The following is a 66,932-nucleotide window of genomic DNA, read 5'->3' as shown; positions in this document are numbered from 1 at the left end:
AAGTGGAATGAGCTGATAAATTCCTTTTCAAAAAGTCTGGTTTGAAGAAATTTATTTCATTTTTCATTTATTTTAATAGGGCTACTTGAATGTTTAATTACTTAAAATATTTCTAGTACTTTTTTTACTTTCCTTGCTCTACATAGGTACTAATACCTTACCAGAGGTAAGTCAAGTATTGCTTTCTAAAAAAATTAAGGTACCTCAATTTCAAGTTTTCTAGACGTTTGAAGGTCCCATGAGTCCAAAAACATATTTTTTGTATGTTTTTTTTGGAGGGTAAAACGGGGTGAATTGTTTATAAGCACAATACGAAACGGGGATTTTTACCCCGTTTCGCATCTACAGTTTGCATACTTTAGCTTTGAAATAAATCCACCAATATCCGCGCCACTTCTGAATATACAGATTCAAGGTCTATAAAAACCAGGTCAAGTCACCCGTGTTCCTTATGAAGCGGCCATTTTGTGCCTGTTTTTATGACAGCATATTTGAAAATCCAATCAAATTCAATTTTCTCGTAACAAAATCATGCATTATGCATTTTAAAAACAATATTATGGTTCAGATAATATGTAAATTCAGGCTTTCAATTTTTCAATAATAAATGGTTCAATAATCTATTTATTATTATTCTTGTAACATATTATGATTCATAAGGCATTGGGACAAGAAGCTAATGGATCCTCAAAAACAGTTGAAAGTTCCTAATTAATTAAATATAACACTACCTAGTTTAAAAAAAAATATCAATACTTTTAAAAATGCACTAAAAAGAAGAAAATAACTTTTTCGATCAAACTTGGTTTAAAAAATTTTCACTTTATATCCCTGAAAAAAATTTATAGACATATTTTATAAACAGTCATTATAGACAGATATTTTTATATCGCTTGTTATTCAGTTATTGTGAGAGATATCGGATTGGTTTCACCACCAAAGTGTTTATAATTAACCAAACTATGATGTTCGAGAGAATCATCTCATTTCGACCACCCTTTACATGATTTATTCAACTTCAAAAACTTGAAACATACATTTTTCGGGGACGATATTTCACTTTCCACTCTGTATATGTATTTGCAGTGGACAAACACTAGTATTATTGGCACAGTATTGTAGAATATTCCCAAAGCTTCAAAATGACATCTGGTTGGAGGCTGTATATGACCATATTTTACAGTTGGAGCGTCATCGGAAGAAGAGTGAAAAGTACTGTATGCAGCGTAAAACACGCTTTTTCCACCATATGCCAATCCCAACAAATAGAAAACCGTCTAACTCATGACTCCTTGAAGGTACAGACTTGGGAATGGTATCAATCTCTTCATAATGATGTGTGGAAATAGATTATTATGATGGCAATCTCAAAAAAGTTTGTCATCATGAAAAAAACAAGATGGCGGCAAAAATATGTCGATTTTCAAGAAATTGTCTGTAATTCCAATATTTCGAAATGAAATGAATTTCGTAATGAAATTAATGCAAATGTATTTAGAAATGTATTTGAACCGTGCGACCCCACGACGTTTTAACCTGAAATTAGGCCGGGCGCTCCACGTGTTTTCTTGCAAAACGGAAAATTTGAGTGGAAGAGCGGCAGTTCTAATCGAGTCGTCACCGCGAGAAGATGTAGTCGCAGAACAAGTCTCGGTCTCTAATTTAGGCTTCGGCCTAATTAGATGAAAAATCTCCTTGTTATTTTTATTTTGTATAAATTAAAAGCATGTAGTCTGAAAAATAGTACCGTAGTTGAAATGTAAGCGTGAGTGATTGTGAGTGCCGATTTATTTGTTCAATTTTCGATTCCATGGTGAGTGCCAAAATTATTTTATTAAGCTCAAATAGATTGACCAGATAAATTGACCGAGGCCCTAAATTTATTGTAGAGTGAGTTAGCAAATTCTTGACTAAGTATCAATTATGAATAATTGCGATAAAGTAGTAATTTAAGAAATATTATTTGAAATTAAATTTTTTAATGCTGTAATATTGAAACAAGTAATTGAATAAACAACCGGATTGGTTACAGTGAAGATTATGATTGAATGTAACAGAATATTTCAAAGATGACCGATTATTTTATGTTTGAATACAACTAATAAATTAATGTCAGTAGCATTTCTACAAAATCTTTTCTTTTACGTTCCTGGCTCGTGATAAGTTACTTAGTTGCTGAAACAAGTGTTGTTAATAGTGAAGATCTTGGCATTTGCATGAACGAATCCATCCAAAGCTCCCAACCGTGGATTCAAATAATTTAAACAGGTTTATAGTTAAGAAGAGATTTTAAAAACAATCATCATACTTTTTCACTTGTTACAAAGTGGGGTTCTATCATAAAGTCCCCTGGCCTCCAACCGTTACAAATGATGTAAGGCATGGGTGGGGTAATGTTATAGATACCTCCTACCATTACATAATGATGTCGAATATTTTCGTTGTTTCCATCATCAATGCTCTTATTGGTCTTGTTGTAACGAAGAGATTGAGACCATTTGCAAATCTCTATCTTGAAGTAGTCATGAAAAAATCGATTTTATAGTTCTAGCTTGTTACTTCATGAGTATGGAAAAACGCACCAGAAATCATGCAGGGTTTTCTTTGTAGGGCGCTGGAGAACTTATTTTTCGACGTACAGCCCATGAAGATATATCGTTCCAAAGTTGAAAAACGCTCCAAATTTCATAGATTTGGAATTCATCTGTATCTCTTGCACAAAAAAAGTTATAATGAAATGAAATTTGAACAATAAATTTAGAAAAACGTTTTTTTGGGCTTTTGAAGGTTATAACTAAAAAATATGCGTGTTAGAAGAAATGTTTATAAAACAAAAATTGTAGAGGAAGATTTTAAAAATATTTTCGTCTAAAAAAACGGTTGAATATTTTGAACGGGTATTGAAATACAAGCAATATAGCAAAACCCTGAAAATTTTGGCGGCCATCTTGTTTCCGAGGTGTTTGCCTGTGATTTCGACTTATCATCATCTCGATCCTTATTATGCTCGACCTAACGAAGAAATTAAGACATCTCCCACGGTTGTTACTCAAAAATAACCACGGAGTGCCTTATTCATTCATGACATTTGCGCCCGGACTAATAGCTTCAATTAGGTACTTGTGGATGAGAATCCTGCGTGAGGTCTACTGTTCACAGAACTACTAGTATAATAATTAATATATCAAAAATTGATACTGCTCTCAACACTAATTCAAACAAAATACATTCATCACAATTATTGCAGAAATAAATTTAGCACTAGCCTACTTGTGCTGCTACAGCTGTATGATAGAATCATAATGAATGATAGGGAAACAATTATTAAAATTGTTTACAAAAAATATCATGAACAACTCACACTCTTTCCTGTTTTTCGTCCTTAAATCCTTGAATTATTCAATCAAAATTTTACTTAAATTGTAGTGTCAGATAATACCAATCAGCTAGTGAAAACCAGAAGGCTCTATGTGGCCTATGAGCCGAGATATAATCGAGAAACCATGGCACGTTAGAAGTTTGTCAGAGCAACGAGAATAAAAGTGTATAATATAAATCAACAGTTACTGTAAGTTCCCAGTTGGAATCTAAATGCTATTATTCTGTTGGAAGAATTAATTTTACTTTTCAAAGCCAAGCAATGTCCCTTGGAAAATATTACAAATAACACATCATAATTGTTGTTTACTTTATAATGATAAGAGCTGATAAATTTGAAAATTGGTGAACTAGAACCCCACAAAATGGCGATTTTGCAATGCATGACGGGATTGTGTCATGACCCGTATTTATAGACCTTGCACAGATTCTACACAGACTTTGCCGGTTGGACTGACCAAACGGGTCTCCAAAAGGTGTAGGTATACCTTACCCTAAAGTTAAATATATTTGCAGAATATTCATAACGAAGAATGGGAAAAATGAAGAATAATTGAGAAATTACCACAACCACGTTCATTCCTGGTTAGAAACAATAATGGCGGTGTTCAGCGAAGAAACACAATTCATATACGAAAAAAAATCTGGTGTGGCGCACTCACACAACTTTCCTTGCCGTTATGAAAATTGATCACCTGACGCGCATCTCAAGTCTACTATTCAAAGATTTGAGCCAGCTGGTGACAGGGCGATAACGCTGGAGACACACGAGGTCTGCTATCTCTTCATAGTGAATGATTTTATAGAATCAACAGTTGCCAACAGTTTACAATTGAAATAATAAAATTTTCTCGAATTTCGAGCTTATTTTCAATTTTATGTGACAATGTTACTGAACATTAATTGAAGAGATTTTCATGCTCAATCTTTTTCACTAGGAATTTTTTGTTTAAATTTTATCTAAAGCCTGATAATTGAGAATCTAAAATCAAACTTTGCATAGATGGGGCGGAGCTCCTGAAATTTTTACAGATATGGGACTTGTAGCAGTTGATAGAGCTTATCAATGACTTTTCAAAGTATGAATATGATCAAAATCGTTGGAGCCGTTTTCAAGAAAATCGCGAAAAACCCTGTTTTTGACAACATTTTCGCCATTTCAGCCGCCATCTTGAATTGCATTCGATCGAAATTGTTCGTGTCGGATCCTTATAGTGTAAGGACCTTCAGTTCCAAATTTCAAGTCATTCCGTTGATTGGGAGATGAGATATCGTGTACACAGACGCACATACACACACACACACACACACATACACACACAGACCAATACCCAAAAACTACATTTTTGGTCTCTGGGGACCTTGAAACGTATAGAAATTTAGAAATTGGGGTACCTTAATTTTTTCGGAAAGCAATACTTTCCTTATCTATGGTAATAGGGCAAGGAAAGTAATAAAAAGGGGAATATAGGATAATATATGACTAATATAAAGTCTTAAAGAGGGAGATGTTACAGATGATATTTATTATTATCATATGATTTCAATACACTAGTTACCAGGACGTTAATAACAGTTTAGTCTTAAATTAATTAAAATAAAGATGGTTGATATGATGAGTATTATTTATTCAATATCTAACATGAACATTATCCACTCCTGAAATGCCCCGCACACAAACATCGATTTTTGTTCGTACGATATTTTGCCGTCCCAAAGACCTTAAAGAGATATAGACCCACAATGCCTATGCCTTCCCAATGATAGCTCTTACTTGAAATTGAAGGCCGCCATTGGGGTATTTTAGCACGAGATATTATCTATATAATAAGAGAGAGTAGGGTTGTGTTTGTTCGTGTGTTCGTTTGTTCGCATCAAAACATGTCAACTTGTGGATTGCATACCGGAAAAACGGGAATTATTTAGATCTCCAAATTTTGAACATAGATTCTAAAAATATCAATCTCGTGCACCTGGAAGCCCAAATTTCAATTTTCCTTCTAGATTTTTCAGAATTAATGTTCAAATTCATCTATGCTACCGTAGGCTACATGAAGTTTCATAGCCCAAAGTGTGTCTATTTATGAGCAGGTTATAAGACTACCATTTACGAACGTCTATGTAGCGCAGCGGTAAAAGGCCTGCTTACGGAGCGATGGTTCCTCGGTTCGAATCCCCGAGGCTTTTCCCATTTTTTTGTTCTTAATTTTTTCCCTCGAAACGTATTATTATCAATTATTTTTTGAAGGAATTTGTTTTCATTACTATTGAACTTGGATTTTATCAAATAATTATTTTTAATGTAAAATTTTGCCACCAGTACAAATGAATTGGACATAGTCTTCATGCTGTAGGCCTATAATTGAATTTCATAAGAAAAACATGAATAGATCACAATAAAATAAGAAATAATTTATATTCTTCAGTTATAATGTACTATCAGACACGAATTCCCAGTGAAACGAGTATTTTAGGTATTTTGTTTGGAATTGGGAAAACAAAAGGCTGCCTGATTCAAATTGAGGAGGATCCTAATCGAACTAAAATTTATTGATGTATTGGAAAAAACAATATGATTCTGTGAGGTTTCCAAGTATTATGTATTCTTCAGTTTTCTATACTATAATAAAGGAAAGAACTGGCTTATACACGTAAGGAATAGGGAATTATGTTTGACGCATCATCACGTCTGAAATATACTCAACTGATTAATTTGAAATTTTGCATATAGACTCTTCATTAACCGAGGATGGTTATAGGTCTATTTTCAAATTTCGATTTTTATTAAGTCAAGTTTTCATTTTGCAGTTTTAAAACAGACCCTTGCGAAGCACGGGTTACCTACTAGTATCTATATATGACCAGGTAACCCGTAAGTTCATACCCTACTAAATGGGGTGATTTGTGTATGCTTCATATCTTCATATCCTACCAAATGGGGTACATTACCGTTATTTATAGTCAGTCACATTCTCATCTATTCAGGTTTTTTCAATTCACTCAACAATAAATATTCCACTTTTCGACCGGATCTGACTTATGTTGCATGATTTTGGACCGCCTTGACGAGCCGAGAAGAATGAAGTGTAGTACGATGAAATCTGAGCATTATGTCAGAAGTTATAAGTGTTTGAAATTTTGATCCTTGAGGTGTCCTTAAGCGCGCCTCTTCACTAGGAAATACTGAAATGATGTGCATCTAACGGGTGATTCTCATAGAACATAATCTTATGAACTTATGTCATTGTGCGAAATATCAATGTGAAGACTATGTAGTTGGTGATGATGGTTGAAGCTGAAAATTAGGCTGTGTTTTTCACAATACAAGGAGGATTGTTGTCAGGTGTACCTGGAAATCTATATGAGATAGAGCGCTCTACCTGATCTCAGATTGTAGAGCACAAAAATACGCCCAGAGGGATTTTGAATTACACATCTAAATGGTAACAATAGGAAGATATTGTTGATCAAAATCTTAAATTCATCAAAATTGATGTTTTTCTTCAAATTTCACTCATTTTTGAAAAATCATAACTCAGTACACATTGGTGATAGAGAGTTACCGAATGATCTCATTTTATTCAGAATTTCATAATCTAGAAAAAAGGCGAGAGCAAATTTTTCTGTCCGATTACGAGATTTGGCAGAAACAGCTGAAAACTGAAAAATGAGCCGAAAATACGAGGTTTTTGGGCCACCCTGTATTAGCACAAGGAAATTTTGCATGAAGAAATTGGTTCTGGACTTATCTTATGTACCCAAATAATATATTAAAAAATTAGAACTACAATATAAATTGCATGCACCAATGCACATAGTGACTGGACTATAAGTAAGTTTAATTATTCTGTGATATTGACAGCCCAGTTCATGAGAGGCCTCTTTCTCTTTTCGACAGAACCCCTTTGAATAAAAGGTGCGAACGCCTTGAAAACGATGCAACATTATGATGATATTGTAACAGATCCATGGATACATTCAAGTTTGAATTTTTAATAAGTTATTGTTCCAAAACAAACTTTGAAATACACAAATAATCATTTTAATATTGATATGAACAAGGTCAAAATTGATTCCCTTGTTTTAGACATACAAAATGAACAATATAGCCAAGTGGAGGGTACATAAAAATGGCACTGTACTTACTTTAATTTAGTTAATTACTCGATTTCTACGAATTCAGATGCTAGCCTTGATTTCAATTGCCATAACAATTATTTTACTATTCATATACATTAGTCCAGTCAAAGAAAGGTTATAGATGGAAAAGTTGGGAAGACAATTTTTGACCCCGCATTCCTGTTTAGGGTAGTAAGGAGGTAAACATATCAAAAGTCTCTACCCCTAGCCCCTGTGCTAAGGGGTTGGGGGTGGTTTAGAGGTACCATTTTTTGGTTTCTCGCATAAAATTCAAAAAGTATGTATCCAAAGGACTTGACTGTCATATAACAAATTGAAGCTTGCTTAATTTCCTACAATATTCATTGTACAACTTTTCTTATATCTCCTCTGGTTTTCGAGATATCCGCTCTTGAAGGTGTGACATTTTTGAAAAAAAAAACGTTTGCCACCAATATTTTTCTATTTTAGCTCTTATAACTTTTTGAAAATCTACGGGAAAAATCCATGCTGATTATGAGCTTATAATGCATTAAATTATCTTCAATCTTATGTATAATTTCACACTTTTACGAATTTCCCTACACCTTTTGCAGCAGCTTTAGTGTTGAGTGTGAAATCTCCATTTTTGCAACAATAGACCAATTGACAAAGGAATTTGGAGGGAATGTTTTAAACAAAATTTTTGACTTTGCAGCTTTGTTGAGTCTAGTTAGGAGTAGAAAATATCAAATATCATTATATATTTGTCCCCATTCCTAAAAGCTAAACTCAATTAAAAGCTAATAACTTATTAAACGAGCGAAACAGGGTTTTTGGTAATGAACACTTATAAGCACCTCTAAGAATATTCTCATATGTTGATAAATGGTATGCGTGAACTGTACATATTGATACTGTAGCAGGCTAAACCTATAGACTATTTCAATAATGTAGTATTTATAATATTCATGATTTGAATTTACGTGCCGGCATAGTGGGCTTGAACGTCGCAACTTCAGACTGCTATTGTATTGTGTTCGATTCCCAATCCGTCTGGCACCTCATTACCAAAACTTTTGAGTCATGTGATCAGTGAACGAACCATTATCGAAAATCAATGCAACTTACTATAATATGTGTCACATGGCAGAGAGATTGATTACAGAAATAGGATTCATCTCCACCGTTCAGTCTCGATAGCTGCAGGTATGGCGAACAACAAAAAATAATGTTAGCAACAGTAATTTGGTAGAAACCTTTGTAATAATCTAAAAGTATTTCTAGAGCAAAGAGTAATCGGAGGAGGGATGATAAGGAACCAAGTTTGGAATGTATCTATGAATCAATGTGAACGATCATCCTTTATTTCTGTTACTCAGCCTCAAACTTTTATCGAAATCTATTCTAATTCTATTAATGAATTCGCTGTTGGCCGGATAGGTGATGTCAGTGAAAGCAGATACGATTGTGTTTGGAATGTTAACGCTGACTATTCCATAGATGAAATGATATTGTATAAATGTTTTCTGCAATGAAGAATAGCCGTCGATTTCAAACGTTAATCCTCCTCCACTGTCACCTTCCAATACGCGAGTAGTGCCTGGTCAAATCAATAACAAACCATCAATTAGGATTAATTTAACAAGTGTAAGATTATTTGTCTACTTCTATCATACATTGTTATAACAAAGAGTAGAATCATGAAAATTAAGTTATCGAATAAAACGATTCAACTTATTGAAGGAGAGTAAAATTAAAAAGCATTTCACAAGATAATCAGAAATTTCTTCCTCATCTAATAAGCAGGTGTACTTCTCAGTTTGCTTCTGTTTCGATCATGATTAGAAAAAAAGAGTATTAATAACGATCAATGCAGAGTGATCATAATAAGAATAATCTCAGACTACCAACCAAATAAACCGAAAAATCGTATATACAGAGTCATATTATGTATGTATGGGACCCTTCAATAAGTTGGAGGCTGTTGTAGATATGATACTGTAACTTCCAGATAAGTTATTGGTCGAATACTCTACCTTTTGACTTACGGTACAACTGAATTTCAACCCCTCATAAGGGGGTGACTAAGGGGTACCAAAATGGCGGCTGATTGAAGTTTTAGTCTTCACTTGAAACTTCAATCATCCGCCATTTTGGAAACAAGTATCTTGGAACATTTTTATTTATGTCATCTTTCTTGTTTTGAAAAGGCTTTTAAAATTACGTACCATCTGACATTTGAAATATTTGAGTTACAACCCCTCATTCATTTAAAAACTAAAACTTCAATCAGCCGCCATTTTGGATACAGATATCATAGAACATTTTTATTGATGCCATCTTTCTTGTTTATAAAAGGCCTTTAAAATGATGAACCACACAATGGGTTTTTACATTTGAAATATTCGAGTTACAACCGACACCCCTTTATGAGGGGTTGAAATTCAGTTGTAAGTCAAAAGGTGGAGTGTTCAACCAATAACCCTAATAGTAGTAACCTTAACCAATAATAAGCCTTATCCTGTAAGTTTCAGTATTGTATCTACAACAGTCTTCAACTTATTGAGGGTTCCCATACATATGACTCACTCTGTATAATACAGAAGATAAAATATGAAAGTATGGTCTTATAATTCGTTATTTTTGGTTGTTATTATTGAAGTTTTTTCAGTTCTCGTATATGATAGTTTGACACCTTGTGAGGTCGGACTCCCCAGAGTAAAGCAGTATGTAGGCTACTCGATTGATTTTCGAGTACCTAGCCAATTAGAAATTATATTGTGCCGGTTAAGTTCAGCAATCCAGCTTCTGACTATATACAATTTTACTTCATCTCTGAGTGTGATGAATTTGCTAAAAAACACAATTTGCTATTCCCAGTTTACAGTTAATCATAAGTACTGAGTATACTACTATACTGTATACACAGAGTATTTACAAAGGTACCGGATGCGATAGCAAAAGTTCCTTTTTCAAAGTGAACGCTATCCAGTTAGCTGATGTCGTAGAAGAGCGAAATTGGTCTCATTAGAGAGGTCAGAATATAACATTTTCTTCCCGACACGTTCAGTCGCCATCATTCATTGAAACAATGAGTTGTGTGATCACAACCCAGGGCGCATTTCGAAATAGCTTTAATTTAGCCCCTTTGGTTATTGTCCCGGACCGAAAATCAATTGTTACGAGGGTCACTACGCTCAGAAAACTACAAGTGCGACAAGACGAAGAACTGGAGTCCCTCGGCCCATTAGGTCACCGGAGAACATTGAGGCAGTATGTGTTTCAATAATGCGATCACCACAGCGTTCTGCGCGCAAACATGCGTCTGTTCTTGGACATTCCGATCGTTCTGTGAGATGAATTTTTCATGATGATATTTATTTCCATCCATACAAGATGGCAACTGTGCAGGAACTTTCTGAACGTGACTTCAATTGAGGGAACACTTTTCATCTCAATTAGAAACGATTTGGAGTAGCCAGCCCGATCTCCCAATTTGAAGCCTTGTGATTTTTTTCTATGGGGGTTTTTGAAATCCCTTGTTTAAGTGAACCGTTCAAAGACCGTACAATATTTGAAGACCAATATCAGGGGAGAAATTGCTAACATAAAGCCTGCATTGCTGGCAGGAGACATGACAAACGCCAGAAATCGGTTTACTCAATGTATGGAGAATAGGGAACGTCACCTACCTGATTTGATATCCAAAACTGATTGAAACAAAACTTTATAGATATGACTACATTGCAAAGAATTAATACAAACTTTCTGATCCATAAAAAGAGTTTTATTTACTTTAAAAAAGGAAGTTTCGCTGCCGCACCCTGTATAAATATTTTCGTGAATCACTTTCAAACCAAGGTCTATCTCTAGCAATCACGTGCAGTTTATTAAAAAAGACAAAAAAGAAAGAAAAATGCTTACTATTTGTCAAAAAGGCGCAGAACTTGTCACGAGCGAGCCGGCCGTTTACACCGGGGTAGTTCGCACATTCCGAGAACGACATGTACGGTAACATTGCAGATTTCAGCGTCTCCGTGCTCAATCCAGTTTCATCTCTTCCCCAACCAACAATCTAGAAGATATGTTTCAAAATAACATGAGAACCTTGTCAAAGATAATTTAAATCAAGAATCTCATTGTGATTTCAAACTGTTCAGAACCAATATGCTGAATTTATTATACAGAGTATCCCAAAAAGGTCATAATAATATCCGTTAGCCGAACGTTGTATATTAAATTCTTGAAAAAAATGTTTAATAACAATTCGAATTATCGAATTTCGTCTTGGAAATGAATAATTTTATCATGTTTTACCTACTTCTTATATAGATTATACCGTCATCACAGTTTCAAGCCCATGTCCATTTAGTTTATGCTATCATCAAGTTAGTATTCAATAACTAGCCTACTTATGGAATGATAGATTATAGAACAATATAAAATCTTCAATTTGATAAACTAATACCTTTTTTCAGACACGACTGTAGTGAGGTCCACTTTTTAATGGCAGTATTTGATTAACGTTGGTGTTGCTATCCTTGTCATATTATCGACAAAGCAGATATTGCAAATTACTATCCTCTTCCAACTCCGCAACGTTACTAGATCGTTTTTAACAATGTAGAAATATAATTCAACAAATTCAACAAAATGTTTAATCTCAATTATGGCAATCTATTATTTAATCATTGAAGAATATATTTTTCGACTAGTAGAATATAATTGATTATTGAATAAAAAGAATGAACAGTTGATATTCCATCAGATATACCGGTATCAGTTATCATCCACTATTGGCAAGGCAGAGAATCGGCAACTCTATACTCCTATCTTTCTCATTATAACGTGGAACTTACTATAGTTTCGGATATTATTCCATTCTTAAGTTTCGAAGTGAATCGTTACCGTAATGTATTTGACAAATCAAAATACGTTCGAAACCCATGCACACAAAATAAGGATACCTTTACTTGTTCTTTACTTACTATAAAATTAATATACTATCTCAGACATTAATTCCAAATTAATGTGGAGTAAAAATCCTTCCCTTGTATTTTTCATCGTCTACATAGAACTCATATATAGTAATTAGAAGTTGAACAGTACATAACAGTGTTCGCAGTTTAATGAGTTCATTAAGATCTACAAATTGAGTATGATAACAAAAGAACTTACAATAATGGAATAATTAGGATTAATTTTATTAAACTATTGATTGTGATTTTTTTACTTACATGGCCAAATTTTCCATAGAGATTGGGCATAGAGGTCGGGTTGATGCAGGCAGGTTTGACAGCCTCAGAAAATCTTATAGGTTGAACCACTTGAATTACAGCAATATCATTCTCATAGAGAGAAGGGTCGCCGTTGAAAGAATCTGGGACATAAATTTTCTCGACCTGAAATAGATTTTTATTATAAGTAGAATTTTTCAAGATGAACATAATAATTTTTTCAGTAATACAGTTGGAATTTTTTATAATTTCAATTTGTTATTGATTACAAAATGGCACGTACAAACGTTTGATGAATTAATAGGATATTTTTCCTAATTTCTCACTTTTCACGTTCAATGGTAACTGTAGGAAAAATGTAATGTGTAATACATTCGTTAAATTCCTTTGCTGCACTCAATAAACCATTCCGCACTCGCCTACGGCTCGTGTGTAAACGTTTCTTTCGGTGTAGCAAAGCACATTGCGCACTGGTTACACAAATAACCATTTAGACCGACGTCAAAGTTCTTATCAATATTTTTCCACTGAGAGATGATTACAGCTAAATATTTTCTTCATGTTTTGTAAAATACTCACATTCAGTATAATTGCTGTACTCTTCTCAGAGAATTGGATATCAAAAGTTCGGAAATATTTACCAACAGCAATTTTTAAACTGGATGGCTCCTGGCGCTGTCCACCAACAATAACACAATGAGCAGCTGAAAATGAATGTGAAGCGAAAATTACAAGACAAGGGCACAACGCTGTAAACTAGGTCAGCTTTGATCATTTGAAATAATTGAACGAGAATCTCTTTTCGTTATATAAATCTTCCTCTCGATGGCAAAGTGAGTGTAAAGGTAGAGAAGTTGATACTGTAGTGATAACAACAACAATAGAATTGGTAGAAATTGTTCTCTTTTTAAGTATTGTGAAGAAGCTTGAGCACTGTGTACTATAGACCGTTCAAAGTGAGGTAGATATGTTTTTTAAAAGTTGGTAAAAAACTTGAGGTACAAAATCTGATGACACCATAAAATTTTCAAACGCTTATTCAAAAAATTAAAAAATATTTGTAAATATTAAAGAATAACATATAAAATGGTAATAAGTGACGGTGAGACGACAGAGCTGGAAAAGGATGAAAAGGAATGAAGGAGTAAACGAATGTCCATAGTGAGGTTCACATTCAAACTGCCATTACTGTATCGTTTTAATGAAAAGCAATTATTTCATTTACTAGGATGTCGAAATGTGGAGTGAATCTAACCGAATCTCAATCACAATAATGTTGAAGTAGATCATAAGATTAATTGATCATGTATCAATAACGACAAGCTATCAATCACCAATGGCACAAAATTGATAAATAAATCGCCTTTTGATTTAAAAACAAAACAAAAAACAAATTAAATATTGGATAACATACAACTATCTCTGTGTTTTAGATGGACACGTTAAAATCGTCGGTAGGTCATAGGACCTGAAATTGACATGAGCCAGCCATATCACTTGATATTATTATTATATCATTTTCAATTATAATAATAATAAACTTTATTGCCAAAAACAATGCATACAAAATAATAGTCAATCATCTAGAGCATAAACTAATAATAATAAATAATACAATTATGAATATTATATACATTCGATTTTCTTGACAATAAATACTCTCATGCAAGGGAAGCTTTCCTGTACGCATGGAGGAGTTGCAGCAGACCCTAGAAACTCTCTTATAGTAAAAAAAATCAATTTGTTTATCGAATTCCTTACATAATGTATCCAGTAATTATAACTAGGAAATGAAAAACAAGGCATTGAGAAACGAAAATAAAAGTCATACATCAAATAAAGAATAAGATGAAAGCTAACAACAGAAAAAATAGTAATTAAAATAACTTTTAGAATTTGAGAAATGTGATCTCTCACTGAACAACAAAAAACATAGCTTCGACCGCCTCCGGAAGAAGACCGAATAGCCACTCTCTGATCAATCTACTGTACAAGGGGTACGATTGGCAAGATCTTACATTGTCAGGTAAATTATTGAAGAATTTTGGACCTAAGAACAAGAAAGATTTTTGAAACATGGTGGATCTTGGTCTTGGCAATTGAGCTCTATTACCATGTCGCGATGAAGATCGAATAGTATCCACAACTGCGCCAGCATAGCCACTCCTATTAAAGAACATCTGCAAAACTCTAAAAACGTACATATATCTAAGTGGCAGAATATTTAAATTTAAAATGAGAGGAAAGGATTCATGCAATCTTGTTTTTTTCATCATTATTCATACAAAAGATTTCTGTAATCCAGATAGCGGCTTCACATGAGTATGATATAAGTACTACCCCAACATGTAATAGCATAGTTTAGTCTGGAGTGCACAAATGCAAAATAAATCTGCCTCATGACACTCAATGGACACAGAGACCTCAAAAAATAGAATTTGCGCATGTACATGTATAAATAGTTTTTAAGAGATAGGATGTGCTGCTTAAAACTGAGCTTTTCATCGACCATTAAACCTAAATATCTCACAACATCCGTTTATGGAAAACTGCTACAAGGACAATCATTTAGCCGCCCCTGACAATCAATTGAATAATATTTTTTAATGAGAGTGAGCATTTGAAAACCTTGAGACAGTGAAAAATTAACAATAACAGACTTTTCAATATTCAGACTTAGCCTATTACACGTGAACCACAATGACAGCATTTCAACATCGTAAGTAATACTCTCCATCAGCAATTGGGTTGTTTTTCACCGTAGGTTAGGGCCGTATCATCCGCAAATGCTGTGAACTCTCCTTTTAATGATGAAGAGTACAGATCATTAATGAAGATAAGAAACAATATTGGCCCAAGGACCGAACCTTGTGGTACTCCACTATTAATTTTCCTCAGTGAACTTTTTTGACCATTGAGGAAAACATATTGATGCCTTTCTTTCAGATACGATGCAAACCACTTATGTACCAGTCCTCTTATTCCAACCCTTTCCATCTTCCTGAGGAGAATATCATGATTAACCGTGTCAAATGCCTTTCTTATATCAAGGAAGACACCTGTGACTCGGTTTTTATCATTAGAATTCAAACTATTATGAACCAGCATCATGAACCTCCGAAGTGCCATCTCAGTGCTCAGACCTTCCCTAAAACCAAATTGGACGTCAGAAATCACATTCAGCTTATCCATGAAATTAATCAATCTAAATTTTACAATTTTTTCGGTCGTTAATTACAATTTTTTACAATTCAATTGGTCGGTAATTGCCAATCGAAGCAGCTTGTCCCTTCTTGAAGATGGGAATAACTCTAGCGATTTTCATATTTTGTGGAAAAATGCCCTCTGCGAATGATTTGTTGAAAATGTAAGGCAGCACAGGAGAAATAACATGTGAAATTGTCTTGACCAGAGCTGTAGAAATACCATCATCACCTGTCGCTGTACCTCCTTTCAGTCTTGAGATAAATAATTCTACTTCTTCACAAGATACTGGAGACCAAAAGAAAGAATTTGAATTGTGATTTGCATTAAAAACTCTATCATATGCTTCCTTTTGGTCTGTACTTGGAGCAATAAGGGAAGTCGACAATGAATTAGGCACATTAACAAAATACTCATTGAATTGTTCAGCAATAACTTTTGGGTCGTCAACAGTTTTATTACCATCAATCTGGAGACTCTTTACACAATTTTTCGCCTTATTATTGCCAGCTAAAGAGTTAATGACCCTCCGCTGAGCTCTGGAATTATCTTTGACCTTCTCAAAACGCCTACTGTAGTATCTTTCCTTTGTTTCCTTAATCCAAAGATCAATTTTGCGCTTGAAATTATTATATTGAAGCCGAAGTCGAGCCGGAGTCGTTAGGCGACCTTGATACTTTTTTCCTTAGCTTATCTCTATTCAATATTGCCAGACATAGCCCATCCGTCATCCAATGTTTCAGTTTCCTCAAGCGGCGATCACTAGGACGAGCAAGAGTTACTTTACTATCAGCAATCGAATCATTCAGTATTTCAATAAAAGAGTCAAATGATTTATTACAATAATCAGCCGAGTACACGGACGACCACGACTTCCCAGTGAGGATATTTAACAATATATTGTAATCAACTATTACTCTCTCATCACTGACATGCCAATAAACAACCAATGCTTCGATGGTCAGTTATTTGAGGATCAATTACAAAGACCTCATTCATAAGTGAATTATTACTTCTGAATAATAAGTGATCAATACAACTGGAAGTGGTGTCTGTCACTCTCGTATTTAAGTTAATCATATTCTCAAAACCGTTGCCACTAAAAATACTCTTATATCTATCAACTATCTCATTATCCAAGTTCAAATCAATATTGAAATCACCTACGCATATTGCGGTACGATTAGTACCTATTCCAGCTATTACACTCGAAAAACTATTGAGGAAGTCAGCAACAGGTTGAATATGCCACCTGTAGATAGCCAGAATAGTACAGTAAACAGACTCTCCCAACAGCAAGTCGAACATTAAAGAGTCAGCTCCTTCGATAAGAACATTTGTTTGTTTACAAGTGAGAGGCTTATCTTTAGAATAGAAGACAACGATGTCACCAGCCCGTGTGCGGCCGGCCACCGATAACGATTGATAGCCATCCATCTGATAAAGACTATCATTGCCCTCCTTTAACCAAGCTTCAGTCAGAACTATCACATCGGGCTTAGTATACAACGTGCTTACAAATGATATGAACGAATCAAAATTCCTACTGATACTCCTAATATTCTGGTGCATTATAAAGAGTGATCCACTATGACACATAGCATTGTTGAATGCCAACGCATCAGAATAAAAACTAGTAATTATATCATCCATTTAGATTAAAATAATTAAGGATATAGCTTAATAAACTTGGAAACATATGCAATTAAAATGGATGCTCTCTTGTGAAATGTGAAATGTAGACGCAAAAGAAGAGGTGACCCTCCAATCATTATAGTAGCAATGTAGTGAATCGAACGATAAGGATAAAATTGTCGAAATAGCAATGGATAAGGGAAGCAGACAGATAGAACACTTATATCATTTATCGGCATTAGACTAATCAGAAATAAAATAACTCTAATTAAATCAATGATTCTTAGTAAGCTCATAATAATATATTGAAAGTTAATATTTTCCTTGGTATTTAATTTAGTCATGTGAAAGATTTTGAACTATACATTTGCACTGACCTTAGAATTGTCAACATCATGAATCGTAAATGAGCTTTGAGATAGTAGCATATGTAATTGTTCACTTGATTTGAGTTCGATCACTGGGCTTTTTTCCTGCTTCCTTATTAGAATTTTACAGTCTCTCACCCAAAGAAATTTAAAACGGTGTTCCTTGTGCGCTGATCTAGCCAATGAGAAAAGTTTCCTTCTTGACGGCGACAAACACTCATTGATGTAGATAGGTTGATCAGTATTACAGCCGATATGCCTGGTCGAAAAATCGCGCTTCACTCGCCTCTTCTGTAGGAGCGTGTTATTGTCGGTTCTCCTAATGAACTTGACGACAACCGGAGCAGGCTTCTCTGGTCCAGCGCGACCCAGGCGATGACACACGTCGATGGCGTCCTCCCTGATCTGGCAGCCGAGAGCACTCGATATGTTATAAACTATCGAGTTCAGGTCTTCGTTGAGTTGCTGAGGCAGGCCTCGTATTTCGACCATGTTAATTCTCGAGTACTGTTCTAGATCCTCCTCTACACGTTCTTTCAATGTAGCATTTTCCCGTTCCAACTTCACAACTTTCTTAGTTAACTCCTCTATCGTCTTTAGACAAGTTTCAAATTTCTCGTTCCGCTCCTCTTGCCTCACATTTAGCTCGGTGATTCCTTCATGGCAGGCCTCCATAGACTTCCCGAGGTCCAACTCCATCCTCTTTTGATCCTCCTTCATGAAGTTCAGCATAGCGACTACGTCAGCAATCGTCAATGATGAACCACTTGAGACCGGTGTTTCAGTCGACATACTCCTCCTGCGTTCCAAGCTGCAATCGCTGCAGCGCCATATTTGATTATTTTCTGTCATAAACTTGAAAATTAACAGCATCATCAAATCTTTTAAAGAGCAGATTATATCCATTTTCTCTCTATGTATATTGTGACCCAAGAATAAATCAATGTTATAATTTAAAGCCGTGTCCACACTGAACAAATCGACAAACATGTTTGTTGAAAAAATTTGGACAAATTTTATTATTTTTGACAAACAATGTTTGCCCATGGCCAGTGTAGACGCGTCACCAAGCAAAAAAATCTGGTGTGGCGCACTCACACAACTTTCCTTGCCGTTATAAAAATTTATCACCTGATCCTAGTGTTCACGCGCATCTCAAGTCTACTATTCAAAGATCCAAGCCAGCTGGTGTCAGGACAATAAAGCTGGAGACACACGAAGTCTGCTATCTCTTCATAGTGAATGATTCAATAGAACCAACAGTAGCCAAACGTTTGCAATTGAAATAATACAATTTTCTCGAATTTAGAGCTTATTTTAAATGTTAGGTGAAAATGTTACTGAACATTAATTGTAGAGATTTTCATGCTCAATGTTTTCCACTTGGATGGGGCGGAGCTCCTGGAATTTTTACAGATATGGAACTTGTGGCAGTTGATAGAGCTTATCAAATACTATTTTAGGTATAAATTTGATCAAAATCGTTGGAGCCGTTTTCGAGAAAATCGCGAAAACCCATGTTTTTGACAACATTTTTGCCATTTTATCCGCCATCTTGAATCGCATTTGATCGAAATTGTCCGTGTAGGATCCTTATATTGTAAGGACCTTAAGTTCAAAATTTCAAGTCATTCCGTTAAATGGGAGATGAGATATCGTGTACACAGACGCACATATACTCATTCACACACACACGTACAGACCAATACCAAAAAAACACTTTTTTGGACTCAGGGGACCTTGAAACGTATAGAAATTTAGAAATTGGGGTACCTTAATTTTTTTTCGGAAAGCAATACTTTCCTTACCTATAGTAATAGGGCGAGGAAAGTAATATTTGTAAGTGGGAAGAACAGGTTTCATGTTTTACAGCTGCCAACACTGAAAATGTTTGGAAAAACAGTAATTTTTTGTTTGACAAACAATGATTGTCCAAACTTTTAAGAATGTTTGTCCCTGAACTCGACAACATACATGTTTGCCGAACATGTATGTCGAACATTTGTTCAGTGTGGACACGGCTTAACTGTTTGGTTGTAACTGTCACCAGGGCCTAATGCATGAGAAAATGTAAGTATTCTTGTTATTTCCTAACCTATTTATTATAGTGACCAACTGACTTATACGATTAATTTATTTTCTCATGCAACAGGCCCCACAGGGCAAGGCTCTATCCTTTTGCTGGTGATGTCAAGTTATTCTAACAAATATATAATTTAAGTTAAGTTAAATATATAAGTATTAGTTATAAGGTATCTTAATTTGTTTTATTATTGTGAAAATTGCTTTTAATGGAAAAAAAATAATTTAATTCCAATTTTGAAAATATTGCACTGAAGACGTATTAAAAATTCACTTGATTTTGAGGGTAGATTGAAGCAGGTCTCGATTGAAGTAAAAGTTTTCTGACCAATTCAGGTGATTCGAATAAGAATAATTATTATAAGATTACTTTATTACAGATTGTATTAATTATATCGATCATTTAAAACATACCTGTAAGAATGAAAAAAGCTGATATAATTGTTCCTCCACAATCCTGAGTCCAAGAATTATTTCTAAAAGAATATAATCCAGCATGCCAAGGATATTCAGAAATACTTGAAACGGAGGCGCCATGTGAGATCAATGGTCTCTGAGGTTTGAAGAGCTTGCCGCATTCTGTTGTGAAAATAAAAAACAAAGTATTAAAATCTCGCATAATATATTCTGAAAATAATTGAGTGAATAATATAAATAATAAAACAATTTTATATTCTGAAAATATTTTACTCAATATGGCAAAATTAACATTGGCGTCCTGATCAGTTTATATAGACGTTGCTCTTACCCAATAGACAAATACCCAATAACGATCATGATATATCATGAAAATAATTGAGCAGAAACATATTTTTATATTTTTCCATGTACATTGAGAACATTATTCCATGTTCATGATATCCAGTCCATAACATGAAATCAAATCGAACCATCTGAGCATCATTGCTTACTACATTACTTAAAAATTTAATTTATTGCTATGAACAAAATTATCCTCTTCGTCTCACCATTTGAACTCGACGAGGGATTTGCTTTTGTTTGTATACATGTGATGCATTCTTGGCCAAAACACAAAAATTCGACAAGAAGGTTCCTCTTTGAATTGCGCGTCAATGTATGTGCATTTCAAGTGTCATGTGTAATTTGCATTTCAAGAATAATAGCCCAATGTTCAATACTAGTTTAGCTTACATATAGTGTGTTGCTAAAGATAGTGAGCACGTGATTAGGGATTGCCTATTTAGATCATCCCGACCCAACATACACAGAGTACCGACTGGCAACGGCCAACGTCAAAGGAAGAATGAATGGTATGAACAGTTTGTCAATGATGTGGTTGATTTGTCAACAGTTTGATTTACCGTGGGTCTATCTATTGTTTATACCATCAATGTTTTATCATTCTAGTGGTTTATTTTACTTTTAATCACGGTAATTTACGTTTCATCATTCTTCAATTGTATAAATGGCTAATCATTAAACGGAGTTTTCAATAAAAGCTTCAATATTACCTATATATTTTTTTTTATACAAATTTACTCTCGTTTGAGGGCGCGAGGTACTCAAGCAAATACGGTAAATGAACAGTGCTTTGTCTGTGTTGTCCATTCTGCAACGTAATCAACACTGTCTTCTAAGTTTACTTGTCTGCTCGCCGCTTTAAGGGCCGCTATATCACGTCCACTGTATGGCGGAACATTACGACTGCTAGATAACGGCACCGCTTTCTTAGGAAACCAATTTATTTCACCATCATGACGCTACATGACAGGACAGAATGTCCTCCGGTGGGCTAATAGGGTTGGCATATTGCCAATCAGACCTGCTCAAGATCACATCGCGAGGTCTACTAAAAGTTTGAATATTTCAATAATTAGCAGAATAATTTAAAATCATGTAAAATAATCACGTAAAATTGGTGAAATCTATACAACATACCATGCGTACAATCGAATTCATCAACTTTGTCCCAAGTGCCATCTTCAGCACATCTTCCTATCATTTCGCGCGGGTCAGAGCTGTAGCCATTCTGACATTTCATCTTCACTTTTGAACCAGGCCTTTGTGTGCCATCACAACTGGCTTCCAGGCCATCTTTGCTGCATGTAAATTTCACAGAATGTGTATCAGTCAATATCGAGCATACACCTGAAAAATACAAAATGGAAATACTACATTCTAACAAAGTATAATATTTACTCATTTTTTTTGTCCTTGAATTCTAAATCAACATGCAATCCATTAATCACAATGGTCACAGCTTGTGGAAATTAATCTGGTCTTTTCGCTTGTTTTTATTACAATTATTTAATATTTGTTTTTATATTAAAAAAATATATTTCCAACACACACACACACACCAAGCCATGATTTTCTGGTGTCCGCACATCTTAGTCAGATCTTTCGGTTGATACGCCAAAATATTTCGACAGAGTTTACACTAGTATTGCGAACTGATACAATAAGATGCATTGCGATATGGTTGACTCATTAGGCTGCCCAACAACAATAGCCTACTGCAGGCATTTCAAGCACGCTTGAACAACCTTTTTGTAAACTTGAATTTTAAAAAACACTTTTGAAGTGAAAATACACTTACTTTTGTAGTGACGATCGTTTCGACCTGTTGTTGGTCATCATCAGACTGTGGGAATTTACTCAGATGACAAGGCTATGTGTGGTAAGGGATGAAAGTGGTGGAATAGGTTGTGGTGAGGGTTGGGTTGGTGGATACTTAGTGAGGCAGTAATTTTGAACTGTGGACTATTTTGTCAAAGAGTGTGTGGGAAGAGAAATTTACTTGATTATTTAGGAGACTGTTGGGAAACTGTTTTGTGTAGTTGTGAATTTCGTATTGTTTCAATACATTGAGTTTTCTGTTTTTTTGTGAGATATGGAGGATTTCAAGATTGGTGGCGATGTCGGTGTATGTGTGGTTTGTTGATATAATATGGTCAGCAAAGTTTGAGTGGCTATGTGGTTTATTAATGGCTCTGATGTGCTCTTTGTATCTTGTCTGAAAGTCACGTCCAGTCTGTCCGATATACAGTTTACTACAATCATTATATTTCAATGTGTAGATGCCTGCTTGCTCAAATCTGTTTGTTTGTTTAGTAATTTTGAAATGTTTTCTCAGTGAATTTGTTGTTTTAAAGGCGATTCTGTATTTGAGCTTCTTAAAAGATGATGCTACTTTCTGTGATTTTTTGTTGTAGTATGTGAGTGATGATGCTACTTTCTGTGATTTTTTGTTGTAGTATGTGAGTGAACAACAAAAAAAAACACAAAAAATCACAGAAAGTAGCATCTTCATAAATTCCCACAGTCTGATGATGACCAACAACAGGTCGAAACGATCGTCACTACAAAAGTAAGTGTATTTTCACTTCAAAAGTGTTTTTTTTAAATTCAAGTTTAATTTTAACAGTGAAAAAGTATGGATATACAACAGAGTAACCTTTTTACTTTCCTTGCCCTATTACCATAGGTACGGAAAGTATTGATTTCCGAAAAAAATTAAGGTACACCAATTTGTAAATTTCTATACGTTTCGAGGTCACCTGAGTCCAAAAAAGTGGTTTTCGGGTATTGGTCTGTATGTATGTATGTGTGTGTGTGTGTGTGTGTGTGTGTGTGTGTGTGTGTGTGTGTGTATGAGTGTATGTGCGTCTGTGTACACGATATCTCATCTCCCAATCAACGGAATGACTTGAAATTTGGAACTGAAGGTCCTTACACTATAAGGATCCGACACGAACAATTTCGATCAAATGCAATTCAAGATGGCGGCTAAAATGGCGAAAATGTTGTCAAAAACAGGGTTTTTCGCGATTTTCTCAAAAATGGCTCCAACGATTTTGATCAAATTCATACCTAAAATAGTCATTGTTAAGCTCTATCAACTGCCACCAGTCCCATATCTGTAAAAATTACAGGAGCTCCACCCCATCTATGCATAGTTTGATTTTAGATTCCCAATTATCAGGCTTCAGATACAATTTAAACAAAAAATTCCAAATGGAAAAAATTCAGCATGAAAATCTTTACAATTAATGTTCAGTAACATTTTCACCTAAAATTTAAAATAAGCTCCTACTATGAGAAAATGTTATTATTTCAATTGCAAACTGTTGGCAACTGTTGATTCTATTGAATCATTCACTATGAAGAGATAGCAGACCTCGTGTGTCTCCAGCGTTATAGTCCTGTCACCAGCTGGCTTAGATCTTTGAATAGTAGACTTGAGATGCGCGGGAACACTAGCGTCAGGTGATAAATTTTCATAACGACAAGGAAAGTTGTGTGAGTGCGCCACACCAGATTTTTGTGTCTTTGGCGAAAGGCTGCAAGCGAAAAACAGCTGTTTGAATTTGATGTGCTTTTGTGTATACGATTCTTTGTTGTTTATTTTTTCTTCTCTGTTCTATTAAATGTTGAATTAACTCATCATTATAATTTGTAATTTTTCATTGGTTTATTTGTTGTTATTGATGGTTTACTTTCTGTCATAAATTGATCAATTTGTTTCGACTGATGTGAACATCGTATCGTTAGTGTGCTCTTTCTTGTATAAGCGTGCTTGACATCGTTCAGTATCGGTAGTGGCCGGCTCAAGGAATATCGATTCTGTAACGTGATCGCGAATGTGGGAACTACATTAGGATAGTTGAACACACACCGATTTCAGACAGTCGGGTTTATTATGGCCGACCAGAATTTAATAGTGAACCACAGGATGAAATAGGGCTTTGCACAAACACACACAACAACCATAAAATAGTACAGGTGAGTACTATGGCCACTATCAAGTCTCGACGACACAGTACAGTGTTGTACGTTACTCAATAGATGCTTCACCCATATCGACCGACTTCAGCGAGCACTTCTTACTAATCGTTAGACCTACTACGCTTTTCTGCAAGCACCTGCTACCATAAAATATCGGCCGTTTTTTTACCAACCATCCAAAATCAGTGCTTAAATAGCCTAAGGCTAGTTGCCTTTTACAGCCATAGTTGCTTCCATGCTGCTTAGTTGAGTTCAATGCCAGCTGTGCCAAATTGAGTAGTTTTATTGTATCGCACTGGTTGGACTTTGGGACCAGGCTTTGTAAGTTACACGGCTTACATTGTGTCGTCTAGTCTTTAGTGTGTTTGGGCATATTAAAGCCCAATTCAATTTATTGATGTTAATGCCTTTATTATAAGCTACTGATCAAGATTCAAATCGACTGAAAATATATTTTCTATGATAATTTGTTATTCTTTAAAACCTTGAACATAGGATTTATAAAGCTGCACTAGTATTTGTTAAGTAAATATAAACTTAAGGTTAGACTGGAGAGATTCAAATAGGCTGAAATACATTCTCCATGATTAATTCTTCATTCTTAGAAAACTTTGGTATAAGAGTGAACCTGTATTTGTATAAGTGCAGTATAGTACGTGTAAACTGTAGGGTAGCCCATATAACTGAACATCACATAGCAGCTGCAGTCTTGACTCAAGATTATAGTTTCGTAATCATTATCTCTAGAAGAAACTGAAGTATCAGATAGTAATTCGAATACTCACGAACACAACGTTGATTTCTGGGTGTAAACTGACCATTTTGGCATCGCGCAAAGTTGTAACCATTTTCTAAAAATGGTACATATCCTTCAGAACATATCATTTCAAGAATATCGTTGTGAGGAACAAATGGAGATCTGCAATTACACGACTTTATTACGAAGCTAGTTCCTGGCTGATCTTTTGGGAATAGACAGCTATTCGATGGAACTCGTCTGGAAACAAATGAAAAACAGAAATTGAAATAGAGATGAAATTGGAAGCTTGGATCATTTTGCAGCTGGTATCTTTTACATCAGGCCTAATTACCAATTCCAAATGCATTTTCAATCAAATAGCAAACACGAACACACAACTATAATATGAAAAATGATATAATAATTATTTAGTCATGAAAAAGTAGAAATGTTTCTTATTGATAAACAATATACTTCCACTAGGCCTGGCTAGAATTCGACTCCAAGTCCATTATTAAAGTTCAAATTCTTCAATCACATATAAGGGATGTATAATCATATATCTTAAAAATTGTTGGGTATTTCCTTTAGTGATCATATTGATCGAATAAACTTATTACTTTTAAAATAGAAAAACTTTACTAATATTTGTCAAGTACGGTAACAAAGTTTTAATTGTAGTTCGTTATTACAACTATAAAGATTGTTGTTCGTTTTTCCTAAGAACACACACGTACACCGATGAAATATGTGTCACACACAGCTGAATAAGAAAAACTGAGTATGTGTAGCCTACTTTCATTTTACATCAATATATTAAACTACCCTAATGGATTTGATCGTTAAATTGTGATTGATATTGGTATATTGATTTGTATAGTTCAGTTGGAATTCACGATAGTTAATAACTATGATATATAATTCGCCTTGGATGTGATTCCTTTATAACGTCAATCTTCATTCCAAAATACAATACAAAATACAAAAATCAGAACTATTGTATTCATATGCATGGAACGCTAATTATTCTTACATGCAATATTCATACTATAAATGATAAAATATTTATATATCTAATATACCATTACATAAGAATAAGTTGAGAGTTGGCTGCATCGATTGAAACGCTGAATTAAATAGGTACAATTTTCTCATTTTAGCTGCTCAGACTAAGCATTGTCTATTTTTCAGCATGATTATAAACCATTGCACTAGACCAAATTTATGTGTTGCCGATTCTCAATCCAGACACAGTGGATTTGATCACAAGTTTCACAAACCAGAAAACACGTTTTCCTTGTTGATTAATAATTTTTGTGTGTATCACCTCTGGATTTCTTAAATAAAGTTGACTCACACATAAGTAATGTGCACCCACTTGTTTACAAGGTATAGTAAGGAAGAAACGACAGAGTTAATAAGTAGTATAAAAGTGTATATTACATGCTCTATCACGAGTCGCCTGTAGCCAAAATGACGCTCAGTCCCGCGTGTGTGAATGGTCGGACAAAAATTAGTTTCTTATTTTCTTAGATGCTTATAACTCAACTGTAGCCTACTAACATATTCATTCGGGTTAATATGTCTTAAGAATTTTAAATGTCATTTTATAAAAAGTTTAATTAAGTCTAAAATATTCTTAAGCCTGATAAGTACACATCAATGTTGTTTTCCTTGACGAAGCTCTTCTCTGAGTATGGTGCCGTGCTACCAATTTCTCCTAAATAGGTTGAATAGCATTTTTCACCTATTAACCTAAGGAAAGTTATCGGCTCCAAAATGGTAGATTCTTGATAAACTATGAATGGATCTACTGCTAATGAATAGGAAATCCAGTTTTCAGAGCAAACCAACTTATAATCTTCAGAAGAATTTTGGCAATATACAACACAAATCCATAAAACAATACCTTACACACTTAAACTTCTAGCATCATTACAAGCTAAATACTTATCCATTTATATAGTTGAAAAACAATGGCTATAGGCTTGTAGACACACAAAACAAATTATACAGAATTAGAACACCATAAAACTGTTCAAAACTCAATTAAAACATTAAAAATTTTACTTAAACAGAAAAATATTCAGAGAGCACAAAATTAGAACACATAGCCAGCCACCATTTTTTAGGGAGAAGACCTAACAAGTACAGAGCAAAGCCCCACCTCAAAACCAGTGTCGACGTTATGAACACGTCACTGATAACTTATTAAATTCCAAAAAATTATAAATTACAAGTTTAGAATTTACATTTTACATTTGTTCTCAATAAAACTTTATTTTGAAACTGTTATTTTAAATTTATATATCCTCTGTATTTATAATGATCTATTTATCTGTTAATTCTGTTAACTCAGTTTAGGTGATACCATGGAATGTGCAACACAATTATTTACGATAAATTCTCAGTTAAAAAGTTGTCCGCATATCGATTACTCTGATATTTACTATCAAGTTTTATAGATCTCGAATTGAAGATTCGATTTTAATCGAGAAAAAATGTAATATTACAAATACCCCCCTCTTGACATAAAAAATTTTACTGTTTGAGAATTTAAAGAAAAAAAAAAATACATTGAAACAAATGGAAATTGTTGAAATTAAATTTGAGAACAGTAACATTTTTTTTCTATAAAAACATTACATGTCAACTATAATATTGAAAATTATTATAAAAATTCATCAATAGCATTTGTTATACGTTTCCAAACAATATTTCAAAGTAGAGAATATCAAAATTACTTTTGATTTAGCTTTATAATTTAAAGGAAAATATCTCAACAGAAAGTTTAATATATAAAGAATAGTTTTTTAAATTGCACATAAATTTAATAGATAGAAAAATTCAATTTTTTATTGCATAAAAATTTAGTATGTTGAACAAAAAACATTTTTTTTAAATGAATTGATAAATTGTTACATTTAATTTTCACATAAAATTTCAATAAATCAAAAAATGTTCATTTCTTTCACTATTGATGCGGTTGATTTTATCGCTGCAAATTTTGGAAAACAGTCTGTTAAGGCACTCAGTATGAATTTCAGTTAAGTGTGACTCCAGTGTGATGACATCAGTGTTGGGCTGATCTGAATACTCGTAGTGTTGGGCTGATCTGGATGCACGTAGTGTTGGGGTGATCTGGATGCACGTAGTGTTGGGCTGATACTTGTAGTCGACTGATGCATACCAAACTCGATACAGGTGACATCTCAGTTAGCATTGCCTCATGCTTGTAGTAGACGGCTGCATACCAAACTCAATACAGAGTCACGTAAATTTTGTATCATATAATTATACAATGTACATTTCAGGCTTGAAATGACAATGTAATTTGTTTTTTGGAAAAGAGATAGACGCTGCATACAGGATTAACTTAGGTGAGGATTAACTTAGGTGAGGATTAATTTAGGTAAGGTTTGGTTTTTTGATATTTTCAGCTTTCAAGGTTTAGAGTTCTGCATACAGGAATAATTTAGGAGAGGATTTTTTGAATCAATTTCTTTCATGATACTGTGACTGTTATTCTGAATTCAAAGTTGCAAACGTGAACATGGATGGCAATTACCTCCAGGTAATGTGGTAGTGTTGAAGTTTGAGTTACATGGTCAGCAATAGGCGTTGGCATTGTCATTGGCGTATGCATTGGTGTCGGCATTGGCGTTGGCATTGGTGTAGGCATTGGCATCAACATTGGCGCAGACATTGGTGTAGTTATTGGTGTAGATATTGGCGTTGGCATTGGTGTAGGTATTGGCGTAGATATTCAATTAATGAGTCACACTAGTTCGAAAATCACCCAAATGTTCTTAACACTCTTCATGGCGTTCACTTGTTGTTGATTTCGAGATTCATGTGATAATTATTTTGATGTTAATGTCCATGCTGTACCTGTTATTTTAAAATGCTTATAAACTAAAAAGAAAATTTTGATTAGGCTACCAATAAAAACTAATACACATGAAAATTATTTACAAGTATATAATCAATATAAAAATGAAATTTTTTAACATCTTATTATACAGTCAGCAATACATAAATTGTGAAATTTCCTCAAACTCTATAGAGATATCAATTACAAAATTTTAAAATTGTAATATTACAATGGGTATGCAAGATTTAACCATTGAATATACAATATTTCAAGTAAATGTTGTATTTCAAGTAAATAAAGTAAGTAAGTAAAGTAAATATTCTAAGTATTTCAAGTAAATATTCTCCTGATACTTTTTAGCAGTACCATATTGAAAAATTAGCGAATTCCAGTATTTACTATAAATACATGACATAAATATTGATTCAAAAAATTAATCTTGAATTTTAAAAAACTTTTGAAGTGAAATTCACTTACTTTTGTTGTGACGATCGTTTCGACCTGTTGTTGGTCATCATCAGACTGACCAACAACAGGTCGAAACGATCATCACTACAAAAGTAAGTGCATTTTCACTCCAAAAGTTTTTTAAAATTCAAGATTAATTTTAACAGTGAAAAAGTATGGATATACTATAGAGAAAAAAATTAATGTTTGGTTTGTATTAATCTTACTGAGGAGGTGCTACTGGGGTTGTTCTGCGAGTAGTGGTCCACCTGGTTGTCCAGATGGGGGTTGGGGTGGTTGGCCGCGGCGATGGTGTAGGACGAGGTGGAGGAGGAGGAGGAGGAGGAGGAGAAGGCGTTAAGTCGCCGCACCCTTTCTCATCCGAATTGTCGGCACAATCCATTCTGCCGTCGCATCTCATGTCACCTTCTACGCATGCGCCATAATCACACCTGAACGAGCCTCTCGGACACCTAATTTGCGACCACAACAAAACATGATTACGAGCAGAAATAATTTAGTATTATTCTATTTGATTTTGAATGAATAAATTAATTAATTTATCCATTTGCCAAAAACAAATACAAGAAATAATTATAAATATAAGCTACTGCACTAAACTAATATAAAAGTACATACATGAAAATTCAGGAACTGCTAATTTATTTAATTTATTAGAAATAATCACGAAATTATATTCTTATTCATAATTTAAAAGATAATAATTATTAAATAGAGATTTAATTATCCTACTAACAGTAACCATAATAATTATTATGCTCCTATAAGTACAGTAGGTGAGGCAAAAACACCGGCAAAAGGAAGAGGATGATGCAGCCTGAGGTATATGGCAACAACTATGTAAATTTACCTCATTTATTTAATATGTTTTTCGAGTTGTGAAGAATATTACAGTGGAATTGAATAGATATTGGTGTATCTAGAGACTAGAGTGAGATTTTTTCTGAGACATATGAAGGAAAAAATGATTGTGCAAAAATGTCATTTGAGAGATAACAAAATCTTCATCCATCATTATAACTCTTATAAGTAGTGGTAACAACTATTACAATTTAGTTTGACTAACTAGTGAATTTTGATATTTTAATAAGTTTAAACTTCAACTTCCAGTTAATTATAAGATGCTCTAGCGATGAATATTCATTGGTATATAATGCATATTTAGAATTAGTTTCGAGATACTGTACTCATCCTTCATTCAGTTATAGTTATACATATACCTACTTATATAAATACCTACCATTATTTACTTATGAAGCCTTTATATAAACATAGCATATTCTAAGTATTTCAAGTAAATATTCTCCTGATACTTTTTAGCAGTACCATATTGAAAAATTAGCGAATTCCAGTATTTACTATAAATACATGACATAAATATTGATTCAAAAAATTAATCTTGAATTTTAAAAAACTTTTGAAGTGAAATTCACTTACTTTTGTTGTGACGATCGTTTCGACCTGTTGTTGGTCATCATCAGACTGACCAACAACAGGTCGAAACGATCATCACTACAAAAGTAAGTGCATTTTCACTCCAAAAGTTTTTTAAAATTCAAGTTTAATTTTAACAGTGAAAAAGTATGGATATACTATAGAGAAAAAAATTAATGTTTGGTATGTATTAATCTTACTGAGGAGGTGCTACTGGGGTTGTTCTGCGAGTAGTGGTCCACCTGGTTGTCCAGATGGGGGTTGGGGTGGTTGGCCGCGGCGATGGTGTAGGACGAGGTGGAGGAGGAGGAGGAGGAGGAGGAGGAGAAGGCGTTAAGTCGCCGCACCCTTTCTCATCCGAATTGTCGGCACAATCCATTCTGCCGTCGCATCTCATGTCACCTTCTACGCATGCGCCATAATCACACCTGAACGAGCCTCTCGGACACCTAATTTGCGACCACAACAAAACATGATTACGAGCAGAAATAATTTAGTATTATTCTATTTGATTTTGAATGAATAAATTAATTAATTTATCCATTTGCCAAAAACAAATACAAGAAATAATTATAAATATAAGCTACTGCACTAAACTAATATAAAAGTACATACATGAAAATTCAGGAACTGCTAATTTATTTAATTTATTAGAAATAATCACGAAATTATATTCTTATTCATAATTTAAAAGATAATAATTATTAAATAGAGATTTAATTATCCTACTAACAGTAACCATAATAATTATTATGCTCCTATAAGTACAGTAGGTGAGGCAAAAACACCGGCAAAAGGAAGAGGATGATGCAGCCTGAGGTATATGGCAACAACTATGTAAATTTACCTCATTTATTTAATATGTTTTTCGAGTTGTGAAGAATATTACAGTGGAATTGAATAGATATTGGTGTATCTAGAGACTAGAGTGAGATTTTTTCTGAGACATATGAAGGAAAAAATGATTGTGCAAAAATGTCATTTGAGAGATAACAAAATCTTCATCCATCATTATAACTCTTATAAGTAGTGGTAACAACTATTACAATTTAGTTTGACTAACTAGTGAATTTTGATATTTTAATAAGTTTAAACTTCAACTTCCAGTTAATTATAAGATGCTCTAGCGATGAATATTCATTGGTATATAATGCATATTTAGAATTAGTTTCGAGATACTGTACTCATCCTTCATTCAGTTATAGTTATACATATACCTACTTATATAAATACCTACCATTATTTACTTATGAAGCCTTTATATAAACATAGCATTTCATATTCACATGAAGCATTTTTTTGTAATATTAGTATCACAATACTTGAGAATTCAACATAGTTGAACCATAAAGAAAAGTCAGCCTTCTATAACATAATTATATAACCTTGAGATACGTTAAGGAGGGTTATACCTTGGCAGATGCGTGGTATTCGAGTTGGCTGACATTGGGCAACAGGCCCCAACTTACGGGAAGGACCTTTACAGTATGGCGCAGTCTTTTTCGCACACGCCATCTGGCCAATCTTATCACAACTATGTACCTATAAGATAATATCTCATGCTATGTTTTCTCTATGATTGGACCCTATCATTATCCTGGCTTGGCGAATTTCTACAACGAGAGTAGTGAAACCCTCAGTAAGTATTCTTTAATATATCTATATATTGCTGAGCTTATAGGAAAATTTTCAAGTATTCTATAAAAAATTCTGGAAATTCTTCTGTACCGTACCTCGTAGTGAGATGAAAATATGGCAGAGTATTGGGCATTTGTTTAGAAAAATATACAATTTTATGATTTATCGAATATTATTTGGGTATTATGTAGAATTTTGTGATAGATTCAATAAACCCGAATTTTAACTGCACTGGTTATTGGAAGAATTATATTATTTCAATCCATTATAATAAAATTATTGATTCTGCAAAGTGGCCTTCTAATTGACTAAACTGACTGGTGACAGATATACACAAAATATACAAGAAAACATTGAAATTGACTCTGTAATATATAAATACCGTAAAAAAACCAATATTACATGAGTCCAATATTGTAGCACTGAGTAATTGTTTCATCCGATCCATCTGGACAATGCCTTGGTCCATCACATACGAGGGAACTGTCGATACAGTCTCCATTACTGCATTGGAACTCAAATCTGTGAAAATGATATTCAAATGTTTTACTAACAGTGGAATGAAAATTATATAAAAAATAATTTTGAAAAGGCGCTGATATCATAATATTGGGTCAATTTGCGAAAAAAGTAGAGATCTATAGGTGGGCTACAAATTACAGTTGTTTTTGATAAATGTTGCTAGTTATTGATTAAAACATGGTAAAATCCTAAAACTACTTTGTGTACCGCAGATTTTCCTGGAAAAAGCTTGAAGCGTTATTATATATAGAGACATCGCTGACGCATTCATCAGCTTATGTAAACCAGAATTATAATTTTAAAGATTCATCATTATTGAGATATACATTCTGACGTAGGAAGTAAAGAGGGCAACAGTCGTCTAATTTTAGTTGAAGAGATTCAGAGAAGAGTGGCTTGTGGTCTATGACTCTGCAATAATAATCACAATAACGTCGATGGTCCGCTTGCCTGGCTATAGATATAGTCATCAGTCAGATCAGCTGGGTACACGACTCAGGTACTTGACTAATGCCACTAATTTGAATGGACGAGTCTCAGGTGGTTGACTTAACCCACTACTTTGAATGGACGCGACTGTGAAAGCACTTTATAATAAACGCGAACAACTCAGTGCAACCATTGCCAATGCCTCCAAAATGGTAGTCAGTTTTCGCCAGACTGGAGGCTTCAAATTATAAGGCTCTTAGCTTGACTACCCGCATCATTTGAATCTATTGAACAAGCGTCGTTTATGGAATATAACAAACGAACCATTAATAAATACAAGTAACGAGAGTCGTGTCATTGGTAATTTGGAAAAGAATAATATACAGAGTGAGTCATATGTATGGAAACCCCTCAATAAATTGAAGACTGTTGTAGATATAATACTGTAACTTTCAGGATACGTTATTGGTCGAATACTCTACCTTTACACGTACATATGAATTTCAACCCCTCATAAGGTGGTGACTTAGGGGTTGTAACTCGAATATTTCAAATTTAAACACCCATTGTGTGGTACATCATTTTAAAGGCATTTTTAAAACAAGAAAGATTACATCAATAAAAATGTTCTATGATACGTTTAACCAAAATGGCGGTTGATTGAAGTTTTAGTTTTTAAAGAAATCCTATTATATTAAGCGAGCAATTTCTGTATATCTGTTTATATTTTTACTTTCCTTGCCCTATTACCATAGGTAAGGAAAGTATTGCTTTCCGAAAAAAATTAAGGTACCCCAATTTCTAAATTTCTATACGTTTCAAGGTCCCCTGAGTCCAAAAAAGTGGTTTTTGGTATTGGTCTGTATGTGTGTGTGTGTGTGTGTGTGTGTGTGTGTGTGTGTGTGTGTGTGTGTGTGTGTGTGTGTGTGTGTGTGTGTGTGTGTGCGTATGTGTACACGATATCTCATCTCCCAATTAACGGAATGACTTGAAATTTGGAACTTGAGGTCCTTACACTATAAGGATCCGACACGAACAATTTCGATCAAATGCAATTCAAGATGGCGGCTAAAAAGGCGAAAATGTTCTCAAAAACCGGGTTTTTCGCGATTTTCTCGAAAACGGCACCAACGATTTTGATTAAATTTATACCTAATATAGTCATTGATAAACTCTATCAACTGCCACAAGTCTCCTATCTGTAAAAATTTCAGGAGCTCCGCCCCATCCATGCAAAGTTTGATTTTAGATTCTCAATTATCAGGCTTCAGATACAATTTGAACAGAAAATTTCGAGTCTGAAAGATTCAGCATGAAAATTTCTACAATTTATTTCCAGTAACATTTTCACCTAAAATTGAAAATAAGCTTGAAGTTCGAGAAAATGTAATTATCCAATTGCAAACTGTTGGCAACTGTTATTAAATGATTCACTATGAAGAGATAGATAGCCGACCTCGTATGTCTCCAGCGTTATTGTCCTGTCACCAGCTGGCTCAGATCTTTGTTTATAAGTAGACTTGAGATGCGCGTGTACACTAGCGTCAGGTGATCAATTTTCATAACGGCAAGGAAAGTTGTGTGAGTGCGCCACACCAGATTTTTATATCTGGTTATATGGTTATTTATGTTCAACGGATCTCGAAAACGGCTTTAACGATTTTCACGAAATTTGGAATATAGTAGGTTTATGATATAAAAACACTATAGGTCTCATCCCTGGGAAAACTTGCTAAAGGACATGAAAAGGATAATTCATCCTTGGAAAACAGATGATAATTTCGTCGTCTCTCGATAACAGAAGATGCGTGTGCCTGTGAGGGAGAGAGACAGAATTATTTATAGCTGTGTAATCATGATCAATCAGCGAGAAATGTTATCAAGCTAGACAATTTAATCTACTTGATCAACATAATCTGATTTGTTGGCATGAAATGATAATCCTCCTAAACTAGAGTAGGCATATCATAATTTTCAAATTTGATCATTATTTGACAATTTCAAGTGATTAGTGAGTGTTATTTTCTTATTCAATTTGGTTTGTAAATAATCTAAATTAAAACCTTTTTGTTTTCAAATGTTTGAACAGAAAATTGAACCTAAATTCAAGTGTATGGAACATAACCTACTTTCTGGATCATTTATAGTGTATAAATCAAAATTCGGGAAGAAACATTTTTGGGCTGTGCCTGTTAGTCCTTCCCCATTCATTTTAAAGAATTGTGTTCGCTTTATCAAAAGTCGATGAATAAATAATATCGAGCGGAGCTCGGTGCCCCGATATTATTCATAAAGTGCAATCAGCCGCCATTTTGGATAAAAGTATCATAGAACATTTTTATTGATGTCACCTTTCTCGTTTATAGAAGGCCTTTGAAATGATGTATCACACAATGGGTGTTTACTTCCAAAATATTTGAGTTACAACACCTCATTTCTTTAAAAACTAAAACTTCAATCAGCCGCCATTTTGGATACAAGTATCATAGAACACCTTGCCGTGCTACCAATTTCTCCTAAATCGGTTGGATAGCATGTCTCACCTATTAACCTAAGGAAATTTATCGGCTCCAACGTAATAGATTCTTGATAAACTATGAATGGATCTATCGCCTATGAATAAGAAATCCAGTTTTCAGAGCAAACCAACTTATAATCTTCAGAAGAATTTTGGCAATATACTATACAAATACACAAAGAACAATACCTTACACATTTAAGCATCTAAAGTCACTACAAGCTAAATACTTATCCAGTTTATATAGTTGAAAACAATGGCTATAGGCTTGTAGACACACAAATCAAATTATAGACAAAATAGAACACTATAAACTGTTCAAAACTCAATTTAAAACATTAATAATTCACTTAAACAGAAAAATATTCAGAGAGCACAAAATTAGAACACACACAGCCAGCCATCATTTTAGAGAGAAGAAGCTAGCCTCCTCGTCAGAACAAAAACCACATCTCAAAATCAGTGTCTACGTCATGGACACGTCACCAAAAATTTATAAATTACAAGTTTAGAATTCACATTTTACATTTGCTCTCAACAAAACTCTATTTTGAAACTATTATTTTAAATTTTTATATATCATCTCTATTTAAATAATCCATTTATCTGTTAATTCTGTCAACTAAGCCTCGGTGACACCATGGAACATGCAACACAATCATTTACGATAAATTCTCAGTCAAAAAGTTGTCCGTATATCGATTACTCTGATATTTACTATAAAGTTTTTATAGATCTCGAATTGAAGATTCGATTCCAATCGAGAAAAAATGTAATATTACAAATACCCCCCTCTTGACATAAAAAATTTTACTGTTTGAAAATTTAAAGAAAAAAATTACATTGACCCAAATGGAAATTTTTGAATTGTAAATTCGAGAACAGTAACAATTTTTTCTATAAAAACATTACATGTTGTCCTATAATATTGAAAATTATTATAAAAATTCATCAATAGCATTTGTTATATGTTTCCAAACAATATTTCAAAGTATAGAATATCAAAATTACTTTTGATTTAGCTTTATAATTTAAAGGAAAATATCTCAACAGAAAGTTTAATATACAAAGAATAGTTTTTTGAAATTGCACATAAATTTAATAGATAGAAAAATTCAATTTTTATTTCATAAAAAAAAATTTAGTATGTTGAATAAAAAATTATTATTATTATTATTTTTTTTTTAAATGAATTGATGAATTGTTACATTTAATTTTCACATAAAATTTCAATAAATCAAAAAATGTTCATTTCTTTCACTATTGATGCGGTTGATTTTATCGATGCAAATTTTGGAAAACAGTCCGTTAAGGCACTCAGTATGATTTTCAGTTAAGTGTGACTCCAGTGTGATGACGTTAGTGTTGGGCTGATCCGAATACTCGTAGTGTTGGGCTGATCTGGATGCACGTAGTGTTGGGCTGATACTTGTAGTCGACTGATGCATATCAAACTCGATACAGGTGACATCTCAGTTAGCATTGCCTCATGCTTGTAGTAGACGGCTGCATACCAAACTCGATACAGGTGACATCTCAGTTAGCATTACCTCATGCTTGTAGTAGACGGCTGCATACCAAACTCGATACAGAGTCACGTAAACTTTGTATCATATTTGTAATTATACAATGTACATTTCAGGCTTGAAATGACAATGTAATTTGTTTTTCGGAAAAGAGATAGACGCTGCATACAGGATTAACTTAGGTGAGGATTAATTTAGGTAAGGTTTGGTTTTTTGATATTTTCAGCTTTCAAGGTTTAGAGTTCTGTATACAGGAATAATTTAGGAGAGGATTTTTTTGAATCAATTCTTTCATGATACTGTGACTGTTATTCTGAATTCAAAGTTGCAAACGTGAACATGGATGGCAATTACCTCCAGGTAATGTGGTAGTGTTGAAGTTTGAGATACAAGGTCAGCAATAAGCGTTGGTGTTGTCATTGGCGTATGCTTTGGTGTCGGCATTGGCATTGGCATCAACATTGGCGCAGGCATTGGCATCGGCGTAGGCATTGGCGTAGATATTGGCATTGGCATCAGCACAGGCATCGGCGTAGTTATTGGCGTTGACATTGACATCAGAGCAGATTTTGGAGTTGTTATTGGTGTAGATATTAGTGTAGATATTGGCGTTGATATTGACATCAGAGCAGATATTGGCGTAGTTATTGGTGTAGATATTGACATCAGAGCAGATATTGGCGTTGATATTGGCATAGGCATCAGTGTAGATATTGGCGTAGTTATTGGTGTAGGCATCAGCATAGATATTGGTGTAGACATTCAATTGATGAGTTACACTAGTTCGAAAATCACCCAAATGTTCTTAACACTCTTCATGGCGTTCACTTGTTGCTGATTTCGAGATTCACATGATAATTATTTCAATGTTTATGTCCATGCTGTACCTGTTATCTTAAAATGCTTATAAACTAAAAGGAAATTTTTGATTAGGCTATCAATACAATCTAATACACATGAAAATTATTTCTAAGTATATAATCAATATAAAAATGAAATTTGTTAACATCTTATTATACAGTCAGCAATACATATATTGTGAAATTTGGAGACATCAATTACAAAATTTTAATAGAAAAAAATAATTTCATTTTCATTTATTCATTGTTCAAATATTTTATAAAAAGCAAAATATTCAATATTATTAATCATCGTTTGCTGGATACTATAGTTTATTTCGACTTTTCAATGTTCTAAACACAAACTACATTTCATGACAAAACTTTACTATCAATCATTAAACAAGAAATCATTCAAAACATCAATAATATTTTGCTTCAAAGGCAATCAGTATTCATAAGTAATCACCGGCATCTATGGCAATCAACATTATTAATCATTATTTTGCATCTATGGCAATCAACATAAGTAATCAACACAAAAAAATATTATCTCATTACTGCCTCTCTAAGTCATAACCTCTGTTATTCCTTCTTTAGGCAATAATGGTTTTCCATCTCAAAAAACAATCACATACCAGCAAAATTCTAATCAACAAACCCCACTAAAAATTCTACATACACTTCAGCATCCATTTCAAACGATAATCAATCATATCAAAATTTATAGAATAAACAGTTTTAAAAATTTAGAAAAAGACATCAATTACAAAAACTTTAGTGAAATTTTAACCTTTAACTCACTTCAATTAATAATATGACAAGATGTTTTTATGTAATGAAAACATTATTATTCAAGTTAACTCTCATTAATACATCTCATATATATGGTGACACAATTCATTAATACTTTCAAATTTTGAAGTTTATTATTATAACAAAAGAATTTATATATAAGATTAAATTTCAGCATGTTCTAAATTGAACCATTTATTTTTTAAATAAATTCAGAATTTGAAAACTGTATAATAAGTACAAACATTTCAAGATTACAATACAAAGATGATCAAGATGGATAATGGGTAAATAAGTTCCCTAAAAAATACAAACAAGAGAAAAAGAAAATTGGGTAAATAAATTTCCTAAATAATACAAAGAAGAGAAAGATTAATTAGAGCCTATCCTACATGTCAGTACTGAACTTTCATAAGGAAGTATATTTAATAAAAATATACTGAAAATGAGACATAATTTGCTCTGAAAAACCTAATTACCTAATATGATACTTGAAAAAAATAGACATAATTAAAATATGTAATACATGATGAAAAAATATACCGCAAGCAAACAATTATTTACACTACAATGGATAGATTTTAGAAAAGTTAAGTTTTATCAACAATTTAAAGATTAGGAAAATAAGCTACTATTTTAACTTCCAAAATTATTTCAGAAAAATACAAATTTAAATGACTATGGACAAGATTGGTTAAGATATGCATCATAGAAGAAATTTACTGAACATTACACAAAGACAGGAAAGAATCGAAATTTGAAAAGATTAAGGGCCAAGAAAAATAGGCTACAGGAAAGAAAAAAGACACAATTATGGACTCTTACCATACACTGCGTAGCGATTATGCTATTCTGAATCCCGGCATAACACAGGATTCCTAATCATTGTGTGCTGGGGAATACCCTTTCATCATGTGATTCACAGTCATCATCTTGTAAATGAGCAACTTGAAACAACCTTTGAATACTAACACATCAATGGTGACTTTGTGCTTTGTTTTCTTCAAGAACATGATTTTATTCATGGGTTCATTTGTTTCAACAAAGCCGTTTTGCTTACAAAAGTTAGTCATGTTTACTAAATAATGCTTTGCATACACCTTTTCAATTTTCAGTTGAAAGTTGAATTCATCAACTTGATTCAAAGCAAGATTCATTTTGTTTACATTGTTCCTAACCTCTACAGAAACCTGTCTCATGTAAACATTCACTTTACTTACTGTTTTCCTAACTATCAATTTGGCAATACTACTTTCTTTACTGTTGACTTTCAATAAAGACAGCTCCCTACCTACTACATTACTCAATTTTACTATCTCACTAGGATTTACTTTTTCAATAACATTAACTAGGCCTACATTATCTGAAACTTGAACTAATTGATCTTGTATCTCAACACTACTATCATCTTGCTTCAATCTGCCTTCATCTTCATGACTATCAATCAATGTCTCATGTGCATCTTTCAATAGAAGGTTCATACTAACCTGCTCTAGTCTAATGCTAGCAAATTCTTGCTTCATATCATCAAACCTAGCATTTTGATCTTGTTTCAAATTATCAATCTTAGCATTTTGCTTATCAAACTTAGCATTTTGCTCATCAAATCTAGCATTTAGCTCATCAAACCTAGCATTTTGCTCATCAAACTTTTGTGTTAAGAATGCTATAAGATTCAGATCATTTTTAATGTTTGCCATTTTGTAATATGCACTGATATCTATTCATTAAAACTTGACCACTCCAGAACTGACCTCCCATTCAGCAGTATACCATTCATAACCTATCAAGATATCTATCCTACCAATAATTTTTTATAACCAGGGATTTCATGGTGTACCATTTGGGACATATTTATTTTGTAATTCAGTCCCACCACAGGGGTAACATTTGCCGTGCTACCAATTTCTCCTAAATCGGTTGGATAGCATGTCTCACCTATTAACCTAAGGAAATTTATCGGCTCCAACGTAATAGATTCTTGATAAACTATGAATGGATCTATCGCCTATGAATGGATCTATCGCCTATGAATGAGAAATCCAGTTTTCAGAGCAAACCAACTTATAATCTTCAGAAGAATTTTGGCAATATACTATACAAATACACAAAGAACAATACCTTACACATTTAAGCATCTAAAGTCACTACAAGCTAAATACTTATCCAGTTTATATAGTTGAAAACAATGGCTATAGGCTTGTAGACACACAAATCAAATTATAGACAAAATAGAACACTATAAACTGTTCAAAACTCAATTTAAAACATTAATAATATTCAGAGAGCACAAAATTAGAACACACACAGCCAGCCATCATTTTAGAGAGAAGAAGCTAGCCTCCTCGTCAGAACAAAAACCACATCTCAAAATCAGTGTCTATGTCATGGACATGTCACCAAAAATTTATAAATTACAAGTTTAGAATTCACATTTTACATTTGCTCTCAACAAAACTCTATTTTGAAACTATTATTTTAAATTTTTATATATCATCTCTATTTAAATAATCCATTTATCTGTTAATTCTGTCAACTAAGCCTCGGTGACACCATGGAACATGCAACACAATCATTTACGATAAATTCTCAGTCAAAAAGTTGTCCGTATATCGATTACTCTGATATTTACTATAAAGTTTTTATAGATCTCAAATTGAAGATTCGATTCCAATCGAGAAAAAATGTAATATTACAACCTTTATCGATGCCATCTTTCTTTTTTTAAAAAGGCCTTTAAAATGATGTAAAACAAAATGGGTGTTTACATTTAAAATATCCGAGTTACAACCCCTAAGTCACCCCCTTATGAGGGGTTGAAATTCGGTTGTACATGAAAAGGTAGAGTATTCGACCAATAACTTATCCTGAAAGTTACAGTATTATATATTCAACAGTCTTTAACTTATTGTGGGATTCCCATACATGACTCACTCTGTATCCTATTATATTAAGGGAGCAATTTCCGTATATTTGTATATATTTTTATATCTGGTGCGTTATTATTTATGTTCAACCAATCAATCAATCAATCAATAAATAATCCTTAATTGTCATAAAACACAAAGTGTTGTAGCAAACGTCAAAGGATCTCGTCAACGGATCTTCACGAAATTTGGAACATAGTAGGTTTATGATATAAAAATTTGATTGCACTAGGTCTCTTCCTTGGAAAAACTCGCTGAACGACATTGAAAGGATAATTCATCCTTGGCTGAAACAGCTATGGATAGTAAAAAAGTGAGTGAGCGAGTATGTGAAAAATCGAAATATTGCATCCCCGAAATTCATAAGATGACAATCATATAGCCAGATGTGAAATATAAACACGATCATTTTAGAGAATTGTGTTGTGTTTATCAATAAATAAAAATAACGAGCGAAGCTTGGTGCCCCGATATTATTATTGATATTTGGTATACCTTCTACAAGCAGATGAAGATGAAGTAGTAACCGTATTAGAAACCTGTGAACTGGCAGAACTCCGGCATTCTTGTAGTTGTTCATCTGAGCCATCAGCGCAATCATTCTCTCCATCACACTTCTTATCAGAATCAATGCAAGCTCCATACGCACATCGAAAAGTATTCTGGGGACAGCTAGAGAAAAATTTATTCTGTGATTAAAACTGAGAGTTTCGAGAGTTAATAAGTCATAAATTATTGAAACACTAAAACGTATTTTGCGACTGATTAATTACAACTAACGGGTGTTTCATTTAAGACGCAACCCAAAGTTTAAGACTTAAAGACATGTTTAATGACAAAGTTTAAGACTAAGGATATGTAATAAGATATCATCTGGGGTATTTGTCCTGCGGCAGCTTGCTAGGCTGAATGATAAAAAACTACTGTTAACTGCTTACCATGGACTTATACTATCTCATATTAGGTATGCTATTTTAGTATGGGGTAATTCATCTCAACAAAATATGGACAGAGTGTTTAAGATTCAAAAGAAGGCACTCAGATGTATAGAGAAAGTGAATAGGTTAGACTCTTGTAGGCCTTTATTTAAAAAGCTTGGTCTATTAACTGTGCCATCTTTGTATGTATATGAAGTTGTAATGCATGTGAAAACGTGTGGTGTGATCCAGAATTCAGATGTTCATGAGTATAATACGCGAAACAGAGCAGATTATCATATAATGGGTCACAATAGTAGGTTATTTGAACAAAAACCAGATTATATTGGTAGGAAATTTTATAACAAGCTACCTCAAATCTTGAAAAGTAATGATGACTTGAAGATTTTCAAAAAACAAATGAAAAAATATTTAGTTGATAGAGCTTTTTATAGTGTACAAGAATTCCTTTCAAACCTAAACTAGGTTGAACTACTTAGTGTTAGAATTATTATGTAATAACATGACTTGTCTTATACTCCATGACTGGAGTCTTTAGGACGTAATCTGAAAAAAAGAAGATAATAGGTAAGGTATTAGGTCCCTAGGTAGTAAATTCTAGATCCCTAAGCTTCTATGTTGGCAAAAGGACATTAAAGTCCAAACGGCAAGTGTAAGAGCTAGTGCTGTTTTAGCTTGTTTTTTACATTGTGTCAGAAATTATTTTTGCCAAGGATGAACGCGTGTTTATTTCATATACCTACTTATATTATTTGTTAATCTCTTGAATCTGGGCTAGATATGTATGGATATTTCAGTCTTACAGTAGCGCTCGTAGAGTAAACATCTTAGTAGTTTAGTTTCACCGTAGTGATAGTTTTCAAAACAATCATCGTTCATCAATAAGTGGGTCACTGGAACATAACCATACAGCAGCTATCTTCATACGTCATCGTCGTCGGATAGATGAGGTCACCAACCAAACCACCGGATGGACTGATCCCGCAATTCGAGGAGGAGGAAGAAGAGGATAACTTTCCAGGGAATCAAGGACTCAAAGTACGAGAACAACCAGGTAAAATGGAAACTGTTGAACAATTATTGCTGAGTGAATTCAACACAGACATAATGAACATGAAGAGTATCTCTTCGGAATTCAAGGAATGGGCTTCGTCAGAATTTAAAAAAAACAAGGTTTCCAGAGCCGAATATGATAATTTCTTAGAATTAGTTCAAAAATTAGCATTGGTAATCGTGAAAGTAGAAACGAGAGCAGTTACTATTAGCCAAATAAGTGATTCTTCAGGGCATCCGAAAATTCATGACTCATTACAGGACATAAGCAAATCTGTTCAGGAAATTAAAAATAAAGACAGGCCTATTACTTACGCAAACATGATACAACTACCGAAAAAAGCTACTTCAAGCGATCCCCAGTCCAATAATCAAGTCAGGAAAATCCTTCCAAAAGAACAGGTAGTCTTAATTAAACCCTCAAATTCCACCGGTAATGAGAAACAAGACAGTGAAAAAATAAAAGGAACACTGAAAACCAACATCGCGAGAAAGGATAACATTAAAATAAAAAAGACAGTACCCGTTAGAGGAGGAGGTTTACTCATTGTTCTGGATTCTCTAGAGGACAAAAAGAAATTATTGAAGAATAAAGCTGTAAATAATGATCAAATCAAGATAACTGAGCCCCAAAATGAAAAACCCAGGATAATTGTTTATGATGTTCCATCTGATCTCACTAACAAAGAGGTAACTGAAGAAATATATAACAAAAATTTTGTCAATTCAGGAATAGAAAAACAAAAATTTGAAGAAGGTTGCAAGCAAATTAGGGCCGAAAAACAAGGATTCCGTGCATTGGGTAGTAGAATGTGAACCCAAAATTAGGAAAACAATAATTAATAAGAAAAAAATATTTATAGATATGACATCATGTAGAGTTAATGATTACCATGCAGTGCAAAGGTGCTATAAATGTCAAGTCTATGGGCACATCACAAAACATTGTAAAAAGGAAGAAGATATCTGTGGTCATTGCTCCATCACAGGACACAACATCAAAACCTGCCCTTCAATCGATAAACCTCCAGTATGTTTTAACTGCAAAAGAGCTGATAAACCCTCAGACCACAAAGTAAACTATCTAAAGTGTCCCAGCTATGTGAAAGCATTGCAACAATCAATTGATCGAACAAATTATGGAAGTGCTTAAAAAGATTAAAAATAGAATTTCCAGCTCAAAATCATCAAATAAATTCACAGCATCAAATATAAAAATAGATATTCAAGATTTCCTATCATCTATTAAAAAAACAGAATTAATAAAACAGTCAGCGAAAAGTAGGACGTCTTTGATTTTCAGCTTTGGTCAATATACAGATTTTAATTTATCATTAGCTCGCTGGAATAAAAATAGTTTACGTATTTCAGAAGGCGTTGCACATTCAATCAAGAAGAAAACGCTGAGTCAAGATGAATACAATAGCTTACCTACTGTTTATTTACGGAACGTAAATAATAGCTCAATTCGTTTTCATCTTGTTAAAAATTCATTGACATTGATATTAGCGCAAAATAATAACAATGAGGCTCAATTAGGTATCCGTGACCTCTTACTGGTAATAGACGAATATGCATCAATAAATAAATACAACATTACGATTGGAATAGATTCTTTTGATATTGACTCCGAGTTTACATGCTTGGACATTTTAAGTTTAGTAATTAAAACTAAAAACCTGAATTATGTATTCTATTACAGAGGAATAAACAATCTAAAGTTCTTGGATATACCACATGAAAACGATGGCTCTGAAGATTGTCCAAAAGGATACCTACCGTATGATTCTATTCTTTATGCTTATTTGAACAGTATGATAGAACTCAGGAACTTTATTCAACAGTATGATGTTCTGAATGCGGATTTATATAGGGGAGTACTATCATCACTGAATAGTAATATCTCTTCTTCAGCAGCATGTATTCAAGAGATAAGGCGAAACGAGATGAACATCTACGACAATCGACTTAAGACTTTCCTGTGGCCGACATCCACTACATATCGAATGGGCTTCTGTTTTGAAAATGAAGGAAAATACGTACCCTACAATGAAACAACAAAGTCATTCTTAACTAAGGAAAAGTATATTCTAGTCAGTAGAGACACCCAAATCATGCTGAATGCTGAGCTACTGAAGAATATTCTAAAAGTTGACATCACAAATTGTAAGATGCCAAAAATAACTTGGATGGATGGAGTTCCAGGGTATGGTAAAACTCACTTTATCCTTCAGCAACATACATCAGGTAAAGATCTCATTTTGTGCCAGACAAGAGCTGGAATAAATGAAATTAGGCAAGAGGTGAATAGAATTCACAAAAATAAATATGAAAGAATAATTAAACAGGATTATAGAACAGTTTCATCTTTTATAATAAACGGATCAAAAAAGCAGTACAAACGTGTTTTCATAGATGAAGCAGTATTAATGCATGCAGGTTTCGTGGGATTTGTCTCATCTCTCGCTGGTGCTTCTGAGATTATTCTGCTAGGAGATTCAAACCAAATACCTTACATAGAGAGAAGTAAATTAACAGCTGAATGGTCACACATTTCATCTCTCTGTGAGAAGAGAATCCATCAAACAGTAACTAGAAGGTGTCCAATAGACGTCTGCTACATCCTTTCCAGCTACTACCAGGACATTGGTACGAAAAATGAGGTCCTGTTATCCGTCAGACCTCCAATAACAAATGGAGAACTTGGACCACTTGAACCTAACACTCTTACATTCACTCAGCTCGAGAAGAAAACAGTGCTAGAAGAGCTGCAATCAAAACTTCACCCTTCAATTAAAGTCCATACAATTCATGAAGCACAGGGCTTAACTCACAAGAATGTAGTTCTGATAAGGAACAATAAAAAACAACTTGGAATATATAACAGCACACAACATGTAATAGTAGCAATGAGCAGACACACACAAACCTTCAGATATATCACAACAGGGCAAGAAGATTTAGTGCTGACCCTAATTCGAAAACTAAAGGATGTTAGTGAAGAGTTTCTCTTAAGCTGGAATGAAAGAAACATGGAAGGGATTAATGAGAGTTTAAATAATGAGTAACAACAACTTATCAAATTTGCTCAGCTTCGAGGATCTTGATTATTTTGAAGAAATAAACGATGAAGTGATCAACAACAGTCAACAACTTTGTGCAGCATTGAGTTCTTGTGATTTGAGCATCTTCTGTCTCAATATAAGGAGTATCAGAAGAAATTTTGATGAGCTGATGATTCAATTGTGCGACATTAATTTTTCTTTTGATGTTATTATTCTAACCGAATGCTGGATTAGGACTGAATTTGTACTCCAGTCCATTCGAGGATATGATGTATTTTCCACCATAAACAACCCATTACAAAATGATGGTGTAGTTGTTTATGTTAAAGATAGTATAAATGTACAATGTGTTGAGCTACATATTAACCAGGCAAATGTCCTACATATTCGGTTGGATGCAGCAGACAAAAAGTGGAACATCCTTGCAATATACAGATCACCGTCCTTCAATGATATTACAGATTTCCTGAGTGACTTAGAATCGATCCTGAATGAATTAAGAGGGCAACACGTCATATGTGCCGGAGACATGAATATTAACACCCTTCAAATTCGTCCACATCACCAATTGAATGACTACTGCGATCTTCTAAGCGAGCATGGGCTCAGACTCTGCATTAAGCAAGCAACCAGAACTACAACAGAAACTGCTTCTTGCATAGATCACATTGCTACCAACTCCAGAGATAATCTTTTTCCAATCATTTATGAATCTACAATAACTGACCACTTCACCACAATTCTAGGAGTGCAACATATTTCGAGAAATAGTGCAAATGAAACTGGAACACATGAAATAAACGAGAAAATAGACATTAGCTTGAAGAATGAACTACTGAATGAGGCGTGGATTCATGTTTTAGAAGATAATAATCCAGATACATCTTATGACACCTTCTTATCAACTCTGAGACAACATATACAAAATAATATCAAGCAGCATCGGCGGCAGAAGAAGTACAAACCCATCAAACCATGGATCACCAGAGGTATAGTAGCAGCAATAAGAACCAGAAATCTACTCAACAAAAGAAGAAAGGAAGACCCAAACAACATTAACTTAACCAACTTCTATCGTCGGTATAGGAATACACTCACAGCTTTAATTCATGAAACAAAGGACCAATACTATAGAGAGAAATTGTATGAAGCTGGAAAGGATAATAAAAAAATGTGGAAAGTAATCAAAGATGCTACTGACTCTAAATCAAAAACAAAAATGAAATTGAATGCTATTAAAATAGATGATAGGGTTTTCAATCTAAAGGAAAATCCAGAAACTGTGCTCAACCACATGAATAACTTTTTCACAAATGTAGGTGAAGAAATGGTGGAGACAATAATAGATTCCTTAAGAAAACCACTAGACCAAATCATATTCCAATATAAACCTGTTACAAGAACTCTACACTCCATCTACTTTCACCCAGTAACTGAAGATGAGCTTCTTGAAGCTATTAGTAGTTTGCGAAATGACAGTGCTCCAGGACTTGATGGAATCAATAATAGAACATTGAAGTCGATAAAAAATGTAATTGTAAAACCATTAATTCACATATTTAATTCAAGTCTGTCAAAAGGAATTTTTCCAAAAGCTATGAAAGACACATGTGTTAGACCATTACATAAAGGAGGCGACAAAACAAATGCCACCAATTACAGGCCTATTTCACTTATAAGCAATATTTCTAAGATTTTGGAAAAACTGGTAAAGAAACGTCTTGTGAATTACATGGAAAAAAAAAACTTACTACCCTTCCATCTCCCCAGGGCACAGCGGACCGTTGTCTGCCGTCCCTAACCTTCCATCTTCCCAGGATACAGTGGACCATTGTCTTTCGTCCCTACCCTTCCATCTCCCCAGGGCACAGCGGACCATTGTCTGCCGTCCCTCTCCTTCCATCTCCCCAGGGCACAGCAGACCGTAGTCTGCCGTCCCTACCCTTCGATCTCCCCAGGGCACAGCGGACCGTCGTCTGCCGTTCCTATTCTTCCATCTCCCCAGGGCACAGCAGACCGTTGTCTGCCGTCCCTATCCTTCCATCTCCCCAGGGCACAGTGGACCGTTGTCTGCCGTCCCTATCTTTCAATCTCCCCAGGGCACAGCGGACCGTTGTCTGCCGTCCCTACCCTTCCATCTCCCCAGGGCACAGCGGACCGTCGTCTTCCGTCCCTATCTTTCGATCTCCCCAGGGCACAGCGGACCGTTGTCTGCCGTCCCTATTCTTCCATCCCCCAGGGCACAGCGGACCGTTGTCTGCCGTCCCTATCCTTCCATCTCCCCAGGGCACAGCGGACCGTTGTCTGCCGTCCCTATCTTTCGATCTCCCCAGGGCACAGTGGACCGTTGTCTGCCGTCCCTCTCCTTCCATCTCCCCAGGGCACAGCAGACCGTAGTCTGCCGTCCCTACCCTTCATCTCCCCAGGGCACAGCGGACCGTCGTCTGCCGTTCCTATTCTTCCATCTCCCCAGGGCACAGCGGACCGTTGTCTGCCGTCCCTATCCTTCCATCTCCCCAGGGCACAGCGTACCGTTGTTTGCCGTCCCTATCTTTCGATCTCCCCAGGGCACAGCGGACCGTTGTCTGCCGTCCCTACCCTTCGATCTCCCCAGGGCACAGCGGACCGTTGTCTGCCGTCCCACAGCGGACCGTTGTCTGCCGTCCCTATCTTTCGATCTTCCCAGGGCACAGCGGACCGTTGTCTGCCATCCCTATCTTTCGATCTCCCCAGGGCACAGTGGACCGTTGTCTGCCGTCCCTATTCTTCCATCTCCCCAGGGCACAGCGGACCGTTGTCTGCCGTCCCTATCCTTCCATCTCCCCAGGGCACAGCGGACCGTTGTCTGCCGTCCCTATCTTTCGATCTCCCCAGGGCACAGCGGACCATTGTCTGCCGTCCCTACCCTTCCATCTCCCCAGGGCACAGCAGACCGTTGTCTGCCGTCCCTCTCCTTCCATCTCCCCAGGGCACAGCGGACCGTTGTCTGCCGTCCCTACCCTTCCATCTCCCCAGGGCACAGCGGACCGTCGTCTTCCGTCCCTATTCTTCCATCTCCCCAGGGCACAGCGGACCGTTGTCTGCCGTTCCTACCCTTCCATCTCCCCAGGGCACAGCGGACCGTTGTCTGCCGTCCCTATCCTTCCATCTTCCCAGGGCACAGTGGACCATTGTCTGTCGTCCCTACCCTTCCATCTCCCCAGGGCACAGCAGACCGTTGTCTGCCGTCCCTCTCCTTCCATCTCCCCAGGGCACAGCGGACCGTTGTCTGCCGTCCCTATCTTTCGATCTTCCCAGGGCACAGCGGACCGTTGTCTGCCGTCCCTATCTTTCGATCTCTCCAGGGCACAGCGGACCGTTGTCTGCCGTCCCTATCCTTCCATCTTCCCAGGGCACAGCGGACCATTGTCTGCCGTCCCTACCTTCCATCTCCCCAGGGCACAGCGGACCGTTGTCTGCCGTCCCTATCCTTCCATCTCCCCAGGCACAGCGGACCGTTGTCTGCCGTCCCTATCCTTCCATCTTCCCAGGGCACAGCGGACCGTTGTCTGCCGTCCCTACCTTCCATCTCCCCAGGCACAGCGGACCGTTGTCTGCCGTCCCCATCCTTCCATCTCCCCAGGGCACAGCGGACCGTTGTCTGCCGTCCCTATCTTTCGATCTCCCCAGGGCACAGCGGACCGTATCTCCCCAGGGCACAGTGGACCGTTGTCTGCCGTCCCTATCCTTCCATCTCCCCAGGGCACAGCAGACCGTTGTCTGCCGTCCCTATCTTTCGATCTCCCCAGAGCACAGCGGACCGTTGTCTGCCGTTCCTACCCTTCCATCTCCCCAGGGCACAGCGGACCGTTGTCTGCCGTCCCTATCCTTCCATCTTCCCAGGGCACAGCGGACCGTCGTCTTCCGTCCCTATCTTTCGATCTCCCCAGGGCACAGCGGACCGTTGTCTGCCGTCCCTCTCCTTCCATCTCCCCAGGGCACAGCAGACTGTTGTCTGCCGTCCCTACCCTTCGATCTCCCCAGGGCACAGCCACAGTGGACCGTTGTCTGCCGTCCCTATCCTTCCATCTCCCCAGGGCACAGCAGACCGTTGTTTGCCGTCCCTATCTTTCGATCTCCCCAGGGCACAGCGGACCGTTGTCTGCCGTCCCTACCCTTCGATCTCCCCAGGGCACAGTGGACCGTTGTCTGCCGTTCCTATTCTTCCATCTCCCCAGGGCACAGCAGACCGTTTTCTGCCGTCCCTATCCTTCCATCTCCCCAGGGCACAGCGGACCGTTGTCTGCCGTCCCTATCTTTCGATCTCCCCAGGGCACAGCGGACCGTTGTCTGCCGTCCCTACCCTTCCATCTCCCCAGGCACAGCGGACCGTCGTCTTCCGTCCCTATTCTTCCATCTCCTCAGGGCACAGCAGACCGTTGTCTGCCGTCCCTATCCTTCCATCTCCCCAGGCACAGCGGACCGTTGTCTGCCGTCCCTATCCTTCCATCTCCCCAGGGCACAGCGGACCGTTATCTGCCGTCCCTATTCTTCCATCTCCCCAGGGCACAGCGGACCGTTGTCTGCCGTCCCTATCCTTCCATCTCCCCAGGGCACAGCGGACCGTTGTCTGCCGTCCCTATCTTTCCATCTCCCCAGGGCACAGCGGACCGTTGTCTGCCGTCCCTATCCTTCCATCTCCCCAGGGCACAGCGGACCGTTGTCTGCCGTCCCTATCCTTCCATCTCCCCAGGGCACAGCGGACCGTTGTCTGCCGTCCCTATTCTTCCATCTCCCCAGGGCACAGCGGACCGTTGTCTGCCGTCCCTATCCTGTCTATCCTTCCTCTTCCTACTACACTGGAGCGGAACCGAGGCCGTAAGGCAAATACAAAATTACCTCGAAGTGGTGTCATCAGAGAAGAGAGCGACCTTCACGCCGTCAGAAGCATCAGGAGGTGCTGTCCACGCCAGCTGAGGCACAAAGACGAAAGAAGAGGAACTTCGGCTTGCCTCCTTTCCCCGCCCACATTACGACTGAGCTAAGTCATCCAGGAGCAACACCTGGGTATCAATCACCCACCTCTGAAACTACTCAGTGTGTACGTGATAGGATTATATTAGTTATACAAATATGAGATTATTATGATTATTGATTATAATGTGGAAATAAATAGCTAGCAAATTATAAACTAGGAATCGTAGAACTCTTCCACAGATGACATGAAACGGCGAATGTGTAGATTGAGCCATTTCTGTGTCAAATTCCCAATATTTTATTTGTTTGCTCAGTTCTGAAGATGTTATACATTTGTACACGTATATATATATATATTTTTTTGTATTTTTTTCAAGCAGAAATAAAGTCAAATTTATTATTATTATTATTATATGTATACTATTTTATTTATTTACGCTTGAAGCATTCAAGTTACAACAGCAAATCCTAGGTGCACAGAGATGTTCTGCCTTGCCGTGAACTACCATGTTTCACTCATCATAAAAGTATACTTTATACTGATAGACAGTTTCTGATTTATTATATTTCTATTCTTAATTTTGCGACAACTGTGAAAAATTACAGTACTAATCATTTTAGAGTTAATATAATTCCCACAACACGCTAGTCAATTATTCATAACTAGCAGGTAACCCATGCTTTACACCGGAGGATATTTTGTGTTTCAATCTAACTTTGTCCAGGAAACAAGAAAATATTATAATTTATTATTTTGTCAAAACTACATGGATAATCTTCATCAGAATTGAAAATTCTTAGCAAAAAATAAGAGTTTGATTTTTCTCGAACCCGCAACCTTCATTCATGAATCGTGTTTGCTACCAATGACGCCAAGGCTCCACTTGGGAAAAGCTGTATTTTGGGCTTTTATCGTTGCGTGAATTTTGAATCACAATAATTTGATTGTATGGTAGATGTTGTGGTATTTCTCCATAATTGAAAGAATGAGACGTTGATATTAATGTTGTTTTTAAAATGTTAATAAGATGTCGACGTTAAAATAATAAGCTTATATCCATCCTGGGTAAATTCAGAATCTTTGTGTAAAATTGCAAGTTAATCAGTTCATAAGTGCAATGCGTCAATCATGTATTTCCTATCTCGTACAGATATAAGCCAATTTCTTCCTGTATAATATTATAGATTGTATACTGTATCATTTCTGTTGTAATGTCTATCGCGATATTTTTTTTCGATTTACTCACGTCATCCTACTGCAAAGGGTCCGGGTTTCATCGGATTTGTCTCTGCAATTAGGGAACCCATCACAACTTGACACTCCATCGATACAGTCTCCATTATTACACCTGAACGAATTACTGCAAGACAAAATTAACAATAAATTGAAATGGAACTGATAAAAATTCTCATAATAGGTTTTTAAATTGTTACATTCTCAAATTCTATATGACAGAGATATGGCATACAGTAGACTAATAATTACCTACCGTACTAGTTGTGTTAATATTGATGCAAAAGTATGATGTATGATGTGGGCTATTTTAAATGAATACGCTCCTTCGCCTATAAATAAAACATTGATGTAGGACTAGATTGAATTTATGATAAAATATAGTTCAATGAATATTATATAGATATGTCCTTAAATTCAACATACGGTAGTGTGTCATACTAGGCTATCATTGAATTGTGAAAAATCATTCTTCTACATCATTCTCATCATACACTGCATACATATTATCAATATAAGTTAGGATTGCGATTGATCCAAATAGTCTTTGAAAAAATGAATTTATTTGATAACCACATATTACAGTAATTTTATATCATGCGATATAGAGGTCCGTTCGCTAGGTATGTGCACTAGCTCGGAACTGATTACTAAATACAAAGTTACCTTCCACTACAACTATATGCTACATCAACAATAATATATAAAGTGTTGAGTTAATAAGGAATTCGCTATATAACTTTTATCAATTGAATTATCTATGAACATTATATCAATAAAATTATTGTTCTAGTCTCATTTCATGTTGACACACCTGACTAAATTTATGTCATAGATTTCCTGTGAAAGATTGTTAGAATTCGAATGTATCAAATCTATTTTCTATATTGCCACGATCTAAATCTTATCTGTACTAATTACACTAGGAATTGTAGAAACAGTGAGTACATCGTGCATAATTCCTCTTATCAAATGAACTAATTGTTCATAGGCCTAGACATGAGTGCTCTGGAATAAAATCTATATCATTGACTGGTTTGAGGTCGATCCCATCTTTACACAGCCGTGTCTTGATTTTTTCATAACTATCAGTGACAAATATTATTTTATTATTACTAGTAGTTCTGTGAACAGTGGGCCTTGCGCAGCCTCCTCTAATACTTTCCATCAGAGTGAATTATGTCCTGTCCTGAGATGTTGACAGGACCTATTCACTTCTGATAAATGATAAAGATCCAGGAAAGCTTGGCCAGAAAACAGCGCTCATTGTTAATAAAGCTGAGTATTGGTTTAGTGTTGATAGGTTGATCGTTATATTGTTATAATGAAGTGATAATCAAGTGTTATATTTAAATATAGTTTGGTGTTTTAATTCCTCTAAATTCAAAATGTTTAGCTTATATATATTTTTGGACGAAAATTGAACTTGAACGTTTTACAGAAGAAACATAACCTATTTTTTGGACATTTTATTAATTTATCAAAAATTGGGAATGGAATAGATTTGGGCCAAGCCTGTTGTTCCTTCCTAATCATATTTATATGATTTGTGATTCTGTCCACGAATAAATAAATAGTACGGTAACAGAACAGAGTCCTTACTGTTTAGCTTAAAATCTACTAGAGAGAACAAGAATGTGGAATTTTTAGGCATACACCTGAAGTCTATTGTGATGTGTGTTCGGACTCCATATTGACTTCTGTGAAACGCTTTATTTTGTATTTGTCTGTGTGACTGTTGTATGTTTTATGTTTCCTGATGACTATGTCTATTGCACTGTGTGTTTAATGACAATAAAGAATTATATTCTATTCTATTCAATGTCGGTAAGATATTGGTGTGTAAACAACTAATGGCTGTTTGGGTTGTTGTAACGACAATAATGATCAATATTAATTACTCTGTTGTATATCCATACTTTTTCACTGTTAAAATTAAACTTGAATTTTAAAAAAACACTTTTGAAGTGAAAATGCACTTTAAACTTTACTTTTGTAGTGACGATCGTTTCGACCTGTTGTTGGTCATCATCAGACTATGGGAATTTACTCAGATGACAAGGTTATGTGTGGTAAGGGATGAAGGTGGAGGAATAGGTCGTGGTGGGGGGGGGGTTGGGGGATACTTAGTGAGGCGGTAATTTTGAACTGTGGACTATTTTGTCAAAGAGTGTGTGGGAAAAGAAATCGATTTGATCATTTAGGAGACTGTTGGGAAACTGTTTTGTGTGGTTGTAAATTTCGTCTTGTTCCAATACATTGAGTTTTCTGCTTTTTTGTGGATATGGAGGATTTCAAGATTGGTGGCTATGTCGCTGTATATAAACAGACCACACATACACCGACATAGCCACCAATCTTGAAATCCTCCATATCTCACAAAAAAAAACAGAAAACTCAATATATTGGAACAATACGAAATTTACAACCACACAAAACAGTTTCCCAACAGTCTCATAAATGATCAAATACATTTCTCTCCCCACACACTCTTTGACAAAATAGTCCACAGTTCAAAATAACCGCCTCACTAAGTATCCACCAACCCACACCACAACCTATTCCTCCACCTTCATCCCTTACCACACATAACCTTGTCATCTGAGTAAATTCCCAGTCTGATGATGACCAACAACAGGTCGAAACGATCGTCACTACAAAAGTAAGTGCATTTTCACTTCAAAAGTGTTTTTTAAAATTCAAGTTCAATATTAATTATTATTATCACTCGCGCTTCGCGCTCGGAAGGGTGCTTCGCCCCCTGCACCCCAAGTAGAGGGTGGTTAGCAGACTCTCCGGCTGAGAGGCGGGCTTCGCCCGCCCAATCGCTTTTTTTGGCTGTACAGCGTTGGGTAGCAGCCTCCGCGCCTCGCGCTCCGGCTGGGAGGCGGGCTTCGCCCGCCCAATCGCCTTTTATGACTGTACTAGCATGTAACCCGTGCTCTGCAAGGGTCTATTTTAAAACTTGACAAATTGAAAACTTGACGTAATGAAAATTTGAAGAATTTGAAACAGGCCTATAACAATCCTCGGTTAGTTAAGAATCTATATGCAAAATTTCAAGTTGATCAGTCCAGTAGTTCAGACGTGATGATGCGTCAAACATAATTTTCCTATCTCGTACTAATATAAGCCAGCTCTTTACTTTATTATAGTATAGATTGGTGAGCCTGAAATGATCCTATCCACCAAAGTACATTTTTTTGGTTGCCCAAGCCAGACACCTTTTGGGGGGAAATTATTCAACTCTATCCACTTTTTCGTGAAATAACAATGATCAATGTTCTTACCAACAAAAATCGATGGCAAGTGGAAAATATTTATAAAGGTGTCACTTTTTGTGAGTTAGTATATGCTGTAGTATTTATTAAAATAAATAGGATATTGAAATTACAGAATCTATTCCAGTCAACTTATTTGTCTTGTAAATTGTTTTACAGGGAAAATTGTTTATGAAACACAAACTTCTAAATTCTACCTGTAATACAGGAACTTCTCCTGTATTACAGGACTTGTAACTTTTATGAAACAGGCCCCTGGTCTGAGGTGAACTTTGTACCTCTTTCAGAAAATCATATGTTGTTGCTACAGTACTGATGAAACAAAATTACTGTAATCAAAAGTTGATTATTCATCAGCTGTTTGATGAGTAATATTAGAGTAATTAGAGTAGTATTAGAGTAATATAAGAGTAATTTCAGCTATGAGCATGTAGGTGGACGGGATTTCAAAAACCATTCAAAGCTATGGATATAAATAATTATTATAAATGTTGGTAGGTCGAACAAAAAAGCTTCTAATACATTTTCTGTGGGAAGCAAATTTAACTATGTGTTGTAAATAAATTATGTACTTTTAAGAAAATAGAAAGTTGAAAATCCATTTTTTTTCTTGTAAGTCATTTCTGTTGAATTTTATCACTTGCTGAAGATAGTATACGATTTATTGAATTTATTTTTTGATATTAACAAATACAAAATACAAACTAAATCTTCTCACTTGATAATCAGCGTTTTGTTGCTCTATGTCTCTATATAAATATGATCATTGTCCCTATCATCAGTGAGTCAAGTAGATTATTAAAATATTTCCAAAAAAAATTGACGATTGAAGTATTTTGATAAAGCCTATGGAAAAAATAAGCAGGCAAACAAAGGCTAGTGACCCTCCTAAAGTTGTGAAGAATGGGCTCCGGTGACTAAATTCTACCAGTGTGAACGGTTGTATGCAGAAGCATATGCACCATTACTATCGCTCTCCTCTGAAAATAGGACAGGTTCTATTTTCTGGCGACATTTTTCTATCGCCATTGACTGTCTGAAGACTTACATTTAAAAAGCATATGTTCCATCTTTTTGGGAACTATCGGCCGACATACAAATCAACAGTGTGAAGCCAGCCTTTGGAACACTGCCAAAGTTCTCTCACACACACAGACACAAACACTCACACTCACACACACACATAAAGTTTTTGATGAAAACTCCCTTTCCCGGGTCACCACTTGGATTTGATTGAAATTTGGCTATGGCTATGCACTTATCTTGACGAGCTGAACAAAAAAGCTTGTGATAAATTTTCTGTGGGAAACAAATTTAAATGTGTCCCAAATATTTGGTGGAGCACAGTGGTGCCGGGGGGAAGAATTTGGGAGGTCTGGAGGTTATCCCGTAGCCTCCAGTGTAGTATGCAACAGATTTGGTGTTCAGTTTTTACAGCGAACTCATAGTTTAGGCTGAGAATTTTTCGTATTTGGGAAAACTTCAAATTTTTTATGAAAACTCAATTTCCCGGGTCGCCATTTGGATTTGGTTAAAATTTAGCTATGGCTTATTGTTACTATAGCCATACCAAGATTTTCCTCTTTTTTGTTTAACTTGGAAAGTTTTCTAGTTGAATTTGGAATTTCTTGAATGTGTTCGGTTGATGAATTGCCCAGGTAATCTTGAATCATTATTTACTTAACTAGTAGTTCTGTGAACAGTAGACCTCACGCAGTATTTTCATCCACAAGTACCTGATTGAAACTATAGACCTTATGGAAATACAGCAATAGACTGGCTTCTCCACACATCTGTGTAATCACTCAGCTGATTTATGATGAATAATTCTATAGTCTGATTTTTACTCTAATATTGGGGTATGAAGGAGGCTCCTTTTTCCTTTTATATTATCCTTGAAATGCAAAATTTCCAAAAACCATGTATACGTCGACGCGCAATAAAAAAAGGAACATATGCGCAACATAAAATCATTCCAACATTAAGATAAATGCCAAACCGTCGACTTGAATCTTAGACCTCACTTCACTCGGTCAATTAATCTTACAGAACTTTGTGAAAAATTTACCTATTACAAGCTTGTCGTTTCGTGATGTTTCTTGATGCAATCACAGTAGGCCTACTCATTCCATTTGTTACTGACGTAAGTCCTGAAAACATAAGATGGTATTAAAATCATATATTTAATTAGACTGGTACGAGTACAAGGTTAATTCTCATAATCACAATGAACGAAGATTGTTTTTCCAATAATATGCTTCTTACTGATAAATCGATATTATTGTTTTATAAGCTATTCACACATTGGTTTGTGATTGATCATTCAAAACTAATACCAGAGAAAACTCCTATAATATAATTCTGTGCTAATACGAATACAATTATTATTAAATCTTATTTTTTCTCGTATTATGGTGACTAATATATATATATATATATATATATATATATATATATATATATATATATACTGATATATATTGTACAGATTTTTTATACTGATTGAATATAACCTTTTAAATTTATTGTTAATCCATTCAGTCACAAATGACAAAAGGGTTGTTGATTAATTGAATTTAGAATACCTTATTGTAAATTGATACCTCTAAATTAAGAAATATAGTTTGATTGAATTTTGTGGACTGAAAATGTTGCTAATGTGAAAACCAAAAATGCAAAACCCTATTTTGGACTTTTTAATGTCATCTAAATTTGGGTGAGAAATTATAGTACAAGGTATTCTTTTAGTTTTTCTCTCCCGATCTATGTTTTTTTTTTGTAAAAATAGAATGAAAGAATGAATTGTGATATATTATGAACGAGGTGTATGGTGTATTTATATAAACGAGCAGGTGTTACCCTTGCGGAGCTGTTAAAAGTACAAATAAATTGGGATTGGCTTTATAGTTCTATGCTGATATTAAAGGTATTAACAACAACTGTAATAATGTATAACAGAAATACAATTTGATTGGGCTTTTGTAAACTTTGTATCACGAATTGAATAAATTTGTTTCAGTCATTAAAATTATAATTCATTAAGAAAGTTAAAATAGGTTTATAACCATCTTCTGTAAATAATTAACCAGTTCAGTAGTTCATACGTAATGATGCTGGAAAACCAATTTAATATGAAAATTGGAGCTAGACTAGGACATTATAAAAAAACATTACAGTAACGATTGTTTTGATATGAATAAAAGTCAAAGTTCAAAGGTCATCTTCGTAGAAAGAAACTGCTCCTGTTGAATGAGATATTACAGTGATTATGGTTCATATTTATAAAATTGAATTGATGTTTTCCTTGTTACTTGTCTGATAAATGTTAGGTAGTTGTTGCCTGAATTCTCATTATTATTGTCCTTCAGATAATTTATCTATTTCAACACGATTTGGATGAGTCTTGTCATTATCTATCATCAGTAAAACCAGAGGAGTTCGTAAGAAGACCAGATAGAATTCAGAGAAAAAGGTAGCTTTACATTCATGATAAATTTAGGGATGCATTGAAAAGTGTATGTTGAATGGCTTTAATCTACCACTCAATGATATTAGGCACATTATAGGCACATTGGTTGATTATTGGCTACTGTACATAGAATATTCAAAATTTGTATCAAGTTCACAAAAAAAATGTATCTTCGAAGGTATAGCGCGGTACCGGTACCGTCTATGTCAGAATAATACAGTACGACTGGAATAGATGAAAAATATTATTTATTAAAATACAGTATAAGGTAGGCTAGGCCTAATCTGAAGTTCAAAATCAGTATTTTTAATTCCAAGCTAGGAAGATTTCAAAGTGCAACTTTGTAAGAAAAACAGGTACCGGATCATGCTTTATCCTTATCCATACTAATTTGTGTGTTATTGATATTAAAGACACAAATTAATGTTATTTAATGGTATTCCACTATCATTTGAAAAATTGTAAGAGTATATGTTTTCATTCTTACCCAATATAGTTAGAATAATGATGATCAGCATTCTGTAGTAGGAATTTTCAATCATACAAACAACTAAACTAACATAGTCATCGTAAAAGCACGCCTTGACTGCGGTGAACAAGGTCTAATCGCTGTGGAGTTTGATATTCAAACATATTAGCCGTGAGAAAGATCCAAACTGAGATCTTCCGAGCGCTCACACCTCACAACTGACCACAAGACGTCAAGAACTCAGGTTTGTGACGTAGTGACCGCACGACTGGGAATTTCTAACATTGTTACCAACTTGAAGTCGAAGAAAAATTACCTTCCAGTCTTGACTGGTCCGCAACAGAAATGAAAGCCGTGTTTCTGCGAGGTCCACTTCTCTGCAATTTCTTCTGCTTTTGAAACTGATTTTTGCATATTGAATTTTCGTCGTATCCTGGATATCTTGAATCGTGTTTTCTTGCTTGTAACAATAAAACCAAACAAATTTTATTTAGTTTATTTTAAATTTAAATATTCATAGGATAGTCAAACCAATAGAATATTTTGATATTGAATATATTATTATTTATAAAATAAATTTATAAACTGATTCATTTATAGAATGATTTAGATAGTTGAACTATTGCATTTACTGGACACAAAAATCTATCCAAATATATAGTACGATACAACACCAAATACTACTATAGTTGAAGAGGCTCTCAATAAACGTTGTAGGCCGTTTCTTCCTGAATCCTATGATATATATAGTTTGGGGGTTACGATCATAGATGCGGCGGTGGGAGTGGGATAAGTAGCACTGCCACGCTGCGGCGCGGTCCTCTCACATGATTAATGCGCGTGATGGCCTGTCTATCGCATCGCTCCTACAAGTCTATGCATTCAAATTATGTATTTCAGGAACGCTATCTTATGTATTTTCGGTCGCTGAACACGATTTTTCAACTCTCAAGTCTCAATAATTGATAATTCTCATCATAATATACTAATTATGGTCAAAATTACAAACTTCATCTCATTATCATTATTTATGATTACATTGTAATGAAAAACCATCTTGTTAGGAATCCTATATGTGTTTCTCAGTCGATAAAAAACTGATATTCCATTAAGAGAGAATAATTATTCGATTTAGTTCATTGATCACTTTGGAATTGCGAAAGTCAACTAATGGAGTAAGTTAGACAAATAATATAGGCTACCCCATATAGAGTACCGTGTAACAGGAGTAAAATATTTTCTTAATGTAAATTTACAGTTGAAGCACAAATAATGCCAATTACTCCCATGTGATATGAATAAATATTTCATTACAAAGGAAATAAAACTCTAAAGCTGCGTTTACACCAAAGCTATTAACGAGATGTTAATATAACTTAATCTTTATAGATTCTATTAGATTGAACATAACTTATCATACACATCATGAACATATATGTGTTTGTCAAGTTTCGTTCAATCTAATAGAATCTAAAAAGATTAAGTTATTAACATTTTGTTAATAACTTTGGTGTAAACGCAGCTTTATCAACTGATTTCTGTAACTTATATCTACGAATAGATACATTTCATCTGGCTGAGTTTGACTGATTGTCTTGGGGTGGTACTTGAATGAAAGTGGAATGGGAGATATCTTTGTTGAATTTGAAATATTTGGAGAGAATACTGTTGGAAATCTATTGAGGAGAGATCAGTATAATTAAGGTGTGAGAGCAAGCAATCAATTCAATGAAACAACTACAAGGACTCATGAACGGTTCAAATATGAGAGATTGTCAAAGTATATTTGAAAGAAGTCAGGAGCTATTTGTGGAGTTTTTTAGAATCACAATGCAAAATCAATCACTACTTGAAATTTATGACTGATTATTGTAACATAGTTTAAACTTTTTTCATTAAATCACACAAACTATGTTATGGAGTCTGTAATATATCTAGAAAATATAAAAAAATACCCATATAGAAGTAGAAAATAATTCCCAATGAGGAAACATCAACTCTATACAGTCAATACATTGACTCTCTGTCAAATGAAACCTTGAAAATTTAATAAATGTGACAACCGATCATGCTTTGGAGCAAACCCTTATTCGATCATCCAAAACTGAGTGATTGGAATAGCTAGTTCTTCAAAGGCTTTCCTAAAATGGCTGCTACTATATAAATAAATCCTCCATCAAAGATATTCTGTTCAAGTATGTTGACATCATTATGGATATCACTGGAGATTGTGAAGAAAGTCATCGAATGAAGTAAAACAAGAATAATGAGAGATATGAGAATGATTTCCAGAAGCATAACCTTCTCAAGAGAACATAACATTTTTCTTCAAGACTCTGATGGACAACAGAATCTGCATAATGTTATCAATGGTCTGGAAGCAAGTGAAGAAGTGTGTGATTCTCTTTTGAACGTATAGAAAGAAATAGTTATTCGGTCTCCAACGATTTTTATCTGAGCATAGTTGTGGCAAATTGTAAAAGTGTATTCTCACCTATAAAAAGAAACAGAGTTCTTTCATTCTCCACGATGCAATCAAACAAAAATCTTAGTCTTAGTTAATTCTAGAACAAAAAGATCTGATATCTGTATTTTTACTAGGTAGCTGTTTAAAGATAATTCAGCATTGAAGTTTTAGTGCAGCATGCATTTCTACAATAACCGCTATCTCTGTCAACATCTGATGGATATTTGGAAAAAAGACTCTCAATCTCACTTGGCCCATGAAATTGTAAGTGAAACTAGTTGTGGATTTGACTAAATCCCTAAATATCGTTGACAAATTCGCATAATGATGACATGGCTCTCCTGAATTCAACTCCTACTTCACTTTTCAAAACTTCAATACGCTGCAAGATTATAGAAACTTTGTGATGAGAAGAGTTATAAAAATTCTCAATGAAGATGGAGTGATACAGGTGGACATAGCTTTTCATGTCTATGGTCTAAAATCAAACAAAGGTAGTGAACATATTAGAAGCAGCAGAGTAAAAGAATCACTCCAATAATATGCTCTCCAAACCATCGAGACTTGATTTCAAAATCTGTGTCAGAGATTTATTAATGTGACATGCAAGAATCTATAAAGGAATAATCCATACGTTAGCTACGTGCAGGAATACATACATTCATTCATTCATTTGTGGATAAAGTTACAAATCATATAAATATGTTTGGGAAAGAATAACAGGCATGGCCCAAAACTATTCGAATCCCAAATTTTGATATTGAATAACTTGTTACCATTTCAAAACAGTCTGGACGGGAATACCATAATGGATGAATCAATCAAAAGTTGGTGAAATATCATTATAATAATACTGTTAGAAATAATATTAATGAATATTTAAATTTTCATTTCATTTTGATTCGACACATAATCTATTATTATATTGGATATAATTTTCACGACAAACTGAAGATTCACGAAAGATTAACATTTTGATACTAAACATAATCATTATGATATTGAATGAATGATGAATTCCATTTCCACCATGAAGAACTAAGAAATTCCACAAATATTTCTTGGAAATTAACTGACCACTATATCAAATAAGCGTGGCCAGTGTGCAATTAATAATATAATTTAGCCTGCAGCGCATCACAATAAATTAATTATTTTATATATTAAAAATAAGAGATAAAAACAATAGAACATAAACACATATAAATATTATCATTATTCTATCCTAATATATTTCTTGAAACCCAAGTTTCGTTTATTTCAAACAGTCATTTCTTAGTTTCCTTGCAGAATGAGATGAAGTTTGTAATTTTGACCATAATTATTATATTATGATGAGAATTATCAATTATTGAGACTTGAGAGTTGAAAAATCGTGTTCAGCGACCGAAAATACATAAGATAGCGTTCCTGAAATACATAATTTGAATGCATAGACTAGTAGGAGCGATGCGATAGACAGGCCATTACGCGCATTAATCATGTGAGAGGACCGCGCCGCAGCGTAACAGTGCTACTTATCCCCCTCCCACCGCCGCATCTATGATCGTAACCCCCAAACTATATATATCATTGGATTCAGGAAGAAACGGCCTACAACGTTTATTGAGAGCCTTTTCCTCTAAGTCGGCTAATTACTTGAATATTCGAGAAATAACAAAAAGTCCATAATAGAAAAAATACATTTTTCGAGATATTTTATTTTTTTACGGACAAACTATGCGGTTTATCGCAAAAATGTAGAGAACCACATTGAAAGCCAGTTATGTCTACATAATATTGAGAGAAAGTTAAAAGCTGTACTATGAATAGTGACTGCAAGACAGGCGATTTTATAAGCGCGCGTCTTTTACAACTTACCTCCCTCCCCCCAAGCTGTCGACCACCCTGGGACGTGACGACGACATCAAGTTTCATATACACTAAAGACCCCCTAACAATAAACCTAAGTCAAATTCTCTGCTTCTCTCATGTATGCTCAATGTAAGCCAGCGCCTGGAGTAATAGCAAAACAGGCCTAATACAATTTCCTCTTACAAACAGGAAATTGAATAACTTATTATTGGCTTACATAGAATACAAAATTACAGTACCGGTATTGTTGATTATGAAATGATTCAATAAATGGGCATAGTTTGTGAATTATTATGTAAATAAATAAACCGAAAAATATTAAGATATGATAACCCAATCTATATTCTATTCGAATCACTTGAACTCATAATACATTTTAAAGGGGTCTTTTATTCAGATGTTAAAATTTTGTAAATATCTCTCATACATTGTATTCTTGTACACCTAATTCACGCACGGTCCAAGGGACTTGCAACCGCCGCCCCCCCTCAGAAGTATCCCGTCTAATTGTTAATCCCGGGCTCCACCCTTTCCTTGAGCGATCGCCTAACTATTGTGTCTCCGCTGTGATGCGATCGCGCCATTCGCACCACAGTCTCAGTAAACTCTAAATAATTATGTACTAGGAGTCCCAAGTGTAAATAGCACATTTAAAAATTATTTTTGTTTCATAAACTGTTTTATGTTTCCGTTTACAGATATATTTTTTATAAGCCGACTTGAAAATTTACCCGAAGGTTATCAGTTGTTACAATATTTATTGACATTTAAACAAATATTTGACAAATATAAATATTGGGGAATAGTATAGTCCAGTCAATATAGACATAAAAAAGGGGGTGTGCTCGCAATTTATATTGTAGTTCTAATTTTCTAATATTCTATTTGGATACATGAGAAAAGTCCAGAACCAAATTCTTCATGCAAAATTCCCTTGTGCTATATATACAGAGTGGCCCAAAAACCTCGTATTTTCGGTTCATTTTCCAGTTTTCAGCTATTACCGCCAAAATCAGTGATCAGACAGAAAAATTTGCTCCCGCCTTTTTTTAAGATTATAAAATTCTTAATAGAATGAGATCATTCGGAGCTCTGTATCTCTGTATCAGAGCGCTCTACCTAGTCTCAAATTGTAGAGCACAAAATTACGCCCAAAGGGATTTCGAATTTTACTAGATTGTAACAATCTGGATATATTGTTGATCAAATACTAAATATGATCAAAATTGATTTTTTTCTCAAAATTTCACTCATTTTTGAAAAATCATAACTCAGTACTCATTGGAGATAGGGAGCTCCGAATGATCTCATTTCATTCAGAATTTTATAATCTTAAAAAATACGAGGTTTTTGGGCCATCCTGTATATAGCACAAGGGAATTTTGCATGAAGAATTTGGTTCTGGACTTTTCTCATGTATACGAAAAAATCAGAACTACCATGTAAATTTCAAGCACCAATGTATGTTAGCACCAATTTATGTTACTGGACTAGTAACATAAAATATCTGATTAAACTATTTTTATGTTCGAAACAGGTACATAATAAGAAAACAGGCTGTGCAAAGGCTAAAAAATAAATTTTCTACTGGTGATATTTTTCAAAGTTTTTTTATTTGTATATTATCAAGCTATCAAAATGAATAAGTTTTATTAGGAAAACATTTTTTTCCAATCATTACTT

General features: G+C 34.9%; 2 protein-coding genes across 7 annotated transcripts; both read right to left on the bottom strand.

Annotated features, from left to right (window-relative positions):
* Window positions 1-8,813: 8,813 nt before the first annotated feature.
* On the bottom strand, window positions 8,814-61,190 carry LOC111055040 (modular serine protease). Of its 6 annotated transcripts, none has more exons than XM_039427472.1 (13): window positions 60,947-61,190; window positions 59,059-59,140; window positions 53,723-53,836; window positions 42,959-43,135; window positions 33,310-33,429; window positions 31,470-31,718; window positions 25,540-25,751; window positions 21,905-22,114; window positions 20,420-20,584; window positions 13,296-13,420; window positions 12,717-12,881; window positions 11,404-11,554; window positions 8,814-9,079 (listed from the first exon to the last, which is right to left on the bottom strand). In XM_039427472.1, the coding sequence occupies exons 1-13, from the start codon at window positions 60,999-61,001 to the stop codon at window positions 8,835-8,837; spliced, it is 2,070 nt and encodes a 689-aa protein (XP_039283406.1). In that variant the 5' UTR covers window positions 61,002-61,190; the 3' UTR covers window positions 8,814-8,834. The 6 variants fall into 6 exon arrangements, with proteins under 6 accessions (XP_039283406.1, XP_039283407.1, XP_039283410.1 ...); XM_039427473.1 differs by lacking the exon at window positions 31,470-31,718 and adding an exon at window positions 30,042-30,287; XM_039427476.1 differs by lacking the exon at window positions 42,959-43,135.
* Window positions 13,427-19,112, bottom strand: LOC120351174. Its single transcript, XM_039427479.1, has 2 exons — window positions 17,865-19,112; window positions 13,427-17,033 (listed from the first exon to the last, which is right to left on the bottom strand). The coding sequence occupies exon 1, from the start codon at window positions 18,968-18,970 to the stop codon at window positions 17,915-17,917; it is 1,056 nt and encodes a 351-aa protein (XP_039283413.1). The 5' UTR covers window positions 18,971-19,112; the 3' UTR covers window positions 13,427-17,033; window positions 17,865-17,914.
* Window positions 61,191-66,932: the final 5,742 nt, after the last annotated feature.

Source organism: Nilaparvata lugens, chromosome 4 (assembly GCF_014356525.2).
Source record: "Nilaparvata lugens isolate BPH chromosome 4, ASM1435652v1, whole genome shotgun sequence".
NCBI lineage: Eukaryota > Metazoa > Arthropoda > Insecta > Hemiptera > Delphacidae > Nilaparvata > Nilaparvata lugens.
The sequence above is the reverse complement of the archived record's forward strand: the minus strand, read 5'-3'. Positions and strand labels throughout refer to the sequence as shown.

Bases quoted from the DNA above. Each gene is read 5' to 3' on its own strand.
- LOC111055040 (XM_039427472.1), bottom strand. From the start codon at position 61,001: ATGATTGAAAATTCCTACTACAGAATGCTGATCATCATTATTCTAACT. The intron at 43,136-53,722 runs GTGAGTAAATCG...ATTTTTCTCTAG, and splicing joins ACCCTTTGCAGTAGGATGAC to CTGTCCCCAGAATACTTTTC. The intron at 11,555-12,716 runs GTAAGTAAAAAA...CATATCTTCTAG, and splicing joins TCTATGGAAAATTTGGCCAT to ATTGTTGGTTGGGGAAGAGA.
- LOC120351174 (XM_039427479.1), bottom strand. From the start codon at position 18,970: ATGGGCAAACATTGTTTGTCAAAAATAATAAAATTTGTCCAAATTTTT.